Source organism: Suillus fuscotomentosus, assembly GCF_016647785.1.
Source record: "Suillus fuscotomentosus strain FC203 chromosome Unknown F5891scaffold_8, whole genome shotgun sequence".
NCBI lineage: Eukaryota > Fungi > Basidiomycota > Agaricomycetes > Boletales > Suillaceae > Suillus > Suillus fuscotomentosus.
The window spans coordinates 277921-344447 of NW_024539520.1; the positions used below are offsets into that span (position 1 = coordinate 277921).

Below are 66527 nucleotides of genomic sequence, written 5' to 3' on the forward strand. Positions count from 1 at the left end.
ATTCTTATTGGTCAGCCCTTCCGAGACCAAACACATATTCTCTTGGGCCAAAATCACCAGCCGGGCCCAACCATTAGCCCTTTCAATATAATGTAAGCCTACCATGGGTCAGAAACAATAACTCGCAAGACCAAACACATTTTCTTGGGCCGAAAATAACCAGCTGGGCCCATCAGTAAGCCCATCCAAGACTACCCAGCATTTGTACTGGGCCGAACAATAACCAGCTGGGCCTTCCCATACGCACTGCCGAGATCAATACATTTGGGCTGCATGATAAATGGAACCATACATTGCATCTCCGGCTGGGATCATATGCATATCTGGTGGGCCTATCCACCATTCCTTCTGGAAGATCCTGTACGGCTGTCCAGGTATCCGGCGCACCATTTATGGGTGAGAAGTGGATTGAGGCCTACTTTGCCTATGGAAATTTCGTCATAGACTGGTTTACCCCTTTCCGGGTATCCGATGCACCATTTATGGGTGAGAAGTGGATTAAGGCCTACTGTGCCTAGAAAATTTCGTCATAGACCATTTTACCAATTTCCAGGTATCCTATGCACCATTTATGGGTGAGAAGTGGATTAAGGCTTGTTGCGGTGCATGCAAGATAAATAAACTACCTCTGATTGCGATAACACATGCACCACAACAGGCCTTAATCCACTTCTCACCCATAAATGGTGCATCGGATACCTGGAAAGGGACAAAATTTCCCAGGCACAGTGTATTCTCACAGAAAATCAATTTCCCGGTCATGGGGTGTTGCTGCTTGGCTTTGTAAATGTATTTTTGCTGCAGCAGTGAGCACTCACTGCAGTCACTGCTCGAGACACTATCACTCTTGTTGTCAACATCAGATGTCTGGACTGCTCCGCCTGAAACTCAACTGTATTGTCTTGGGCGATAATCCTTGCCGTATTTTCCCGGTTGACATTGAGCAGACGGAGATTGTCAGTGACCTCAAAGAGGTCATCAAAGACAAGAAAAGGCCGGAGTTTGACCATGTTGCCACTGACCATCTTGAGTTATGGAAGGTGAGTGATCTGATGCCTAGGATCAGATGTTGATAATCTGATATTTTGGAAGGTCGACCTGCCTATCGACGAGATGATTGAGCACAATCTCAACAATCTTACACTTGACCCAATGAAATCCCTATCACCTGTGGATCAAATGGTAGAGATTTTTCCCGATGCTCCTCCGTGCAAGTATCTGCATATTATTATCCAATGCCCACCTGCCGGTGAGTTGTCCTTTGATATTGCCACCCTTTCCTCACTGATCATGGTCCAACTTAGTGTCTTCCAGACCGCTCCACCTGAAACTCAACTGTATTGTCTTCGGCGATGATCCTTGCCATATTTTCCCAGTCGACGTTGAGCGGACGAAGACTGTCGGTGACCTCAAAAATGTTATCAAGGTCGCCAAGAAGCCAGAGTTTGACCATGTTGCCGCCGACCATCTTGAGCTATGGAAGGTGAGTGATCTGATGCCTATGGTTGAATGTTAATAATCTGATATTTTGGAAGGTCAAGATCAATTTGAACGATATAAAGTTATGGAACGCGATCATGGACGGAGGCGTCCAGCTGTGCCTGTTAACCGAGCTGTCCGATGTGTTTGCGGATGGAATAGAGCGTGGATGTATTCATATTGTCGTAAAACATCCTGCCGTTGCACGACACATTCCAGCTGTTGATAGGCGAATCACTTATTTCAAGAAGGGCACGGGTACTCCGTCGGCCAGTGCAAAACCATCCGCATTCTCTACGAAGCAGGACCAGCAAGAGTACCTTTGAATCGGAAGGATATTCGACAGCCTGACGGTGCATGGGATGGGCAGAAGATTGTGGTGGAGCATGATTTGGATATGCTGAATTATCTATTTCATCCTGAGCAAGATGTTCGGGAGCCAGCTGCAAAGCACCGCCATATATTAAGTGAAGGGTCGCTGATGGTCATTTGAATCATTTATCATTTGTTGCATTGGCTTAATACCAGTCTGTTTTTTTATCATAAAGCTCACATACAATGACTTTGGGAGAATGGCGACATAGATTAGTATCTGTTGTATTGTAGCTAGCCAATTCGATGATTGCCGATGACACACGCCTTCTCACAAATCTCAGTGAGGATTCTACTGTACATAAATGGAATACATGGCCTCATCCTCAGCAGATATAGCGATAAAATGATCTCAGAGTGGATGGTACCTCGGGGCCGTACAGGATCTTCCAGAAGCAATGGTAGATCGGCCTTTCCTGATGTAGATGCCAAGAGTTTAGCCTATGGTAGCCATGGTGGTTCTCTACAATAGTCTTACACTTGGTTCACACATATGACTCTCCACAGTTGTCGGAATGCCCATAACCGACGGGTTGATATAGAACCCGGCTGCTGTCAGACATTTTCCCGTACAACAATCCCCCTTCCGTATATCCTGTGAATTGCAACATATCCTATCAGCAACGGACCCCGTTATGCCGCCAGCTCTTCCATCCGGCAAATCCCTCGACAATCTGATTGCTGCGAGGGCGATGGAACCAGAGCTTGTATTACCAGCACCAGACCCAACGGCTGCAGGTGTGCGAACTCTGCCACACCTCCCCATCAAGCATTCAAGCGCAAGATCTATTTACGGCGAGACCCAGAACCACCCGCCAAACGGGTTCACTTGGACTACCGGCACATGGTTTGCCAATATAGTCTCGAGATCCATTGGGACCTATTTTCTTCGGTTCCGATGACCTGTAGGTATTACAGCCCGTCTGTTGCCCAATATGCGTAAGATATCTGGTCCCATGGGTTTGGGCCATCAGTCGGGCCCGGGTGCCACAGCCTACCGAGCATAAGACAGGATGCACCTGTCAGTCGGTCACGGATACAACGACGTGCCCATCATTGTTGGGGACATAGTTCTGGAGCCATCAGCCGGTCTCAGATATGAAAGCCCAACCGTCGTCGATGAGGACCTAGGTATCAGTTCCGTCTACATCTGGGACATCCGCCGGTACCGGGTACGATAGCCTGCCCACCATTGGCTGAGATGAGGTTCAGTTCTAGGCCCATCCGCCGACATCTGCCTGTACCGCGCATGACAGGCTGTCATTCCCTGCGCATCATCGCGGATGGTACACGTATGGTGCATCCCTCCGACATGTATATCAACGTCGGATCCGGATCAGCATTCGTATCGAACTTTGTCCCGTATTTCATTACTCATTTCTGTTGCACCAGTTGCATCTGTAAAACTAGTCTCTGACACAAAGTGCACTGACTTGGCCAAAATTCCCTAGCCAAGCCCTTCCGAGATCCAATGCTTGCACTGGGCTTATCCGGAAGCCGCTCCGAGATTATTTGCACATGTACTAGGCCGAAGAATATCCTGCTGGGCGCAACTGTTGGCCCTTCCAAAATCAGATGCCTATCATGGGCCAGACCACATAACTAGCTGGCCCTTCGAGAATATAATGCAGTCCCATGCCATATATTCAGCTTAGTCGGCCCTTCCGAGATCAAATGCATATTCTCTTGGGCCCATCCATAGGCCCATCCAAGACTACCCGGCATATGTACTGGGCCGAACAATAGATGGGACTATATGTTGCCCCTCCGGGCGGGATCATATGCATATCCGGTGGGCCAAAAAAACTTGCTGGGCCCATCCGTGACCCCTACCAAATCAGTATCACATCCATATACTAATGGCTCGCCCATCACTACCGGAAATTCCTTCATGGTAGGCCCACCCGACTTGCCTGCATATTGGGGCCCACCCCAATCTGCATGAATGTGCATGTGCTGGGCCAGTTCGGGCCTTCCGGATATTGGTGCACTGGGCCTAAACCTTACCAGCCGGACCGATCCGCATATTGAATGTGAGGACCAATTGGGCCCTTCCGGATGCTTGTGTACTGAGCCAATCTGCACCTGAATTTGTTATGTGCCCAGGTCTTGCATATTTGACCTATCCGCACACTGAGATGGTATATACTGGGCCCAAAATAACCAGTTGGCCCATCCACTAACCCTTCCCAGTATTGTGATGGGCCCAGGAATGAGCGGTCAGCTCACTTGTGCCCGCTTCCAATACTGTCAATAACCAGCTGGGCTCATCCGTAAGCTATTCCGATACAAGCTGAGCCCATTTGCCAGCCATGCCTGATACTATTATGGGCTCAAAATTTTCCTGTTGGCTCTTCCGACATCAAATTTCCCCAAGAATAAGTAGCTAGGCCCATCTGTACCCCCCTTCCGAGATATATAACTGGGCCCATTGTTAAGACCATGCACAAAGGATAGGACTGATTCTGAGGGGCTTGGCTTCAGCTTGTGCGCTGCGCCCCTTACCCGAGTATGTGCCCTTAATTTTAGATTGATGTCCGAGGACTAATATGATATTCAGACTGAGGTACTACAAGACATATACACGAGTTTATATACTAAAAGAAATAACGGAAGGATCAATAAGCAGAGTCCGAGGCTATGTACAAAGCATATGCAAAGGTTGACAAATGCGAGTCGGAAATGAACATAGGTTAATGGATCAGTAAGCATACCGGTAATAGATATAACCAACACAGTGGAATAGAGGAAATACCGAATAGGCTGTGTATAACATTATAAGAACAGGAAATGAATTAGGAAGCTTATCTATATTGGATCGGAAGCGGATCTATACATCGGATCGGACCGAATCGGATATGGTCTGGATGAGATGCGTGGATATATAGGATGTGGCATTAGGGCGATGGGATAAGGATGGATGATGCAGGCTAGCTGTGAAGGATAAGGGATCTGGACATGGACATGCGGATGTGGATGTGCAGAGGTGCAGGGATCCAGATGGGTACTGGAGACATGGATAGGACATCCGAAGGTCCGGATGAGGCGTGGGAATATTATCGGATGTAGGTCCGGAATATGGGATATGACACCCATGTACCTTGTGGCCCATTACAATTGTCCCATTCATGCTATGGCATCCACACTTGGCCCACCTGCTAGCATGGGCGCTATTCCACACTGTGGGCCCGCCTAACTGGGTCGATTCTCAACCTTTGGCTGTCCGACTAAGTCGAAAATAAAGTACTGAATTATGTGATTCTACTTGCCTTTCAAGTAAGATTGTGGGATGCTTGTGCTGCCATTGAAGTGACTGACCTTGCTGTGAGTGAAGATGCTATCCTAGCTGTAGGTAATTATGAGAAGACTATCAAGCTCACTCTTCAAGTATCTAACTTGAACAGCTCCAGGAAAAGATGTTCTCACTTTCCATCATCCCCAGTCGTCTTTTTACCACCATAAAATTCATTTGGGACAAAGTCACTGGTAACATCAATCTAACTTAGTGATAGCCATAAATTGTGGCTGAATGACCAAGTGATAAGCTGACAATGATATTTGGCTGACCTACCACAATAGCGACACTCAGGTGAGCAGTTATTATGTGTTATTTAATTTACTTTTAGGTTAGTTAGACCAGTGTAGAAGAGGAACCTTGACTATAGGTGAAAACACTTAAAACAAATGGGTGCTCTACAGCAAGACCAGGATACGAGACAACGACTCGACCCAAAGGACAACCACTGAGAGAAGTTCCTCGAAATAAAAATGGAGGGAAACTGTATGAGCTAGGCAGGCACTAGCAAGCATGAGAAGGTAACGCACGCGAAGCGAAGGCGTGCCTAGAACGTTAAGGGAAAGGTCCTATTTGAAGAGTGGATGCACAGATGGATGGTTGACAGGAGAATCAGATCAGATATCAAGTGAGGAGGTGATCTATACACTTTCCAGTACACAAAGATAAAGGGAAAGTAAGTACTAGAACCCAAAGATTCTCTTCTGTATTTAAGAATGGAGATTACACTATGCGGCGCGCTTCCGAGCGCGCTCCCAAACTGAGTAACCATATCAACTCTAATTATAACTAAGTTTAAATAGACTTTCTATATGTAGCACGGATTTCGGACCGAAGATTTGTTAGTTCAATGAAGGAGATAGGAGTAACGCACCAGCAAATCAGTAAGGACATGGGATGAATGGACGGACAATAGCGCGAAGACCTAGGAGGAGGCGCGCATAGCGCAAGCGCAGGTAAGGCGTGCTCAAGTGCGCGCGAGACTGGTCCTTTGGATTAGAGCTGGATCATATAGGAATGTATGGATAAAGGCCAGATACGGGGCATTGAGACGCGCGAGTCTCTACACCGGTTGCTTTTAAATTGAGATTTGTTTTGAGGGTGATGCATGGTGGCTATGTAAGGACAAGACTATACAGTAACTCAACAGTCCTTACAAGATATGTAGTGTGAGGCAGGAATATAACAGCCAATTAATCTAAGGTGTGATGTTGAAGGTTCTTCATTTCAGTGTACAACTTGGAGTGAGTGTGGCTACAATGCTTAGCCAGCACCTGATGATGCATTTGTTGTAATTTGTGGCTTTATAAATCTACCTGCATACACTGTTCCACATGCATGGTCATGCTAGACCTCCAGTTACAATCAAGGTGATGGCATATAGCCACACAGGCATTAATGCTCCTCCTTTGGTTTGACTTTACTGGAAAACACCACACCTATAGTTTGTAAAAATATATACATTAGTCTTTTACAAAAAAGCACCTAAGTATCTATAGTGCTGGCCAGTCTCTCTATAAATAGTATTAACTAGCATTAGTGTGCATCTATGATATATATATTGTAGTGGACCAGCCTGCCTAGGACAGATATTGCAGCTGGCCAGTGTCTCAAACTTAAGTGTTGGAGTAGGCCACTACTTTATTTATGCCACATAAATTAGTGCATATGCAGAATCTGTGCTGGTCAGATTTGCATAGATGTTGTATGTGTGCTAGCCTATGTATATGCATGAACAAGGGCAAAAGCAGGACAAGGTCCTGTAAGATTTATCAGTGTTCATCAGGGAATGTATAAATTCCCTGATTTACCTGAAGTTGCTGACAGCAGGTTAATCAGACAGAACAGTTAGTCAATACATTAGATATGGTCTGAAATCAGGCAGGTCCATCTGATATGAGACCTCTGTCCAAACAACAGGATGATCAGTAAAAGAGACTTTCTGAATGCCATTCTGTCATTCAAATCCAATAATCAGCCACAGGTTTTCCCAATACATCATACAGATCAATCTATCTTGTCATCATCACATTAGAAAGCATTGATTTCAGACATCCACATAGCAAAGCATTAGGTATATCAGGTCATCTCAATACATCATCTTAACAGATTGTCAGAATAAATATATAATCATTAGAACCTTTGTAGTAGCATATCAGGTGCCCATTACCCCAGCACTTCAGATCATCGTCACAGTCTGACTATCAAGTACTCCAATTGATCCTATAGGCATCACATCATATTTATCAGAAAAATGCAAATAAAGTTCGTTCATATTGTCTGGAATGCAGTAAAGTAACAATAGGTTCAATATAGCAATGAATTACAAAATAAGACAACCAGAGCACCCAATCAATGAGAGGCAACAACAAGAGCATAGCAAAGAAAATGAACGAAATCAAACCATCAACGAAATATCAGGTCCAGAGTCCATTCCAGAATCATCTTCAATGCAGGCAGCACGCCCATTAGTCTCCATGCTGTTCCTTTGTGCCTGTGCACGACGAGACGGCCGCTTTCAATGAACATCAATGAAGGCCTTCGCACCCTTGAAGATCTTCTTCCATTTCCTGTGACTAGCTTTATTGAGAGATTCCATCACCAATGCAGTGCAGTCGTTCCAGAGGCCCTCGGCAAGTTGTGAGTGTGCAGCTCTTTTCGGTTTCACATCAGTCCCCATTGACACATCTTCCATGCACGTTCAACCTGGTTATATGTTAGCATTGTCTGGCAAATTGAGAAGAAGCATACTGCAGCTGTGGCAATGACCAAAGCTCCCTTTGGCATACTTTGGCAGCAGGACTCCTTTGGAAGATTGTGCACATCCTCCAGGTAGAGTGCAAAAATGTCCAGGATACATGCATCTTCAAAGGCACCTCGACAATCCTGTTTTGCAAGTGAGTGAACATAAACAGGCGATATTTCAGCACATACTTCAGTGCCTTGTGAACTACCTTTGACTACCTTCCACATGTAAGGATAGATATTGGGATTGACCCATGTAATACAACCAGCTGCGTCGACAAGCTTGGTTTGTTCAGGGACGAGAAACGCGACAGCTACACAGATCACAACAGGGTCCCATTTGTTCCTTTCTAAGAACTTGTAAACTACAAGTTCAGCTTGTTCTCTGAAGTCACTGTGGTAATTGTACGCGCATTGCATTAACTATGTGAATCAATAATAAGAAATGAGCAGCCAGTAGCAAACACCACGTACCAGTTTGTAGACTGGATCATTCTTCTTTGAGACAACATGCGTGATGTTTGGAAAGACACGGTCCCAGATATCATGCATTTCATCAGCATAGTCTGAGATATCCCATATATTGTCCAGGCAGGAAATGAAGTCGATCCACATAGGAACAATGTGAGAGTCGAATTTATGGTGTGACCCTGCAGGAAGGTCACTTTTCGTAAATTTGATGCGTCTACCTTGTGGTGCTTCGGACAAGTCGTCCTCATCATCGCTGGATAATTGAGCCTACGGTTCAACTAATTAGTCATGTGCATTTTATCAGCTTTAACACGTACATTGCGAGAAGAACGGTTCAACATAGGCTTGTTCCTGGTGCTTGAACCAACAACTCCTCTATTGTTGTGAGTGGATCTATATTGTAAAGGTGGAGGTAGGTCCTAATTAAACCCTGCGTGATTAGTACAGGGAAATTTTATCTAAGAAAACAAACCTTGGTCAAAGACAGTTTCGCTTTCATGGGGCGAGATGTGAGTTTCTGGTCGTCAAGGCTATCATTGCTTTCCTGTCCACTGTCATCGATATTCCTGTACCACTCTTCAGCACTGAAGGTTTTCAGTGGAGGTTGCAGTCAGGTATTCTGACAAGGTTTATGCAAATAGTACAAGAAGTTAGAGAGATGCAAACCTTGTGGGACAAGGTGGATTTGTCAGGGAGACACATGAGTTCCTCATCGTCTTCATAGTCTTTATCTAAACCATCATCAGGTTCCATCTGAGATCCATTGTCCTTCTTGAATTTGTCCTTGCCCAGCCTTGTGTCACCCATCTTGTCCTTTGATAGCTTGTTGCCCTTGAGAGTGCTGCTGGACTTTCTCTTTGCAAAATCGATCGCCGGTACATCCAAATCTCCCTCATATATGGGCACCCGTTGGCAGGGCTCACATGTCGACTGAGACTTGTCCACCTCCACTGCAGACACCTCATCCTCCTCCAACAATTCGAGATTTTGCTTCTTCTGTGAGTTCTTCGACTCATATTTGGACTTTGCATTGCCGGTGTTGGCTGCTGGTGCCTCACTGATATTTGTATCAACCCCGTGTACAGGTGAGCACTTTCTAAATGTATGTTTCACCTTGACATCATCAATCTTGACCAGGGGCGACCTATGCTTATCAGAGTTATTTTCTTCATCAGAGGAGGAGAGAACAGGCGCAACGCATGGAGCATTCGAAATGAGTTTCTTGTGTGAATTAGCTACAATATATGGGCAGACGAAACAGACACACCTTTGAGACAGATATCATGCTAAGTGGAGTCAATGTTGAAGACTTGAAGTGTGGGTCTAGCTGTGGTGCTTCACTATGTTCAAGTTCTTGTTCGTCTTCAAAGCCACCAAACTGGATGCCATTCTGAGGTGTTGGTTTGGTCAACACTGTGAATCCAAAAAATGTAAGTGATTCAATACAATTTAAGTAAAAAGACTCGCTGGTGATACATTGAGAACTGGCAGGTGCACTATGTATTTGGAGGGCACAAAGAGTTTGGAACATGTAGAGCCACTAGATTACGCCAGCCATCGCAGAGGCCACTTTGAGCGGGCTGTGAAGCTGTAGTATTGACATCAGGTTTGAATTTTTTGTTTGAAGGTCTGCATTTTGAGGGAAAAGGTGTTCGTATAATATCCATCAATATTGATATTAATGATGGCGATAGTATGGTCCAGGTAGTGTTGATATCAATAATAAGGTGAGTCAGCTGGGCACTTATTGGCACGATTAACTTACCCTTCATTATCACTGTAGGTGTGTTGCTTGCTTAGACTGCATTTTTGCCCTAATTCAAACTTCGCGGTATTGATATCTCTGCGCAACTTCTCTGCCTTACTGACTTTTGCTGGCGGTGAGTGTTCATTATCGTTGGTATGATTTTGATCAGTGCAGTCTGAGTCCATTCCAGTATCAGGGCTTGCCTCAGCCTGGTGACCTAGAATATCAAGTCTATCAGAGCTTGCCATTGTGCAAGTTGTCACATACTTGTCTTTGTTTGACTTTGTGAGCTAACCACACGACGAGCACCCGACTTTTCAGAAACCTTCTTGAAGTTGGGTGCAGGTGGCCGTCGTGCTTGTTTTTCTTGTTGTGCATCCTCCATCTCCATCTCCATCTCAAGCTGAGCAGCTGCGCCTATAGCACAATACTTTTTCGCTTCTTCGGCCTTTCGAGATGGCTTCTTTGTTGCGGTGCGCTTCCTTGTAGGGCTGCTACCATCAAGCTCGACTCGTCGATTTGCAGGTATGTCTGGTATACCAGGTTGCTTGTCTTTGTTTGACTCGTGAGTCTTGACAATCAGATCACACCAACATACAAAAATTCTAATGCACGGTTACTCAGATACACAGCTCAAGCAGGGTTGGGGAATTATAAGTGGCATTCTAGTAAGTGCAGCAAACTCAATCACAGTGATGAATATGAAATTGTGTGGCCATTCACAGCATATTTTCCACGCGCTAACATACATGAACTGCTCACTCCCGACATTCTCCACCAAATAATTAAAGGAATATTCAAAGATCATATTGTGGCTTGGGTGGGTGAGTATTTCCTTATCACCTATGGAGAAAAAAAGGCAGAGCAAATATGGGCAGATATTGATCGCCGGTAAAGATTTTCATCGAGATTTCGTCGAAATCACTTTACTGACAACCTCCTTCGTTCTAGCATAGCTGCAGTGCCTTCATTTCTGGGCCTGTGACATTTTCCTCAGGGATGAAGATTCAAACAATGGACAGGCGATGACTCAAAGGCTTTAATGAAGGTATGAAATTCACATATACTGACATCCAAATTACTGGTACTACTTCACTACTTTCAGATCTTTTTACCAGCCATCGTGGGACATGTTCCTGAGAGAATGCTTCAAGCGATCTGCTACTTCCTTGACTTCTGCTATGTAGTCCGTCGCTCGAGTCTTGCCGAAGCCGATCTAGATTCTTTGCAAACAACTCTTGAGGGCTCTCACAATGAATGTACTGTCTTCATGGATGTTGGTGTCTGTCCCAATGGAATATCTCTACCCCAACAACATTCTTTATGCCATTACAGTTATCTGACACAGCAGTTTGGCACTCCTAATGGATTATGCTCTTCTCTCACAGAGTCAAAGTACTGTAAGGTAGTAAAGGAACCTTGGCGACGCTTGAGTGGCTGGCTACCTCTCGGTCAAATGTTGGTAACAAACCAATGGCTTGATAAACTTGCTTCATTCTGAGCAGGGAAGTTTGCCATAGGTCTGCTTGACCACCCTTTACTCCCACCTGGTGTTGAGCCAATTAATCTGGATACAAATCATTCTGGTAAGTTGGTTCTTTTTCTCTCGACCTCACGATTGATCTGAATTGAGTGCTGGACATATACCTGGACTTCTTCCTTTATTGTGATGATCAAGACATGGAGGATGCTGTTGCAGATGAGGGTGGTGACAAGGCTGAGGTGATTGTGCAGCTAGCGAAGAGATGAAGTGAATCTTTTTCAGATTTTTCAAAGATATTCTAACTACTTCTTTCAGTGTCCAGTTACCTCCGACGTGCCCGAGAAATTGGTGAAATGATTGGCACACCTTCCTTTCGTAACCTTATACGCCAATTTCTACATGATCAGCGCAATCCTGGTCACACTATTCCGGGATGTGACATGGATATTTCACAATGCCCGGATTTCAATGGGAAGGTGGATATTTTTCACTCTGCTGTAGCGTTGTTTTACGCTGCTAGCGACATCTGTGGGGTCAATGGCATGATCTGTTACACTATCTGTGTTGCACGTAGTTGGTGTGGTGGCCCAGCTCGCCATGATTGCATTTTCATTGAACACGATCCGACTCTACCAGGATTCTGAGGGTTACATGTTGCACAGGTTATCCTGTTATTCTCCTTCACTTTTTGAGGTGTGGAATATTCTTGTGCACTTGTTCGCTGGTTTTCAACCATTGGCGATCAACCATGCCCTAACACAGGTATGTGGATGGTTGAACCAGAACTTGACGATTGTAGAGAATGCCTTCTTTCTGTTGTTCATTTAGATACCATTTGTGACCAGTGCACTTGATCCCAATATATGGGTCCCAGTTTCTTGATTGTGATTTGACACATACAGATTCTTTGATTGCATTTCAAGCTTTCTATGTTAACAGATTTTTGGATTATCATGCTTTTAAGATCTCATTCTCAAAAATTGTAGTATGAACATTGTACTAGTATACTGGTGAATGTATGTACGTGTTTCAACTTGCAGGTCTCACATAGTGGTATCCGACTGTTACGAAATTAGCCGTGGCCTGTAAGTCAACTGCAGCCATTAATTCAGTACTGAGTCTATGTTAAGGTCATACTCTCATAGGATCGGATCTGAAGGACTTTGGCCTCAGCTTGTATGCTGTGCCCCTTTCCCAAGTACTGTCCCTTATTTCAAAGTACTAACGATAACACGTCCGAAGGTCCGGACAGGTCTTGTAGTATATCCAGATGTCTTCCAGATATCAGAAACGCATATAAGGCTATCCGGACGTATCCGAACTAGAAACTAACAGAGTAAAGACTACCCGAAGGTAGAGCCGAGGATATAGACTATCGGAATCTATCCGAAGTCTCGGAGGATGACAAGAGCTTATTAAACTCAAGTCCGGAGGACAAAAAGAGGACAAACTAAGATGATATTTGAACTGAGGTACTACAGGACATATACACGAGTTTATATACTATGAGGATAACGGAAGGATCAGTAAGCAAAGGTCCGAGGCTATGTACGAAGCATGTGCAAAGGTTATCAAATGTGAGTCAGAAATGAAACATAGGTTAACGGATCAGTAAGCATACCGGTAATAAGTATAACCTAAACACTGGGAAGAGGAAATACCGAATAGGCTGTGTTTAACATTATATGAACAGGAAATGAATTAGAAAGCTTATCGTAAATCGGATCGGAAGCGGATCTATCCATCGGACCGGATCAGATATAAGGGTCTGAAGTCTGGAAGAGAAGCATGAATATATGGGATATGACAGTATCCCCCCCTTAGGGCCGATCCCTAGAGGCACAAGAGCCATTGGTCAGTCTAGCACTTCACGCCTTCAACACTCCAGTATGTTCATCAGGAATCATTGCTTCAGTATTTCTGTACTCAATAGTCTCCGTGACTCCTCTCACCAACACTGGCAGTACGTCCATTATTTGGTTCAACATTAAATCAAGTCATCTAGCTACATTCAGGCTGCCAGTGCATACTTACCAGTAGCAGTATCATATAACTTTGCAGATCATTCATCAGTACTAATAACATTCACATTAACTCTGCGACGACAAAGGTGAGTACTACTGCTGCTACTACTACTAGCTCTGTTGCTGACTCGGACTCTTTTGATTCTAGTACTAGTAGGTTTGAATTTTGAATGGAAGCAGTGTTTCCACTCCGTGCCTACTAGTAATATTCATAGTAGGTGTCTCTGGTTTTTGCATTTCAGTACTACTAACTTGATATAATTGGTGATCATAGGACATGGTCACCGTGACTAGCATTCCCAACACTATTGCTGCGTGTCTTTTTAGAAGCCATCACGTCACTGCCTCTGGGGCTCTATGATGGGTCCAACTACACTGGCAGGCCTGCGAGTCCACTGACCTTCCAAACATATGTTTCTTCCGCCTACCACCCCTAGCTACGGCCTCAGCAGCAAACACCGGCTATTTTAAGCTAGGGATCCAGCTGATACCGCCACCTTTGTTTATAAGGAGAGAATCAAGTGGTTGCAACAGGCAAGCAAAACCATGCCTTCTAAATCTCTCACTTTCTTACAGCAAAGCACAACAAATGGGCAGGGGTGTCTTTATGAGCGCAGTCCTGCATGGCGCTCTCAGCCCACCATACTAGTATCTGTAGAACTCCAACATGCTCCTGGTAAAGAGCACTCTCCAGATGCTGGCACATTCAAGCAAGGCTCCAGACCCTCAGAAAGTTTGTTAAGAAGCAGCAAGTCTTGCACTTCAGGGGAGTCAGTTTCAAGCCTAGAGCCAAAACTTCGCTTCCTGTTAAAGTCGAAGTCGAAGTTGCTGAAGCCACAAGCTTTGGGCCCAAAAGATGGTAAGTAAGGTCTGCTTGAATGATCATGGGTGTGATTTCCTAAGCTATACAGATCTCTGCCAGTGTATTATCACCACCATTCGGAAGGGTGGCAAGGGTCCCGAACATGAGGTATGAGAATTCATCTCGTGGCTCTTATCTTTCTCAGGCTGATTGCCATACTAGGCATTTTCAGATGTGTCAGAGAATGATTATCATTTTATTCTGGATGCAATTCAATTTGATGACCATTTAGCTCGCAAGTAAGCCTTTCTCTCTCTATTTCCCACATCTGGGCTGATCCAACGCTCTCCTCAGACTATCATACGTCCCTCGTCTCCAACAACTCTTCGTCAACCTGCCGACCCCAGTCCACAAATCGATCCTAGCGCCCCTGCACACTGCAATGGGAGACATTATACAGTCCATACCTCTTCCATCTGTACTACATACTGCACTCCACACTCACATGAATATGATGGTCGAGAAGGACGAAGATAATGAAGATGATGAAGACACACGTAACCTCAGCATTCCTGATATACTCGTTCAACACGAGACACAAGATGCCGAGTGCAATCTGCTGTGGCCCTTCGAGATATCCTTCTCGCAATCTTCTGAGGCAGCCAAAGCAAAGATCCAACTCTTTGCGAACAAGAACCCTCACGTCGAGGGTGGCACCCACTTCCACATCACTGAGGCACAAACGCACAAGTTGCCACACGATGAGTGGGTGATTGAGCAGGAGTTGGATAAAAAGAAAGTTGGGCGCATCAAACAGGTCGATGGGAGTGCAGGTGGTGACGGAATCTCATCTTGCTCGCACATTTGGCTACAACCCCTCAAGGTAACCATTACCACGTGGCTCCACCCCCCAAATGGACGGTTGAAGACTACTAACCGTAGAGTGCAGTATTATGCCAGTGCAGTATGTAGCATATGTTGCCACTCATTTTGACTTATTCTGACTTATTTCATGTAACACTGACAGGTTCTCTTCCCACAACAAGACACTGCTGGACTTCAAAACGTCCAGCGTTTATTCAGGCGTACCCTTGAAATAATTTGTGACTCAACGGTATGGCATCTGGAGGTGGAGCATCCTTCACGCCACAATGACCCCCTCATGTAAGTATTATCTGTCAATAACTTTAGAAACTAATGTGTTTTTTTCAGCGCCTTAATCAAACCCCTCAAGCAATGGACTGTTCCAGACACTGTGGTTGTTTGGGACACATGTGTCGATGGCTTGGAGATAGCCACTAAGCAAACAGCATACAGGAGGTATCATAAGTGGCATGAAAGCTTTCTCAAGCGCACCATCGATGAGGTCGAGGGTGCTGAGCATGCGTGGGCTAACAAGCAAGGGAGGTGCCACTAGTACCAATACATTGTTTATGATTTGTGCAAGTTTTCAATTGTTGTTTGTTTTCACGTATACTACTACTACATAATTTGCTCTTAGTACTATGTTTTTTCTCTGTGTACTACTAGTACTACTGTGACAGACAGTGAGTTTCATTCATGGATTTGCCATGCAATTACAATATAGCTGGAAATTGTTCTATTTCAAGATATGTGACTGTGGTGTATTGGTTAGCTTGTCATTGAAGTTAATAGTGGTATTTGTTTTGCGTCCAACTTATGCCAGTGGCAACTTCATTTTCCAAGTTTTCCCACTGCTTGGTTAGGTTCCGCGCCCTTTCGCAGAAGCTACTAAGTATTCTCAGTTTGTAGTACAACATTACACACAGGAGCCTATAGATTTTGAAATATAACTTGTTGACATTCTGTATTTCTAACTGTCTGGTCATATGCGTGCTTGTTGGGACTGAATACTAATGAATGGATATTTAGCCTTTCTGTGTATTTGATAAATCCTGTTTGTATTGAGGTTCTGAGATGCAGACTACCTGTCTCTTCATCAATATGAGAGCCTGATCTTTCTTGCATCTGTTTTTGCCTGATATTCCTGAAAGAATTGCTAGTTTGGGGGACACATGGTCTGTGGTGCTGGAGGATTATGAAACATGACCTTGTGTGAGTCTGATTACTCTGGTTGAGCTGTAGTTGCTGCTTTTCTGATGAATAGATGTACTGTGTTGTCTAAAATGATGTATTTTGGATTCAATGATCATATGATCACTCTGCAGGTGTTAATATTCTAACAGGTTGAGCATCTGTCTTGCCTGTACAATCTGTTTGGTCTGACCTCAGATGTACAGTATATCATATACGTAGTCCATCAGCTTATCATTTCCCTCAGATCTCTCACCTCATTATGGAAATGGCAGATTTCCTGATGTTGCATAGTATGCGGACTTACAGATGATAAAAATGTTACCCAACATCAAATATGGCACTGAGCTTCTGAAATTGATGTTGCGCCAGAGTCTTGTGAGACTAGAAATATTTCTGAGTCAGATGTGACTTAGGTGTGAATAAGTAAAAAATTACCGCTCATTGTGAACACAAATGGTATGCACCACACACAAGCCCCCAGATTCAAGAGTGGGAACCACTCACCAGTTGTATGCACCACATGTAAGAGAGAGACACTAGGAAGAGAAGATACACTAGAGAGAGATAACATTAGCATGCGGTAAATTGAATAAAAGACTTACCAAAGAGACATCAAAAGATACTAGAGAGAATGAGAAATTAGCAGGCAGTGAACAGAAAGAAACACGGACTTGAGAAAAATCCTGGCACTGAATCTAACTGTGGGAGAGACATGAAACAAGACACTGGAGAGAGAGAAATGTTAGTGCACAGTGAACAGAGTGAAGGACGCACCAGAGCAAACAGTAGAACTAAAGAGAGAAATTAGCGCGTAGTGAATATAATGAAAGACTTACTATTAAGCAGCGCACAGTGAACCTAATGAAGGACACACTACAGTGGCTCAAAAAGTGTCCCAATGTTTGTAGCTTTTCATGTAATTGCTATACCATGTGTCAAGACGTGGGAATATGACTAAGCTATATGGAGGTGTTGGAAAGGTCTGCTTCTCAGCATTATTTCGGTTTCCTATACCATGGGAAAATAATGACATTATGTGAAGATATGATCATTTTAATTTGATGACTCATTGGGACACTTTTTTGACTTTGAGTTTCACTAATGTAATCCTTAAAATTCTAGTACTTTGTGTAACCTCCTTCTGCCCCAATCACTTCTGCCACTCTTCTAGACATATTCTCTATCAATTTTGGGTATTCCTCTTTGGTATTTCCATCATACTCTGCTGTAACACTGTCTCATAGTTGGAATAGCCCCTATGGTGAATCTTGATATGCTACAAGCAATTTCTTGAGTGATTCTCAGGGGTATTCAATAGGGTTGATGTCTTGGGTCCATGCTGAACATGATAGAATAGTAATATCATGGTCTGCAAGCTATTGGTGGCTGATTTAGAGGTATACTTAGGATCATTGTCTTATCACAAAAAAGTATCTTCTTCATTAACTCATAACTCCTGCATGCTTCTTAGCAGACACTCCTTTCAAATGAGTATTTACTATTCTGTATTCATCCTCCCCTTTGCTTCATAGAAAATTCCCACACCATTTTATCTCATATAGTCCTATACCATCAAGTTTTCGTCTTGAAACTTAATTGTTTATTCAAAATTTCTTTATCTTAATGGTTGTCCTATCTATTTTAATACAAATTCCTTGCCATATGATCTCATCCTATTGATTGTAAGCTTATCTAACTAGATAAACCTCTTTCAGCTATTAGCAGTCCAATATTTGTACTTGAAAGTAGCATCTTGTCTTTTCTTTTTATAGGTTGGAGACAGAAGAATCTGTTTTTCTTGATTATAGCTTTAAGATGGGCTGTCTTGAGAGTCTGTCTGACTATTTGAGTAGAGATAATCATAGAAATAATGGAAATAATCAATTTGGTCACTTTATTAGCATCAGTGGCCTTTCCAATTAGAATATAGTGATTAAGAGATCTTAAGTCCTATAGAGCAACCTTCTAGATTGGCTACCAAATAACTTAAAGTCCATGATATTACTATTCTATCATGTTCAGCATGGACCCAAGACATCAACCCTATTGAATACCCCTGAGAATCACTCAAGAAATTGCTTGTAGCATATCAAGATTCACCATAGGGGCTATTCCAACTATGAGACAGTGTTACAGCAGAGTATGATGGAAATACCAAAGAGGAATACCCAAAATTGATAGAGAATATGTCTAGAAGAGTGGCAGAAGTGATTGGGGCAGAAGGAGGTTACACAAAGTACTAGAATTTTAAGGATTACATTAGTGAAACTCAAAGTCAAAAAAGTGTCCCAATGAGTCATCAAATTAAAATGATCATATCTTCACATAATGTCATTATTTTCCCATGGTATAGGAAACCGAAATAATGCTGAGAAGCAGACCTTTCCAACACCTCCATATAGCTTAGTCATATTCCCACGTCTTGACACATGGTATAGCAATTACATGAAAAGCTACAAACATTGGGACACTTTTTTGAGCCACTGTATATGGAGAACACTATAATTAAAGAGCAAAATTAGCTAGTGGTGAACTATGCAAAAGACTTACCATTGAGTGGGAGACACTAAGTGGCTGTAGAGATAAACATTAGCAAACAGTACACAATGAAGAAAAAACTTACTGCACATGAAAGTTGGCATTATGGTACATTCTTTGGATCCTTGCAGGGCTACAGCCTGCAAGGATCCAAAGGATGTACCATAGAATTAGCATGTATCATATAATAATGAGAAAGGAAAAAGTGTGTAGTGTGAAGATGGGTGGAAAGAGCAAAGTCAACATTGTGTTTGGACTTTGAACTTTGAACCATGTGTCTATTTGATCTTGTTTGTTGTTTGGATGTATCTGTGTTGCAAATTTGTGAACTTGCAAGTCCAGCATGTCTACCATTTGTAGTCTCAATACTAATACTATATCATTATTCTTAGCTTGTTACTATTGTTTCTGCCTTTCGCATTTACCCAGCAGCAGCTGTCATATCAGCATCTGCAATCCCAGCACCCACGACTATGCCATGTCCTGGACCAAACAAACCTGCAAGAAGTCGACTGGTGGTGATGTGTCTTGTGTCACCCTCAACCTACCTGGTGCTGTTTCGACTGTTTCAAGGGTAGAAGTAGGAACTGTGAGGATTGAGGAGGAGGAGCAAATAGATTATAACAATGTGCATAATCAAAGGTCTTTTTTTTAATATTTCAACTGACTACAACTATCTACATCTACCTATAGTTCTGTCTTATTTGTTGTGATGGATCAGTGGATAAGCACTACTTGTATATGTATGACTCCTGTCCACACACTATGTGCTCCCACTGCTTGCAGATCACACCACGTCACCAGGACATTATTTCTGAAGTCGACATCAAATTTGTTTGCATTTCATGCCATGTCCTAGTGCAATATCATGGCCACCGCCCAAGAATCCTTACTTCATGAGTTTCTAACCTTTGTTTTTGTTTTATTCTTATTGTATTGATTCAATCATGTATATATCGACTACAGGGATTTTACTGCAACAGGAAGCCCATTTTTGACACATTCCTTCAGATCCGTGGAGTACTTGAGTTGTCTCACTAAGCACAGGTTTTGGCCGAAACTGTGCTGTTCATCCATCTCAACCTCATCAACAACAATATAATAGACAGCCCTTTCAAACTCATGCACAATTTCTTGTGCTCTACTTCCCTAATGGTGGAATTATTTTTCATGAGGTCACCTTTGATGTTGACTCTGATTCAAAGATTGTCTGTAGCATTGCCAGCTGAGGTTTCACTTGACCATTGTTTTGAATTTTTAGATGCTCTCAGTACTGATGGCTCTTATCTAGAGCTGGTAGATGCAGTCAAGGATCTGACTAACATGACGGAACAAATTGTAGACATATTATTATTAATCTTGGGAATGTATTGATCAACACTCATTCACTAGCCGATACCACAAGAGGAGCTTGACTTACCTCCATGGATTGTAAAGAGTCTTACCTTTCTAAGTATCTGCATGAGTCACAGGACATGGTGATGGCCAGCTTGGAGCTATTGGCAAACACCTCAATCAGGCCTTTGCATATTCTCAGCTCTATAATAAGATGGGCAGAGGCTGGGTGACAAATGGACAGGGATAACCTGATGGAGTAATTAGTAGCCTTCTTCTCCTGACGATCATTGCAGAAATGCTTGCATTTGCTAGCCTTGCTGTTATTGGACCAATGAGACTCCCTATCTTTTGATAAACATCTATCAGGCATCAGGCTTCTGAGGCTCAATAAAAGATCATGCTGAGTAATAGGAGGTTGGGAGGTATTAAAGGCTAAACAATTAGTGAGCTCTAGAGCACAGCCCTCATTGTTATCATCCTCATAGTTAGAATTATATAGATATCCCCATCAGCATAGGCAGAAGCTCAAAACCTGTCTGAATGGTGATGATATCATATGGTGAAAAATAGTGTCCAGAGTATGTCTAGCATAGTTTTGGCCACACTACTGATTATGAAGATGGTCCTTACCTAGCTTGAAGGCATTAAAGGATATGGCCTGGTCAATGCTGAGTAGGAGGAAGGCCAGTAAGGAAAAATGTGCAGGCTGCTTACCTAGTCCAATAGCCCTAAATCAGTTATACACTGAATGAAATGAAAGGTTAGAGTAGTTGGATTTAACTTGAAGTGTGTCTGATAAAAAACACCCTCACTCTTTCATAATTTACCTATATGGACCTAGTGCAGGTACTGGGTAATGTAGCTTACTGGAATATCCTGGCATCAGGCATCCAGCTAAGCAGTGGTGTGGTTTTCTTGTAGTAGTCAGTTTTTCTCTCTAAACAGCATCATGTTTGTTGTACCCTTCGCACATTCTCACTCACAGCTAGACTACATATTCATTTAGACCTCTCCCTGTATGTATTTCATTTCATGAATTATGATACACACCTTATAGTCTTTCACCTTTTGGTCATTTTGTTCCATGTCAAATAACATCTTATATTTTATATAGAGATGTTCAGAGACTAGTGAGCAGCTTTTCCATCCTCCTGACCCTGAAGCAGCTCCACTTGCTCGCATCTTACCCCAGCTAAGGCTCAGTCCAGCCCAATGATAAGTCATATTGTGACTTTTAAGCTACATGATGTTAGACTTTTGTTAGTGCATCATGAAAATGCTACAACTTCTGCAGCAATTTCCATGACTTTGCTACCAAATGGTGCTGCCTGAGCACTAAGTGCTCATCAACTACACCTACTACTGCTAGTCACTGGAATATTCCAGTGCTTATCCTTTAAACAAGCCATATATTTTAGTATGCTCCAATGTCTTATATGTATATCTACACCCCCAGAGTCACAGTTAGGTGATATTATCAGATTTACAGAAGTACCAGTAATCCCAGTCTGCAAATCAGGTCTCCTACACAGTGTTCCACCAGCTATATTACTTGTTGCTAAAAAATCTATCATATTGCAATGTGGTCTAATTCCTCAATATATGACATTTTTATTTCTCCTCAGCAAGTGACTATAATGGTAAACATGATCTCAGGAGATCAGTGCCACCTTTCTTTACCTCTGAGATCCTGATGTCTGTTGATTAACATTGTCTCCATTAGTGAAACCTGGCCCACACTAAGCTGATTGCTAACTAGGACCTTCTTGTACATCCAGCACACCCCCTCATCATCTAGCAGACCCTTTCACGCCTTCTCATAGTTCTAATTCTTCTTATACATCTAGTACACCATCTCGCACCCTTCCATAGTATATCCAATTCACCCTCTCTGTACTTGCTCTCTCTTGCACTCTCTTATAATATATATGATATTTTCTAATGTTTCTCTTATTGAGTTGTATGTTTATTTTTGACATGCCAAATGTATTGCTTCTATGTGATATAAGATTATGACTATAAACAAACAGGGAATAATTAAATTGTGAGGTGTACCATATTGGGTGAATTGAAGTTCTCTTTTCTCCATCATGCAATATTATTAGCTTTTTGAGGACCCTTTTTACATTTTCATTGCTCTACTGTTATGACTTGGATAGATTGAGCTTTCTGTAGTTGAATGACTAATCTCTCTCTGGAAGAATGTCCAAGGGAAAACCAAGCACATTAAAGTAAGGAAACACAATGATATGTGTCTAGTCTATATAGGTGTATCCTATGAGGTTCAGTAGTAGCCTGTATCTATGGATCTACCTGAGTCAGAGATAAGATGTCATGAGGCAGGCTTCTATGTCAAGATAAGTACATGAGGCTGTTTCTGCCTATGAGTCAATGATGCATGAGGTGGCATGTTATAGCACACTACAGTGTCTCAAAAAAGTGTCCCAATGTTTGTAGCTTTTCATGTAATTACTATATCATGTGTCAAGCCATAGGAATATGACTAAACTATAGGAAGGTATCGGAAAGGTCTGCTTCTCAGCTTCATTTCAGTTCCCTATACCATGGGAAAATAATGACATTATGTAAATATAATTCAACAGGGTTGATGTCTTGGGTCTATGCTGAACATGATAGAATAGTACTATCATGATCTGCAAGCTATTGGTGGCTGATTTAGAGGTATACTTAGGGTCATTGTCATATCAAAAACCAGTATTTTCTTTCTTAGCTCATAACTCCTGCATGCTTCTTAGCAGACACTCCTGTCAAATGAGTATTTACACTTCAGGTAACCTTTTTCAGATAGCATAATGCTTAAACATTGTGGGTCAAGGGATGAAGCAAAGTACCATCTAGCCCATGGGTTTCCCAGGTCCATAGGTCCATGTCTTGCAGTCTCTTGGCCCATGGACCATATGGGACAATCACTCCATTGTGATAGTCCCTTGTTCCAATCCCAGTTATATCATGCTCATGGGGGATGTCCTGTTATCGGTGACACATCACTGGGTGTCAGGGGTCCTTTATCTAAAATATACTACCACTCCTACCCCACCGCCAATATACCACTCCTCTGCTACCATCACTATTGCCATGCTATCACTACTGCCACTGACCACTGAAGATGTCAAGATTAGGGATCCGCACGAATAAATCATACCCATAGATATACCCATACCCCAATAGTGGGTACGGGCTTTATGATGGGTATGCTGTCATGCTATCACTACTGCCACTGACTACTGATGATATACTATTGCTCTGGAGACAGCTCTGGAAGGAAGGGGGTTCTTTGGATCCCAGGTCACAAGCAATCCAAAAATCAGTGCAATCACTGACACACAGCATTTTTTCGTTATTGAACACTGGCTCTGCAAATATGCAAATATAAAGTTTGTGGTGACACCATGTGCACTAATTGCACTGTGACTGTTTGAACTCACTCAACTATATTTTTATGCAACATAACTAGGAAGTACTATACTTCGAGTCAAAGTGGGACATCCCATCCTCAGTATATTCAGTTGAGTGGGATGTCCCATAATCTTTATTATATTTAGTTGAATAGAATGTCCCATCCTTGGCATATACTCTGAGTTAGAGTGGGATGTCCCATGATCTTTATTATATTTAGTTGAATGGGACATCCCATCCTTGGCATATACTCTAAGTTAGAGTGGGATGGCCCATCCTTGGTATACTCAGCTGAATGGGACATCCCATGATATTTGGTATATTTAGTTAAATGGGATGTCCCATCCTTGGTATCTTCAGTTGAATGGGACATCCCACCCTTAGATTATAATATTATTTGAAATCAAGTGTTTGTGCAAAATAGGTTTCTTTATTTAATCAAAGAAAATACAAGGCTGCTAAATTATCGAAGTATATGTATGTGTAACATAAAACAATATATGACTATGTTTCTCACAGTCGTTTGCGAGGGGAAGGACGGACTGGGGAAGAAAATGGATCTAAGTCCAAAAGCTCATATTCAAAATCAGTTCCACCCAGCTCATCTCCAATGCTGTTGCCACGGTATTCATCTAGCAGTGCAATGTCCTCAATAGTATCCAGCAGCTCTCCATCATCTCCATCACTCAAGTTCTCATACTCATCCTCATCCACTACTACTGCAGAAAATCCATTTGCAACCAAATTGTGACGACACGAAGCCGCTGCTACAAGCTTCTCAGCCGAAGGCCCCCAATCTTGTGACATAGGCCATAGGCAAGGGATTCCACGAAGTTTCTCTTGCCACGTTACACACAGCTCAGCCAGCATGGTGGCATGTTGATCAAGGACAAACAACATGTCCTCATCTACCTGTTAAATATCAATGAAAGAATATCCAACTAAATATCATGTTACACACCTTCGTCGAATTGTTCCTTGACACACCCCACCCGCATCCACTCTTCCTGCATCCACTCCTGCAGCGCACATCTCTCCCACATGATATGTACTGTCTCCTCTCCGCAACGATCTAATTCAAGCATACACTTGATACCCTGGTGAATTCTTTCATCTGCAAGCCACCTCGGAATATGGCCATTGGCGTCATCCAGACCTATGTCTTGCCAAACTTCATCATCAAAGTTGAGCTGGAAGAGACCCTCACATGCGATAGGGAGAGGGGGAAGTGCGTTTGGAGGAGCCTTGCCTTGACGGATAAGCGCTTGCAGCTGGGTGCAGAGGTTGTTGTAGGTTTTCGATAGCTTGACGATCCCTGGCTCACGACACTTAACAGATACCTCAGTGTGGCTCTGAAGCTTCATTTCTGGGAGTAAAATGTCAGCTCACGTCATGGCACACTAAGGCTGCTTACCATTTATTGTTCGTCTATATGAGCGTTCAAGTTTCTTGACTTTGAATTTTCGGCTCTGTAGTCAGTCACGAAGGCGGGTCTTTACAGCGCGAGCATTCATGCAAATGCGAAGGTAGGCATTGTTCCATAGGCCCTTCAAGTTGGCTTGGTCACTGACACCGAGACCACACTTGCACTTCTGGATATTATCAGCAACGTGCTTGGATTTACCTCGATATTCTGATAATTGCAGGTCAATGTCGATAATGTTTGCTGTGCCAAATAAGATGGCATTTTCGAGTTCGTGGACCATTGAATTATGTTGTTCCAGAATCTTCTCAAGGGTGAGGATAGCTGTAATAGCCTCAGCACCCTTATTCTTCGACTGCTCTCAAATAATAATCAGCTGATGAGGATAAATTGAGACATCGGACATGTACTGGGGGCTGGCTTGGTTTGCATGGCGACCTGCACCTTCCACTCCTCCCATAACTCCCCCACAGGAATGTCACACACCTTTAGCCCTTCCTTTGCTACTGCCTTCTTCTCCTGATAATGTCGCCAGTGCCTCCAGAGCCACTGACCAAACATGACCATGGACTTGTTGTCGAGATGTCTTACTTGTTCATTGATAACAAATATACACTGATTATACTGTAGAGGGAGATAAGTAGTGGTCCAAAAAATAGATAAACTACAACATATGCCAGAGACTCGAAGGGACGGGATTAAAGGTTTGATAGCACTCCAGAAATGCTCGCACCCTTCACCATCTGAGAGCCCAAATACAACACATTTTCGGGGGTGATATACAATTTGGCAAACCCATTGGTGACCAAATGCATGGAAAATCAAGATGCCGAAGACAATGCGGGGGAGAACATCGGTAAGAAAGCCCCACTTGCGACAACTTCGCTCAAGCTGGCATCCGATGTCATACAATAGTCCCACCTTAAAGTCAGAAGGAAGGTGTTTGAACCATCGTCGAATGAGCGCCAGTGCGTAATGCTGCTTTTCTCCAGCTGAAGTCATATTGACTAACCAAAGGACATGGTTATGGCAGCAAAGGAGGGCCATAACACCCATGTCAGAGAAAAATTGTGTGCTCACCTGTCAAGAAAAGGTCACATTATAAACTGAAACATTAGCAAAGGGAGACCATACCTTTTCTCTCTTCTCGTCAGCAGTGATGAAAGAGTCATTGCAACCTTCCAATACTGATGTAGGAACATGCATTCCATCCTCATACCCATCCTCAGCCTCTACAGTCGACCCTTGCTTTTTTCTACTCGATGTTGATGATTTGCTGCATTCTTTTCAAAGTGCCTTGACCTCTGCTTCCATCTCTTAAACCTCGCACTCAGAAATGAAGAAAGATTCTGTCGGATTCTTGGGATTGTCATTGTGTGCATGGGTGCGCTTCTGATTGAAACATGCATCAATACAGCCTATAGCATCAACACTGGACATAATGAACTGCATGTAAGAAAACCAAGACACAGACTAACCTACGGTCTGTACTGCGGGCCAATCTCCAGTCTTGAGCTCCATAACAAAGTGGACACCATCCATGAAAGTATTCCGACGGACGCCAAGCAACCTCGTTGTCTTCGGCATCTTTCTTGACATGTTCTTCATCTTCCTCAGCGTGTTCTGCATCCTGCTCGTGAGGGGGGTTTCGGCAGTCTGAGCGTACATGTCCCAGTCCTTCTTGTATTTGTCTGCGACTGAATAACAACAGAATGCAGTACCAATGATAGGTGTTGTTAAATCGGCGGCGAATTCCTTCCTAAGGTCTGTCAAGTAAGTGAAGGAGAAAATCAAGGAAAATTAGTTACTTGCCTTGGCACATACTCTATAACCCATACCATCTAGTAACACTTCGAAAGCATCACACCACCCAGTGACGTTTGGTGCTAAGGGAACAAAAAGTTCCTTGACAAGTTGCAGAACATGGATGTCCACGGCTAGTGTAGGTGCAATGGGAGCACAAGGGAAAAATCCTCGAGATACTAATTGACAGGAAGCAGTGTTGTAGCTGCAGGTCAGATCACAGATTTCAACAAATATGACCAACATACCTTCGAAAGTGACCAGTGTCACTGTGAGATGGCGGGAGGTACACATGCTATCACAGAAGGTCTGGACAATCTCCGGCCGAGTCTTGAGTGATCAAGATAGTCAAAGATAGCGAAAGTAAGGATTCAGCAGGGATGGTATGACCTCTTGGGACCAGCGATGTCATTGGTTCTTGCGCTTCCTTCCGTTTGTGATATGCTGTGTAGCTTCCGCAAAGGGGTCCGATGTTACATGCAAACCTTGACTGAGTGGTAAGTATTCCGCATCAGAGTAATGACCTGGCACGTCTGAATCATAAGATGAGCCAAAATTTTGATGGGGACATCGACTTAATTTTGAGTGAGAAGCTTGCATAAAGACCTGCTTCCCAGGAAGCGTCAGGAGTGACTGTGGGTGAAGATAAAGATCACCAGTGCCGTGTGGCCTCCAGGGGTGACCCAACCTATGAGATCAACCATGTGTCTGCCTATTGGCTCCATCGTGACAGGAGCCTGTTAGTCTGGTGTAGGATTGAGAGTCTTTGTCGCATTTTTCCGTCTGAAATGTTTCAGATGTCGCATGAGTGATGCCATTGTAAGATAAATGCTATTGTGCACACTAGCATTCCAAAGTTTCTCAAGGGCTCCAAACCCTTTATTGAACAGCTGTGGCACCAAGCCCCAGCCCTTTGGTGGAGGAGGGCACCCAACCCTCACTCACCTGCCAGTAGTATGGCCATCAGTGAATGTAGCCACAGATGGTGGTGGGACCTAGTAGATGAACTGAAGACCTCGCCGTGGTTAGGAATGGAGTTAAGAAAACCACACCAGATGCTGGGATGGACAGGTGAAGCTGTACTGCTGGTCACACAATTGATCCAGGCAGATCTGACGGACAACCACATCACCAGGTATCGCTTGCGACAATCTTCGGATGTAGTACCAACAATAAGGCAAGGATCCAGGAACCAAGTCTCCACAGACACTGACGGAGGGTGAACACGAGCTGGCGATTTATCAGCCTTATCCATTGCCAGCTTCCATGACATAATTCTAGTGGGTAACAGATCGCTCTCAGGATCTACCTACTTGTCTCGTCCCTGAGATGATGCAGCTACTTCAGACTGCTTGAGCGTGGTTTTCATTCTGCTATTCCCCTTGCATTTGCCAATGGCAAGGGATGGCGAAGGAACAGAGGATGATGAGGGCAGATTTGAAAATTGATCTAGAGCAGGGGCAAGTGTGTGCCAGGTGGAAAGACTTGTCGACAGGTCTATAGGTGGGGAAATTTGATCTAATTGGATATTAGTCACTCAAAATGTACTAGAATTGAATGGACTTACATGGTGAGAGGCGTGGTTGGGATGGCATGGTTTGCACAGGTCCCCCTTGGTTCGTCTTCCTGGGCTTCATGTCACTGGCAAATTTAGACTCTCATTGGAAGGATAGTAGGGCACGAGAGGTGGATGCATTGTTGATGGATGGTATAATGCTAGGTGCCATGCCTTCATAGGCTTTGTGTGGGGGATGCTGTCGTACATAAGTTTCACCATCAACACGCGCTAGTTGTCGCGTAAAAAGATGGTGGTGCTCGCCAGATGTACCACGATATAACACAGGAAATGGCACCAACTCCTCCCAAACTCTAGGATGATGTGTAACAATGTAGCCAGGTGGGGCCTGGAAGTCTTTGACAAGGTGGATGTTTGTTCTGAGAGGGAAAGTTTCTTCAAGATGAATGTACCAGAAACGGATGTGTAAATCATATAAGTCTTGAGCTGTTGCTGGATCTGCTGTGAAAACACCCATCCATTTCTCATCTTCGAATCTGAACTGTTCCTTGGAAGGCGGCGATGGGAGTGTGACTGTCTCATACTGCACAATTGCAAAAGTGTCCAGGAGTATATGTTGGAATTCAGCTACCTGTAGAATTAGATCCCTAGCTGGCAGAGGTAGAGACTGGAGGCGCTGGAAGCTATGATTTGCCCCCCAAATATGCACTGCCAATTCTTTCTGAGCCTCGGCGCGCACTGATTTTTGCGCATCTGCAATGCAAATTCCCGCTTGATCAAGAAATTTCTTGAATGCATTAATGAGCTTTTTGTCCAATAATCCAAGTTGAAATGAGCACCCCAGCTCCTGACAAACATCTTTCTCCGTCGGTGTGAACCACAGCCATTTCATGATGCTGTCTGTGAGGAACTGCTCATGCCAGAAGATGCACCCACTCCACCGATGTTTCTTAGAAAACAGTTAGGGCCAGAGAAAACAATCTATATGGCTGATGAAGGTACAACAATTCAGATGGTGAGTCTGAACAATGTTGGGTCTTGCAGAACCTAGCTGCTATTCGACCCTAAAGGGTTTCTGGACTAGGCTTAAGGCTCAGAGGAGAGGAAATATCATAGAAAACTACTGAGCACTCAGACTCATACTGGTAACTGGTGAAAAGATTGATTCATTATGTAAGCTACAAAAGTGCCAACATAAGGTAAGGTAAAAACAGTCTCTACAAGCCCAACCAGAAATGAATCCCTACACCGAATCGACCATCTGCAAGTGGCTGCAGGTCGACAGTATCAAAGATGTGTGGTTCGGGAATGAAAGACATGTTCGGAGACGTGATGACGTGCAGAGGCTTCACAGTGAGTACACGCGCATTGAAAGGCTTGTAAAAATCTACTTGTATTCAGTATTGTTTTGTTATAACAAATAATACACTTACCATCCTTATCGCATACATGGGGCAGGTATTTTTTGGATACTGAGGGGAAGATGGACAAAGTCATCTCAAATTAAAAATGCTGTATGCCTCAAAATGTAATCAAAAGGGTATTGAGAACAGACAGAAAGAACTAAATGGAGCAGGCCGTAATGATGCAACAGTAAGTGTTCCACGCCCTGTCTTCAACACTGGGGCCATACAGCCATCCGCCCACCCCTGGACATAATGGATGACCTAGAGTGCGACAGGTAGTATACTAGCAACCCACAGTTGCTCTTAAGGGCCCCAAGCCCTTTGTTGAGCCACTGGGGCACCAAGCCCCAGCGCTTTGGGAGAAAAGGGCACCAAACCCTCCGCTATTGTGATACACAATGCGAGTACTCACTGTAAAAATCGGCTTGAAATGATAACGCTGGAAATCACTAGAATTTGTAGTCAATTAAAAAGTATAGCACACTATGAAATGTACTTACAGAAGGCTGTAGCTAGTCACTCGGTAGTTGTTCTAATGTCAACAGTAACTCAGAGAAGGAGCAAAAGTTGAAGAGGCTCACAGTAGTTGAGCTACTGACTTAAGATTTCATTGAGTCATGTCACATGTGCTGTGATGCGTCAATCATTCCGGATTTTCCCACAGCAGCAAAATTGGAATGACTGATAATGTGTGACCTACTAAATTTGGTGTCATGGCATGGAAAGTGACGATTCAAGCCCAGTGAGAACTTGCCTGGGCATTGCTGAGACCTGAATGTTGCTTGAATGTCGTTAGATCTTTCAATTTTTCCTACCTTAGTGATTGTTCTTATATGCATAATAGGCATAAGATGTATTGCAAACAGTAAGTTCAAATTCAAAGTTCCATTAGATAGATGAGTTAAGACCTGATAGGTAAGATAGATAACGATTCGGAACATAATTTAAGTGGGTCCCAGATCATGAGGATAACATAAAGCTTTCGAAGAGCTTTTTGTGGTTCTTACTGGTTAACTTGTTCAGCTGCATCGCCCATCAATGCCCTATGTAAGGTTTCAATACCTCCAAGACTCCCAACTAAATCCACTACAACAGAATGGTGGGCCCCTGACTGAGTTATCCATAGTATCTCTCAAGTGAGTGATTCTTGCAGTCATCATTGGCTTACTTTTTTTTCATTAGTCAATTTTACTTTTTGGCGCTGGGGGTTTGGTGCCCTCCTCTTCCCAAAGCGCTGGGGCTTGGTGCCCCAGCGGCTCAACAAAGGGCTTGGGGCCCTTGAGAGCAACTTTGGGTTGCTAGTATGCTACCTGTCGCGCTCTAGGTCGTCCATTATGTCCAGGGGTGGGCAGACGGCTGTATGGCCCCAGCATTGAAGACAGGGCGCAGAACACTTGTGTACCATCAGCTTTCCTCTTTCTCGCAACTCTGGAACCGCACACATAGTATACGGCAAGCACTCATTATTGTGGCTGATATTCCTTTTCTTAACGCTTCCCTTACTTCATGTGACTCTGCACCAAACCTTACTATCATGACAATATATGTCCGTGTCTGACTCTCAAGGCTTTTTCATTACATCTCAGCCTCGCAAGCTCCAACAGCATCACCAGGCCACAGTAATCAATCAGTGGCCTATTACATCAACCTGTCTTGTAACTCCGGAACTTTACACCCGGTATCCAGTGAGCGCTTATTTTGTTGGCTTATATTCCTGTTTTCAATGCTTCCCTTGCTTCATGCGACTCTGCACCAAACCTTGCTATCATATCGTGGTGGTCTTTATTCTGTCTCTTAAACATTTTATTCATCACCTTTCCTTGGGTGGACACTAGATCAGTGTTACAAGGATATGATAGGTGTGTCTTTCCTCCAGTGTGATAGTTCTGATCCTGATCCATCCAACTTTAGGTCAACAACAAGAATATGTCATTACTACAATGTTTGATGCCTCGTAGTGGAGGTAGTCACATTGAATTGGAAAATCAACCATGATCTATTGGGACCATTAGAGGCTCCGTGCCAATAGGAATAATTAACACAGATGCTGCTTAACACAGACCCTGTTTCGTTTACATACGTGTAAACAGCATTTCTGATATAAACTCTCATTGTTTGCAGGTGAACTCGATCATGTCTTGCAATCAACAATCCCACCAAAGTTCTCTCACTGGGGCAATTGATGCCAAAGCTCCATGGCAACTACATTTATGAAATGTTTCATCCGTAGATGTGAATGCACCCCGTTCAAGGGTAAGGCCATCACGCTGTTCTGTGGTCTGGTCTGAATTTTTTTCTCCCAGACTTCCCGCAAGCAGAAAACGTTGGGTGTTTCTGCAGTCAACACTGATGATGCTTCCCAGGACACTCAATGGCATCCTCACTCTAAGGTGGGTTTTTTTTGGTCTTCACCATAATTATATTTATATTTGTCCCACCTGCACCTGCACTCCGTCCAAAGGTAAGGCCATCACATAGTTCCTGTAGTCTGGTCTGAATTTCTCCTGTCAGACTTCCTGCAAGCAGAAAACATCGGGTGTTTCTGTAGTCAACACTGATGAAACTCAACAGCCTCCTCCTGGCCCTAAGGTAGTTTTTGTTTGGTCTTCACCTTATTTATATTTATATTTGTTCTATGTCTTGACCTCCCAGTTGAAGACACCCCAGAGCCAAATAAAATCATCAGGTCGCAAATTGTCTGTTTCAGTCGACTGCAATGCCACCCCTGATACTACCTCGCAAATAACGCAACTGTCTCATCCTGCTCCTGAGGTATATCCTACTCCTTTCTTTCCTTCTCAATCTCAAATATTTTTCTCTTAGGCTGAGTCCACCGAGGATGTGTTACCAGATTTCGCCAACACTGATTCACTAAATAAACTCCCTGATACTACCTCGCAAACATCGCAACCATCTCATCCTGCCTCTGAAGTATGTTCTATTTTTGTTTCTGTCCGTCTCAATTCAAATGCTTCTATCTTAGGCCCAGTCCCCTGGTGATTTTTTCTCAAATTCTGCCCTTGACGTTGATTCGCAAAATACCCTCAAAACACCGAAGCAGAATTGGCATGAAGATTCGGCCTCAGATTTGGGCTCTGCGGCTGTATGTGTCTAGATTTGGCATTGCGATGACAATTTTAAATTTTATGTTCGGATCTCAGAGGTATACGTGCGGCTCAAAAGTAAAGACTACAGTTACCAGCTGTCAATGTAAGTCATTTCTACCTACCATCTTAAGTAAGTAGAGTGAGGGTTTGGTGCCCTCCTCTCACAATGGGCTGGGGTTTGGTGCCCCAGCTGCTCAACAAAGGGTGTGATGCCCTTGAGAGCAACATTGTGATGCTAGTATGTGACGTGTTGGACATGGCACTGAACACTTGCTGATTATGTTGAATTTGGCGTTAACATTTCCTTCCCCCTTCATTCAGGCTGCTTCAACACCGCAGCCACACCCATGACTGCACATTAAGAACTCCTCTGCCTCAAACAACATTGCATACTGGGATGACCCTGGATTTTACCGCCGACGCATGTCGGGTTTTGGTCAAAACCCTGACAGTGATGTTCCATCACAGAATACTGTCGGGGCTGAGTCGAATGAAGAGGACGATGCCCTTCAAGTGGATAATATTGTTGGTATGTGTGCTTCCCGAATATTTAATTAATTACTCATTCATTGTCATCATTCTAGATGAATCTTCTTCGTCAGGCAGCAATTTTAGTGCTGACGAACGAAAGCACCAAAATGCAAAGAAACAGAAATATGCAGCTTTAACCAAGTACCTGATCATGCACTCACCATTACCGGACTCATCCCCCCGTCATCGCCAGATCATGGCACGAATATTCACTCCTCATCCCCTTTTCCTTGTCTCTCATGCATTCCACCTCCTGATTCTCCACCACGGCTTACTGAGGTCCAGAAAGGCAAAGGCTGCCAGCATTCCCCCGAGGAGCATCGCCCTGCATGCAACAGCGCGCCAGATGTTGAGGCTACTGAGGAGGAACTCACAACTTTTAAGAAGAAGTGCGGACCTATGCCAAGGGTTGCATGGGACAAGGCGAGGGACCTCACATGGGGGTTACTCACTGCGGCCGATCAGCTTGCTAAGGAGTTTGGGAGGTCTCGATGCGATATCTTAATTGCCACTGGTCTTGGAGTCACCACATCACATAAGAAGCGCAACAATGCTAATACATACAGGAGCTGGTATTGGAACACGCAGGAAATTCCCTCTGGCAGTGAGGCTCGTTACTGTCCAAACTATTGTTGTACTGACCCTCAACCTAGAAACACAGTCAGAGATCAATAAGATAATTGACATCAGCTACAGAGAACTTTTTAAGGGTGTAGCTGAGAAAGATGTTGAGACACGCAAGCAGTTGATGGTGCCCTACAATTGGTGGTTAGATGAACATGAAGAAGGCGGTGGTGATAAAGATATTAAGTCAGTCGCTACCCGCATCCAATGGTGCAAAGACCAAATGGCCAGCATGGTATGTGTTTGACCTCTCGTACTTTCAACTAACTTACATATATCTTCCAGGCTGAAAGTTGGTCCAATCTTGAGGATCTTGAGGTTGTAGGGGCGGTTATGTACATTGGTGATGATCCTGCTGGTGCTCAGACTTCCGGCATCTTTGGAGGATCTGAAAACGTCAGGGGATACATTGATGACAACCATGTCAACCTTCGGCAGATGTTGTCCACATACATGATGGTCTTATGGTGAGTTTTTTTGTCCTTGGTCAGCTACGGAACACGTCTCATTCGAGCTTAGTTATCGCTGGTTGCAAGGACAAGGCAATGCTGCGGGTTTGGATATCAACATCGCTGGTCCCAATGACAAGACATTTACTTCTTCGAATCCTCTTATGTCTGACAGGGCTTCCCTCCATCTCTGTTGCCAACACAAGGAGATTGCCCGCGATTGCAACCACCAGGTATTGGGTATCATGTTTAGGGAAAAGCTCACACAGGTCTTTCATGAAATATATGATGCGTATTTTCCTTGTGATTTCAGTTGTACTAGGCTGACATATTCTATAGGAAATGAGGGTGAGTACCCTGACCCTCAGAAAGTTCCAGCGAGCAGCTGGCTTTCTGCTGCCTATAAGCACACAATGTTCATCGCGCTCTGGCCTTTGGAGACCAAGTTTCCTGGGCCTAACTTCTCTCTCAAGAATAGAGAGTTGCGTGTCATTGTGGGTCCCTACCTGAAGCACAAACTGGGGGCTATGTATGACGACGAGCGGCCTGAAGGAAAAGAAGAAGAAAAACAGGAATTTGAGATCCTTCCTTGGGAGAAGGGTGAGTTGGTTCATTTCTTTTTGTTGTTCTCAACTCATTTCATTTTTCTAAGACTGGATCCAGTGGAGTGACCTCGACAAGTGAAAGCAGTCAATACCACTAGTTGCATCGGCTGAGGGATATTCGCTGTGGGAGCTTGGTGACTGTGAGGAGTGGAAGAAGGTATATCAGCTTGCAGTCAAAGAGAAGAATGTGGCCGATGTGTTAAGGTTGGGAACAGCAGGTGGTCCCTCATGTTCCTCTAACAAAACAGTTGCTCCAATTCCTATTTGTCCTCCCTCATCCAATGCTGTTGCTCGTTCCCGCAAGACACCTGCTCCCATGGTTACTCGTCCTCCCTTATGCACTACCAATATCATCACTGCCCCTTTCGCTGCTCCCATTGCTGTTCCTCGTGCACTCCCTCGCAAAGTCAGAACAGAACATGACAGCCTTGGTCGCCCTTCTCATTCCCAGCATCAAGTACCTCGTTTGCAACCTCAGCGCCTGCCCTCACGTTTGCAACCTCAGCGCCTGCCCTCACATTTGCAGCCTTTGCAGCCTTCCTTGTCCTCTTGTTGGGTTTCCAAGGATGTTAAAAGGTCTCCATGTGTTTGGCAGAGGATGGTGATTTCTTTAGTTTGATGTCTGTTGTATGACTGATATTGAATGCAATGCAGGACCACACTCACGGGCAGGGCCTTAATGAACAACCCAGCTTCAACTCCGTGCAGGGGGGATATGAGATGGGTGATAGAGAAGTGGTTGTCGATGATTTAGGTGTTGAAGATACTCTGCGCATTCAGCAGAGGATGGTACTTTTTTTTTTTGGTTTGCAAACATTTGTTTTACTTATATTCAATTCAACATCAGAACCATACACGCATACGCCCACCTCCCTTCCATCTACCTTTGGGTGGAGGCTGTTGGCAGGTGCCATGTCAACCTGTTTGCTATGCTGCACCAGTTGTCTACCAAGCTCCACAGCCAGCTCGCCATGTCTTTCATTCTCAATATCCACCTGCTCGTCACCACATCGAGTCTTACACAGCACAGCCTCAATGACTTGAGTCAACTCCTCTTGACATCTTAATTTAAATATGATAAAATTTGTGTCTTGATATAAGATATAGGAAGTATGGGATGTCCCATTGATTCAAATATACAAGGGGTGAGACATCTCATATGTGCTACTGGGATGTCCCACTGACTCAAATATACCAGGTATGGGATGTCCCATATGTACTGCACAGGACATATGGGATGTCCAATTGATTTGAATATACCATGTGTAGGATATCTCATATGTGCATATACCAGGTGTGGGATGTTCCATTCATTCAAATATACTACGTGCGGGATATCTCATATGTGCTGCACAGGACACATGGGATGTCCCATTGATTTGAATATACCAGGTATGGGACATATAGGATTTTCGGCATTGTTTTTTGAATGTAGGACGAGGGCTCCAGAAGGTAGGGGTTCTTCCAATCCCAGGTAACCAGCAATTCAAAAATAAGTGCAACATTTTTTAGAACAAGGACTCCAAAATGGAGGGGTTCTTCCAATCCCAGGTCACCAGCAATTCAAAAATCAGTGCATATATGTACACCAATGATTCAAGGTTTCAGCCACTATTTCAGCTCTTTCTGAGTCAAGCTTATCAATGCTAAGTCCAACAGGACATCCCATATGTGCTGCATGAAACATATGGGATGTCCCATTGATTCAAATATACCAGGTGCGGGACATTCCATATGTGCTATATGTGCTACATAGGACATATAGGATGTTCCATTGATTCAAATATACCAGATGTGGGACATCCCATATGTGCTGCACAGGACATATGGGATGTCCTATTGATTCAAATATACTAGATGTGGGACGTCCCATATGTGCTACACAGGATATATGGGATGTCCCATTGATTCAAATGAACATGGTTCAAGGAAGGGAACATGGAAGTTAGAGTAAGTGATTTTGTGGGTGTTTGCATCAAAAGATGCCCCGGGATACTATAGTATTGAGAGACTGTGAACACATCTCCCTGCCCAGGCTCAGGCATAGATACAATAGCTGAAGCAATGGTAGAGGAATGAGCAGTCTTGTTAACCTTGTATGAATGAAAGTCATTAGAAATATTTGATAAAATCAGCGCACACATTTCTTCATATGAAAGCATACATCTACTGGCAGTGCTAGCTGTCATCTAAAAGATCAATTTACATTGTGACTAGGAATCTGCATGGATACAGATAACCTGCACAGGTCCCAGGTATAGGTACAGGTATGGCTTAATGGTACTCATATGTAAGGCAGGGGTTTTCAACAAAATACACACTTTAAACATCATACCCTGAGTCTCATATCCTCATATCTGTCATAAAGCCCGTGCCTGCTATTAGGGTATGGGTATATCTATGAGTACATGTATGGGTATGATTTACCCGTGCGGATCCCTAATTTTGATATCTTCAGTGGTCAGTGGCAGTAATGATAGCATGGTAATGGTGGTAGTAGCAGAGGGGTGGTATAGTGGCGGTGGGGCAGGAGCGGTAGTATATTTTAGATAAAGGACCCCTGACACCCAGTGACGTGTCACCGATAACAGGACATCCCCCATGAGCATGATATAACTGGGATTGGAACAAGGGACTATCACAATGGAGTGGTTGTCCCATATGGTCCATGGGCCAAGAGACTGCAAGACATGGACCTATGAACCTGGGAAACTCATGGGCTACATGACACTTTGCTTCATCCCTTGACCTACAATGTTTAAGCATTATGCTATCTAAAAAGGGTTACCTGAAGTGGTATTTACTACTCTATATTCATTCTCCCCTTCGCTTCATAGAAAATTCCCACTCCATTTTATTTCATATAGTCCTATACCATCAAGTTTTTGTCTTGAAACTTAAGTGTTTATTTAACTTTTCTTTATCTTAATGGTTGTCCTATCTATTTTAATATAAATTCCTTGCCATATGATCTCATCCTATTGATTTTAACCTTATCTAACTAGATAAACATCTTTCAGCTATTAGCAGTCCAATATTTGTACTTGAAAGTAGCATCTTGTGTTGTCTTTTTATAGGTTGCAGACAGAAGAATTTGTTTTTCTTGATTATAGCTTTAAAGTGGGCTGTCTTGAGAGTCTGTCTGACTATTTGAGTACAGATAGTAATAGAGATGATGGAAATAATCAATTTGGTCACCTTATTAGCATCAGTGGCCTTTCCAATTAGAATATAGTGATTAAGAGATCTTAAGTCTTATAAAGCAACCTTCTAGATTGGCTACCAAATAACTTAAAGACCACAATATTACTATTCTATCATGGTCAGCATAGACCAAAGACATCAACCCTATTGAATACCTCTGAGAATCACTCAAGAAATTGCTTGTAGCATATCAAGATTCACCATAGGGGCTATTCCAACTATGAGACAGTGTTACAGCAGAGTATGATGGAGATACCAAAGAGGAATATCCAAAATTGATAGAGAATATGTCTAGAAGAGTGGCAGAAGTGTTTGGGGGCCAAAGGAGGTCACATAAAGTACTAGAATTATAGAGATTACATTAGTTAAACTCAAAGTCAAAAAGTGTCACAATGAGTCATCAAATAAAAATAATCATATATTTACATAATGTCATTATTTTCCCATAGTATAGGGAACCAAAATGAAGCTGAGAAGCAGACCTTTCCAACACCTTCTATAGTGTAGTCATATTCCCATGGCTTAACACATGGTATAGCAATTACATGAAAAGCTACAAACATTGGGACACTTTTTTGGGCTACTGTATGTGAGCCTCCAGCTACCAATCTGTCCTCTGCCACCTTGCACGGCAATAACACAATACCTAGGCCTCTAGGCCTTCATAATAGAAGAAAGAAGAAGAGAAGCCTGGAAGATACCAGCTTAGATAAGCAGTCTGGAACTGAATATAACAATATATGACAACATAGGTCTAGAAGACTACCATCACCATGATGCATGCAAAAACTTGTATAAAGCAAGGATATGTACCAAGGAGAACTCAAAACACTTATAGCAGAATAAAATAGATAGTTGTGTTGTGAATATTGTAAAAGCCAAAGGTGCATCCATCACTTAACGATCTCACAAAATACCTTACCATCAACCATAAATTTCTCAGCTAATCTCAAGATATGTTTACATGTGTGCAAGATAATCTTCAGTCAGAGATCAATTTCATTCATTTTATATTGACAGGTAGACTTGGTCTAAATGCCCAATAAGGCATTTCCCATCCCCCTCCTCAATACACTTATAAAAATAACTATCTCAAGAGTCATGCATACGACAATGAGATAAGACATGTCCAATAAAGTAACTGGTGGTAGTTATGAATTCTAACCATATTGAACTAAGGTGCTGAAATCCAGGTTCCTATGCATAAAATTCTCAATGTTCCTTTAGGAAAAGTAGAATAGTGGCATATTGTGAGAACTTTTTTCTTCAAATCATACACCAGTGTTTGAAGAGATATCTCAGATTAGATGTCTCAAAGGGACTAAGCAGCTCCTTTTCCTCGTCACTCGCCACCCAACTCACCATCCAACTTTATCTCCCATCATGGATCATGTCACCTGACTTCTATAGTCTACCATAGTCTACCTTTGTGGTAGACGCACCATAAGCAGCAACTTTGTGTTGCTTGCTGCTGTTAATTGCTTAGACTTCAGTCAGCAGTCTTGTCTTCACTGGTACTATGTTGTCTTCCACTAGCAGTATCTTAAATCTACCATCAGCATTATCTTCAACCCCTGGTATTATTTTCCACAGCTAGAACTGTCTCCCACAACCAGTATTGTCTTACATGATCAGTATTGTCTTCAACTGCCAGAATTGTCTTCAAATGCCAGAACTATCTTAAACCTTCTGTCACTTGCTGATTATTTTGATACTATTAGTGACATTCAGATTTCATTAAAGCCTGTGCTGTTGATATTTACAGGTAAGTACATTCATTATATTTCATCACTCTATCTTGGCTGACATCCAGCCTCTAACCAGTCTGTTTACTTCACTCAAGACTCCTCTTGTCTTTTGCCATAAGTTCCAATGCTAAGTTGGTTTGTGCTACATTTACTAACATCATGCGTTCATCAGATTTTGTCTGAATCTCTCAAGACCTCTTTACTATCTGCCTTCATGGTAGCATTTAAATCATCAGTGACTTCAGATTGCTTTGTAATTCCCTATTCTCAGCATCACTATTCCTGTAGCTACTGTTATGTTGATTCCTGTCTTTAAACCATTCATGTGTGATGACAACCATGCATTCTGATATCTTCATACCTCTACTGTCTTTGATTGATGATGTCTAGGTTATCTCACTGCTACTGATGCTTTCTGTGTGGCTGCATATGGCCACCAAGTCATCACTACTCCCAACATGAAGTTTATTCCGCATCAAGCATCCCAGGGATAAAATGGACAATGGTTACTCATTTCCCAATCCAAAATTGTTCATCAATGTTCTTTCTTGTAATCATTGATGAAGTACCTTGCCAACTGGCTAGCATGCTGCCCAACCTGGCTAGAATGTATCTACAAAGAAAGCCCTCAACCTCCTCATGCCCAGAACTGGCATGACTTTTTGATATCTCAGCATGCTCAGGTTAAGAGCTCTTCAACTTACAACATGCTATGCTTTGCAACATCATCAAGCGCATATTTGGCGTCCTCAAAAGCCGCTTCAAGATCCTCCTCCTTCCATCCAACTATGTGATGGAAGTGCAGGCATGTATCCCTCCAGCATTATGCTTTGTGCACAATGTCATCCATGTTCATGATCCAAATAACTTACAAGACTATCGTGACCTTGATCTTGTTCCAGGAGCACATGTCATATCCCGTATTCCGGACCTACATCCAATAATATTCCCACGCCTCATCCAGACCTTCGGATATCCTATCCATGTCTGCAGTCCTCTATCCATCTGGATCCCTGCACCTCCGCACATCCAGATCCAGATCCCTTTACCTTCGCAGCTAGCCTGCATCGTTCACCCTTGTCCCATTGCCCTAATATTATATCTTCCATATCCACGCATCTCATCTGGACCACATCCGATCTGGTCCGATCCGATCCTATCCGACGTATAGATACATTTCCTATCCGATATACGATAAGCTTCTTGATTCATTTCCTGTGCATATAACATTAACACAGCCTATCCGGTATTCCTTGTTACCTGTACCTCGGTTATATCTATTACCGGTATGCTTACTGATCTGTTAACCTATGTTCATTTCCGACTTGTGTTTGTCAACCTTTGCATATGCTTCATACATAGCCTCAGACTCTGCTTATTGATCCTTCCGTTATTTCTCTTAGTATATAAACTCGTGTATATGTCTTGTAGTACCTCAGTCTGAATATCATATTAGTCCTTGCACTAGTCTTCACTCTAAGTCCTCATATCAGTTCTAGTCTTCCAACTTAGTTGTTATCCATCTCAGGCCTGGGGAGTTTCTCCCTAGGCCGGAGCTCTGCTTATCCGATACTCCGCTCATCCGCTCATCCGATCCTCCGTAGTTTCCGGAAGTTCATCCGGATCTTTCCCGTGGTCCTCCGGACCTATTCTGCTTCTGACTTTGTCCTTGCAGCCTTTCCTCTGTTTACTTCTACTCAGGACTTGTCCTGAGTAGCCATTATACATATCCGTATCAGGACAAAACCTCATCGTAATTTCCGGAAGTTCCTCCAGAACTTTCCTGCACTCATCCGGAAGTTACTTGCACCCGTCCGGAAAGTCTTTCCGAAGTTTCCCGCGCCTTTGGATGTCCTTCGGACGTCTTCAGACTTTCCTTGGACACCAATCTGAAATTAAGGGCACATACTCGGGTAAGGGGCACAGCGCACGAGCTGAAGCCAAGCCCCTCAGAATCAGTCCTACCCTTTGTGCATGGTCTTAACAGCACATGACACTGGTTTTCTTGCTGAAGGTCCTCCTGACAAAGAAGCATGTGTTTAAGCACAGACACAGCATGATACAATTGCATATCAGATGTGGGATGATTATAGCAGAGAACGACAGCGCAAAGGTTTTCCAATTATCCAAGAAGTTTTGTAGTCCAGTACTAGTACTTATTCAGTTTTTGTTCCAGTAGCTACACAGTATAGAAGCACATGCAGTCCCATCAGTGACTCAAAGCTACATTGTTTTTATACAAAGTCTATTCTGCAAACAAGTGGTCTTCACTCTGATAAATTGATTAGTAATAAAGTTTGAAAGAGATGTGTAAATGTAAACTTGAACTAATTGAAGTACTGTGATAAGAACAACTCCAAAGCTCATCCTTCTGAATGGAAAGGTATGTATCAGTGATTGCAATATCACCTTGAATGTGCGTCATAGCCACTACCATCTCTGAATCAGTCAGACCCTCCTCCTGCTGTACACACATGATTGCCCTTTGCTTGCGTACCGGGATAGGATCCACTGAGTGAGCAATGACATGTGTCATGCATTCTTGCATGTGCGAGGTGTGTTCTTGTATTGCGCTTGTCGCGCTGTTGAAGGCTGACCTAAGACTGTGAATTTCAGTACTCATATGGTCAAACACCTCCGGAAAAGAGATGCCACTGCAGCACTGCGATTTCATTGATTTCGATGAACCTGATGTGCTGCTCATACCAGTTTTCATGGAGTCAGGAGGGCAGCTGTTGATCCTTTGGCTATCATCACTGTCAGCAGCATTATGTTTTCCCAGTGCCCTTGAGGTGGTGGGCATAAAGGACATGCTAGCGGTGGGGGACTCCAGAATATTTGTACTGGTGAACAAGGGTGGGTGTGCAGGATCAAATATGATTGAAGAGATTAGTCTGTCTGGCACTGGTAGAATGTTTGGGTTGGCATGCTTGATAGCATTGAGTGCTCTCTCCGAGTTCTGCCAGACTCTAAGTCAGAGATTTCAAATTCACTAGAACTGGTATTTATGTAGTTTGGTATAGTAGCTATACTAGTCATGGGGGTGGTACTGCCACCTCAGTTGCTGACTGCCACTGTGGGCCACATGGTAGCATGGTACATGATATCTCCTCTTCCCTTTGATGGCAAAATGTCCTTTAAGGTATCATAATGCAGCCAGCCTTTGTTCTTGTACTGCTTTGCTTGAGGGATACTCTAGACTGGAAAATATATCAGCTCATATGTTGCCATAATGATGATTAAATACCTTCACTAGGTCTGTCCATATAGACTCAGATGCCTCTGTGATATTAGCACCATATTCCAGACTGAAATAGATCCTGGAATAATTTGCTAGCCTGTCGACAACATTGAAAGTTCTGCAAATCTGAAGACTCATCAGTCAATACAATCGCACATGATCTAAGATCTCACTCAAGACCACTTGAATTAGCATGCCTCTGAGGTCTTGACATGGTCTTGCATTGACTGATCGGCAGCCATTGCAGCAGAAGTGGCAGCCCAGAATGTCTTGTTAAAGTTGAGGCCTTCTCCACCTTTGGTGTGGTGTGTGGAGATGTACTGGATGAGCCATAACTCATCATTTAAAGACCAGTTAGTACACTCCTTGGTCTCAGGCATGAATTCCTTGGCTTTCTTGCCATGAGTTCTATAGCAGAGATGTGTGGTACGGAAGGAGGTGCGTGTCCCTCAAGTGGAAATGCAACTTTCTACAGGAAATGTTGACCATCTTACTGACTACAATCTTTGTTTCGTTGAAGAACATGCTCACCAGTCAAGACTTGCAGACACTTCAAGCTACTGGAAGACAAGACTTGGCATCAGTCAGTGCACCTGTTTGGACCAACTATGTCGCAATATATATCTACAAGTCCATTTGGATGCTCAAGCTCTTAAGATGTGTATCCGTGAATGACTTCAACAGTACAAGTTTGAAATTGAGAAGCCTGAATGCTCATATAGGCAAGTAGTGAATAGTACTGGTGTTCTAAGTTGCACACATGGACTTCAACTAATTGAACTTTCTCTTTGCAGAGCACAAGCTTAATTCTTATGTTGATAACACAATCCAGCAGTGCAGTAAGTTTATATATATGAGATCAGAATTCTATTTCTTTGGGTGTGTGAACATTTGGGAAGCTAGACAGTAGCCTGGCAGGTGAGTGAGTGAGTGGCTGTTGAGGCTGATGATAGACCTATGGAGGTGCTGTTATGAGTGGGTAAAGTGATTTGTCAATATATTGTGTGCTAGTGCCTGTAAATCAAACCAGTCACAGTTTCTCATATCTTTAAAACAATCAAAGATGAGTATATATATGTGGGAGTATAGGATTTCTGCAAGAGTCAGAGCACATATACTCACCTGAGATACTTTTGGATAATTGATGAGTGCATCAACTTGAAAGGTTATTCAGTGCGCACATTAGTTATGAACACAGAACAAAGACACACACTATTTGATCCAGCCATTCTACCCACCCCTTCCTCTTAACGTTCAGACTGACAGAACAGACATATGCACAGATACCCCAATCTATCAGATCCTTGAAATCATGTAAAGCATTGGGAAGCTCAATGATGTCATTACAGACATCCTACAGAAATATACAATGATCCTAGATCTGGTACGATGATTAGAGGCATGTTTGATGAGCTTGATGTAGTGCATAGACTAAAGAGAGTAGCTTGGGACAAGGACAATTTGACGCACTTGAAGGACGATATGGGTATATTTGTGTTGGGAGTCCTTCATTTATGGATGGAAAAAGGACATATTCAGAAATAGATGACACTAGAATGATAAGAATAAGGATTAGTATGAGTGATGTATGATCTGTGGCATGACATATAAAGATATCATAATAAAAAAGCAGCCTCCTGTTCTTGACACATATACCAAGATGTATTATGTGTAAGATGACTCAAATAAAACTGCAAGGCATGATCATGTGTAACCAGTGTGTTTCCTGGAGCATACACCACTGGGTGCAAAGTGGGTGAGATCCAAAGAAGAAGGTATCCATCAGGACCTACAACTCATTCATTCTTGTTCGCAGCAACAGAGACTGGTGTGGAAGAATACTAGAGAAAGGAGGTGGTGGAAGCTTAAGTGTCAGCATGCTACACCTAGATTGTCTTGTTATATGAACCAGAGACTATGCAACTTCCATCTGATGAGATAGTTGTTCATAGGTGGCTGTTTACACTTCCCAAGCTATGTTCAAATAACAGTACTTCTATAAGGTCAGCAACAATACAGTTAATCTAACAAATGGAAACTGAAAGGAATCACTCCAACAGTATGGCAATGATAACAGATGAAAAAAGACTAGTCAACCCAAAAGTATGGCAATGACAAAAAAGAAACAAAGAAAAAGACACCTCCTTAAACCTTCCTTCAATGACAATGCCTTGTAACAATCATATTTCAAAAAGAGTTGTGTGGAATTACAACAATGAACCCTCTCAACATGAACAGGTAGAATAAAAGGTCAGAACTAATCAATGCTCAGTAGAACTCTTAGCTCACTGTTGAACCTACTACCAAGGAACTCATGATGAGTATTAAATGGAATCAGGAACAAACATTCTTGGTTTTAGTATCAAGTCCTCTATTCAACAACTAAAGTCTAGCAGACAAGGAAGACCCTGGCTCAGTATCACTACTCAGATGAGTGAGGTCAAGTGTTACTGTTAATCCCTAAAGTCTCCCCACTAAACTACTCAGAGTCTAGATAGACGAAAGAGACAACATAAAAACTTCTGAAATATGAATGAAAGCTTAGCACCATAACTTGAAAGAGAAGAAAGAGAGAGGATCACAGAGAGAGAATAAATAAATAAAGACAAGAAAGAAGAAGAAAAGAGTAACAGAAAAGAAAGACAGAGAGAAAGAAAAAGAAAAAGAAAAAGTGAAAGAAAAAGAGAGAGAGAGAGAGAGAGAGAGAGAGAGAAAAGAAAAGAAAAGAAAGAGAAGAAGAAAAAGAAAACTAGAAAATTAAAGAAAGAAAATCAAAAAAAAAGTTCTGTTGGTTGTTGAGCACAGTGAGCTCAAGGTCTTGGTTATCATTGGTGGTGATAAGCTAGGGGTTTTGATGTTAATGGATGCTGATACTAATGAGCTTAGAAGCTTGCTGGTTACTGAAGGTTGTTGGCTGACTACTGGTTACAATAACTTTGCTGAAGGTACTTGATAGCCCTGGTCACTGTTGTTTACAATAATCACACTTCACACACTATTGTATTCTGAAAGTGGGGCCTAAACCACTCTTTTTTATGGGGAAAAACTTGGATCTTATATATACAAAAAAGGTGGCTGGGCTACTTTTCCCGCCATCTAGGGGGGGTGAGCTTAGTCAGCAGTATCAAAAATTATGTTGCATGAGACCATGATTAGTCAGCATTAGTCAGCATACTTGGACTGAGTATTCTATCCATTTAATTTGGATCACAAGTCACCTGACTTAAGATCATATGATTTAATGTCATGTAATAGGCTAATTGTGCACTACAAGAGAAATACTCATGATTATTGGTGTTCCGTTCTGATGTTACTTTGTTGAATGAGAAAATGACGTGAGGCATGTATTTAGGGTTTTGAGGAAATTTTCCCAGGGAAACCCATGTGAAAACTCTTTTCCAAAGTCACCTGACATGCAGGGGGTTGAGCCTGAGTTATTGATATTGATGACTAAGCCAAATTCATTGCAGAATTAGATGTACAAAAATGTTCAGCCTATCTGAGTTCCATTGAACAGATGAAATAAAATATTGTTTGAGCTGCATCCTGGCTTTAGAGTAGAGGTAAATGGTTTCATAGTGATTTCTAGGGTATTAGGCTCATGAGAGAGCATCTGGTTTGGTGCAGATCACCACTTGACAAAAGCACTAAACAGTGATACTGTTACTGACTGGGTCTTGAGTTTGTATTAAGGTCTGAAAGTTTTCAGTTGACACTGACTCAGTGATCCATGGCCTGGAATAAGCAAATGGCTCATAGATCTAATGATGGGAAGGCTCAAGGTCACATGTCAATCATGGATCCTGGAAAGCTAAAGATCAGAATCCAGTGCAGACAGTATGCACTCATATCAATATCAATGTATCTTCACTGCATAAGGTGAAAAATGATGTACAGTTTATGATAACCTCAATGTCTTCTAACTAATATATCTATGCAGTTTTGTTGAGACAGCAGTAAAAACCTTGTTCTCTTCACCTGTGATAAGTGCCCACACATTATTTGCACTCATTGCATTGATGTTCCTTCAAATTACCTCAGGAAATTGAAAAAAATAAATGTCAAATTTTGCTGCATCCTTTGTCACACAGTGTTGATGAAGAAATTGAATTACCAGACACCATACTATGCAAGTATTCTAACATCATATCTCCAGTCTTTTACTCAGTATATACTTCAAAGATTTTTCAGGGATGCACAGCCTGTTCTCCCATTCTTTCTGCCTGTTTGTGTGCAATTAGAGACATCCAAGTGTTCCAATATATCTGCCTCTCACATTCTTATTATCTACTTTAAACTGGTTAACTACGCGACTACTGGGAGCCTGGTTAATATCATCCACCAATTTTTGATGCCATATTTTCCTTATGGTGGTCTCTGCAAGCTCAATGTAGTTTTTGATCTAGACATTTCTTCAAAAGTCAAAGGTTATAATGAACAATACATGGAGCTCACCAAGGATATCGTTGAACATAGCTATTACAAGTCCGTATGTATTGTAATTAAGACCTATACAGACGATCTGCATTGATTTGTTCATTGGCCATAAACAGGAAGACAAAAGTAGATATGTCTCTTATTTTGTTCCTGAAGTAAGCTCCCTCTTGATTGGCCAATCATATACTCAATATTTTCCCTGTCAGTTCTTGAATGTTCTCTTCAAGCCATGGCAGGACATAATCACATGCACTAAAGACACAAAAATGTTTTTCTAATAATACTGAATCATTTCATGATCTGTGTCTGTCTGTTCTCAACTCCAAACTTTCATCTGCAGTTGCATTCACAGCCTTGCACTTCCAACCACAATTCACATATCATTTGGTAGTCACTTTTTCTCAGCATGTCCTCGTCAAAGGTGTTCCCCTCCATGAAGCATTCCACAAGATTCTTAGTCACTCATACTGATTGGGAATGTACACAAATATAATTCTTATGACAAGATCTGAAACTAACAGAAAGGCACAATACTGGATGGCTGGAGGTGCCTCTAGACTTTTCCCAACCCAACAAGGTAACCAAATTTTCAGACATTGTTAAGGTTATACTCTCGTAGGATCGGATCCAAAGGACTTCGGCCTCAGCTTGTACACTGTGCCCCTTTTCCAAGTACTGTCCCTTATTTCAAAGTACTAACGATAATGTGTCCGAAGGTCTGGACGGGTCTCATAGTTATATTCGGATGACTTCTGGATATTGGAAACATGTATAAGGCTAATCCGGACATATCTGAACTAGAAACTAACAGAGTAAAGACTACCCGAAGGTAGAGCCAAGGATATAGACTATCAGAATCTATCCGAAGTCTCGGAGGGTGACAAGAGTAAGAAGGACTCAAGTCCGGAGGACAGAAAGAGGACAAACTAAGATGATATTCGAACTGAGGTACTACAGGACATATACATGAGTTTATATACTAAGAGGATAACAGAAGGATCAGTAAGCAAAGGTCCGAGGCTATGTATGAAGCATGTGCAAAGGTTATCAAACATGAGTCAGAAATGAAGCATAGGTTAATGGATCAGTAAGCATACCGGTAATAAGTATAACCGAAACACCAGGAAGAGGAAATACCGAATAGGCTGTGTTTAATGTTATGTGAACAGGAAATGTATTAAGAAGCTTATCATAAATTGAATCAGAAGCGGATCTATGCATTGGACCGGATCAGATCTAAGAGTCCGAAGTCCAGAAGAGAAGCATGAATATATGGGATATGACAGACATGTAGTAATAACGTAATGGGCAAGACTGTTAAGGCTTAGCTTTAGCATTTATCTAGGGTAGAGTAATGGCACTTACCAAAGGATTCAATGATTATTTCAGGGACAGAGCTGTCTGACGATACAACTCTTTGGTGGCCATATCTATTCAATTTTCCTTGACTAGAAGTAGATACTGTCCTTGAATATTGCTGATGCCAAGGCAGAGGTATGATAGCATCATCTGAATTTAGAGGAGAAAGCAGATTTGGTGAGGATAGAGAGAATGTGAGAACTTTGCATGCAAGTCTGTGTCGCTCATCAGATCAAACTGTGTTTCATGTAGTATAGAAAAGAACCTTGTCTGTACCCATATCAACACCATTCCTCAACCTCATCTGAGTTAGACCTTCTCAGCTCATCAGCAAGCCTCTGCTTTGACAGGTATCCCCATGAGTACTTGAGTGAAAGCTGAATGTAGTGACCCACTTACTGGATGAGACTTATTACATAAGCTGCAGAGGTATAATTAGATTATGTCAAATTGAAGGCCACCAGACTATCATAGAGTTTAGATGCAAGTCCCAGTCTTCAGATGTCCACAAGATGTTTAATACTTTTAAATTGGAGAAAACCTGGAGTTATCACTCGCCTGCGAACAGTGAACGGTACATCTAATAACAGTCAGTTTAGATATCCTCTTCTATTGGTATGTCAGTTACTGATTTGAAGGGCAGAGGAGACTCATTTACAGGAGGTGAGAAGTGAGGTTATGCTCAAATAGAAGCCTTATTCTAATGCTGTTGAGAGTGCCATAGTATTCAATGCTAGTGGTCAATCAAATGAGGACTCTAACAGCAATATCTCATTCCTGTCATCAACTTACTTTGAGCGCAAGCTGTCTCTTTTGTAAGTGACAACCTCATTCAAGCTCCTTATAATACATCTTTTACAGTAAATCAGGTGTTCCACAGGATGCAGGAATTAATTTTCTTCAGTCTGGATAAGAACACCGGACCTTGAAGAACTAATATTGTCTAGCTCTCCCAACTGATGAAGGTGTAACTTCTGATCACATGTACCAGGCTATTGTAGAGTCAAGATGTGAGTGCTAGTCTTTTCAAAAAGGATGCTAGGAGCATTTTGATGGATTTTACTGTTGTCCATCTCACAGCTATACCTCAACCAGAGGAGAAGTCTTGCTATTAAGGGTGGCAAATGACTGCAGCAAATGCTTGCCTTCTTGTGGAAGTAAAAATGTTTGTAAGCAGGAGTCTGAAAGATGATGAGCTGGATGAGAGCATTAAATTCCATAACAATGAGGCTAGGACTGACATATTAGTGCAAGCAGATGTGTTTTTCTTCAAGATGAAACCAAGGATTCTGTGTGCAGTCGACAATAGTCAACATGCAATGTCAATTTCATGATTGGTAGTCTCGGCATCAAATGCTAAGTGTTTGATGAGAGTGAGCAGATCCATCAAGTTAAACGCTAGATGTTCAATCAGACAAAACTCAAATACTAACTTTTGGTCAGCAGCACTCCTGATATTGACACTGAATGCTAAGTGTTCAACAACACATTGGCAATCAACACTTTCCCTTTCCTTTCACTTCTAATATTCATCTTATCATAGCTATTCATTCCTTTGATATTAGCAAGCCCAGCACTAAAGTGTATTTGTGGTTTTGTCCTCATGGATGTTGTCAGGCTATAGCATCATATAATTGTAGAATTTGAAATATGATTTGTCAGCACAGACTGCATCAGAGATGTTCTTCTTTCCCCAGATCCCAATGTGCAATAGCAACATCAATCAGTAGTAGTTCAAGTAGACACTGACAAACATGGAGGCAGCCCATCCTATTGCTGCTGCTAAAAGTATGATCAGGACCCATGTAATTGCAGGTGATGAGGTAGGCCAACCAAAAATAAGACTCTAGGTCATGATAGAATTCAAATTTTGTGTTTAGCATTGAGGTATTGGACTCAAAGAGAAGTGTCTCCCTCTCATTATATCAATATCAGATGGATCTCAAATAAACAACTTACTGTGCATGGCAGGAAGGCATCCCCAGGTTCTGAATAGTCTGTGGCAGATCTCCAATTGGATGTCATCTAATCTTTCATAGGCATCTATTCTTTTTCTGCCCCTCTGGGATATGGAGAGATGACAGCTTTGGCAGATATCATTTTTACCAGGAGTATTGGATTACCATCACTAACATCACAATGCAATACCGTGCAACATCTATAATAATGACCCAAATAAATGTTAGATACAGTATGTATATAGGCAAATATTCAATCTCACCAACTATGGCACCTGTGATGCTGTAGAACATTTCATGTTGTCTTACTAGAATGTTAAAACAGTAAAATTCACCAATTTTCAGTATCCTACCATGGTCAACAGTTCAGACAAATACTAGCAGTTGATAACATGGTTGTTTGTGGAATAAAGTGTGTTGAGTTTTCAAAGGAAGTACTCAGTGACTAAAGAGAGAGCAGAATCAGTAACTAGCTTGATACAGTGCTATGATCCTAAAGAAAGTCAATAACTGGTACAATGCAGTGCTATGACTTCAACAAATACAGATATATGTCGATGCAATAATTCTCAGAGCTATATGAATATCCCCTATCTTCACAAACCAATTGGAGATCAAACTAAGCCTCTAACACAAATCAACCTGAACTAATACATGACTTTGAAACAACAAAATATATCCTCTTGATGTAGTCTTAAGTTGGCCAAGTTCTTATATTAGTGACTAACTGTTAGTCTTATTTGTTGTCTCTTGCTAATTAAAATATATATATTCTCTTCACAGAATCAATTTCCAGTGTCTGAAAGAGAACTAGAATATATCTGCATTAGACAGCTGATAATCATATATCAGCTAGTGTAAAAGTATGGCTGTAATCTTAGAGGTGAGAATCTAAAAAGAGCCTTATGGTCACTCTTCTTATTTTCACTCACTTATTCACACTCAAGCTTAGGTAATACAAGAAAATGGGCTCTGATAACTTGGGAGCTCTCTTTATTAGAGTGGAAAAAAAGCCCCTTATATACTACTCTACTAGTGGCTATGCTACTGATTACTAATCTACTATTAAAGTTACAAAGAATGTCACATAACTTTCCACACTATTGCATTAAACTCTAGTGGTGTCTGATAGAATATTTTGGAATCTTTCAAGTTATCATTAGTGACTGTGCTTTGTGGCTGTGTAAAATGAAAGGCTTGCATAAGCAAACATATTCAAGATATGACATAAAACATACTGATTATATAATATGTATGTCAGGATATATCACAAAGTATGTTTTAGAACATGTGAAAATGTGTGAGAAAATTGTAGGTATTGCACTCATTTTGAGTCTGAAAATACTCAAATATGTTATGAGTACTGCAAAGAAAATTCTAGACACAACTATAGGCTATTATGAAGAGTATTACAAGCTAGATATTTACTATGTTCATGTATAAAACATATTTGTGCATGTCAGCATGCAGTTCTGAACCATGATATGTTGACTCCACAAGTAGTGAAAGATGTGTATAATCAATGTCTTTCCTTGAGCTCTTGTTTTTTTGATGTGTTGGAGCCTTGGCCATTCACTGTAATGACATCATAGAAGTATATATGGAAGTGATGGACTGCGCAATCGGAGATCCAGAGAACAGGCCAATGAAGGGGTGCATGTGATCTTTCATGATTGTTCCAGTGTGTGTATAAATTTATGTGTGCAGGAACAAGCTGAAACTTACTCTTGGACAAAAGTTATGGTAAAGGATGGAGAGCGTGAATAAAGATGAGGATAGGGATGAAGCAATATACTTCCAGCATAGACCTGGCAGGCTAGCAAAGCTGGATTCACTTCTACCTACATCTGTTCAGGTAATACAACAACTTCTAGTATCTGCTACATCATAGCAACCTCTGTCTACATTAGTACCTCCATTACCTCTTGTTTTGTGTGGTAAATGACACCAGTGTACCTGATATACATAATAATGATGATTTTGCATCTTTGGGCCCATCAAAGAAGAAAAGACACATGGAAACTCACCAAAACTTTGTGGATATGCCAGAAATCTTATACAGCTCAGCACCATATGTGCTGGAGAGCTCTAATGTAAGTAAATAATCATTATTTTGATTGCTATGCATACTCATGATACCATTAAACTCAGGCTAAAATCAATATCCAGCCTATTGAACTGGAAGTGACCATCAGCCTTTCTTCAATGTTAATCATGAGCCTTTAATTGACAACAATAGCCAGCACAATAATGAGCCTGGTGATAAGTTTTAAGGAGCAGACCAGGACTTGAGCTCAGTATATGAAAACCTTGAAGATGTGGAGGAGGGTGGGCCCCAGATGTGAACTATGGGTTGGACAGATGAAGATTTAGAAGAGCTGCACCATATAGCTCGATTCAAAGATGCTTAAGACACTTTACATTTTTCTTCAGATGCAATTGATTGCCTTTATAACTCTCCTCGTAAACTTCCAGATACCACATTGCAGATTTGACTGTCAATACAGGATCTGGTTTCAATTGTGCATGCTGCAAACCTGAAACACAAATTCTGTTAAGGTGTAGTGTTATCATGATGGAGGCAAGTTATGTTGGAGAGATAAAGTTGGCAAGGCAGAAGCTGAACTTGAAAGTCATAGTGTCATACCCTTATTACCATTGACTGATCATGAACTAAAAATTTATCTTCTTTGCAACTAGTTGATCTTCAGAATTGTCAATATCACTGAAATTCACTTAGATTAATATGACAATACTGTATAGGATATTTGGAGGGTAGAAAGATTGGTTGCATGAGCCATAAAGAAAGATGCTTATATCAGCACTGCAATGATTTGAAATACAACAGTACTAGTACATAAATCCAAACAGGTAAATGGTGCTAAGATTTCAACATGCTGGTTTGGCCAATCAGTGCCAAGAGGAACAATTCTTTGCAATAATGTCCAGTCCCATGACATAGCTCATTTCCACTAGTTCCTTGCATTTTTGACCCAGGACACACTGCTTAGCTTCCAGCACTCCTTGTCTTGAAGCTGCTGAAGTGAATTATTAACATATACTGTAAGTGTTCCTGGGTAATTACAATGACATTGTTGAAAATTTGCTATAAGAGGTAAAAACCTAATAAGATTCAAGTGAAGAATACAATTGTAATACAACATGCTAAAATAAACCCATATATATAAACACTGTTTTTTAGAATATTGCTCAAAGCAGCTCATGTCATTTGTGAAGTCAATCTGAGGTCAGATGTTAGTCAGTCATAAGACAAAGTGGTGATATTGTGTACTCACTCAATTGGAGCAATCAGTATTTGTGCTGACATCACTTTGATAAGCATTGATTTGAGCTTGCATGCCATTCATGTCATATAGTATAAGATATTATATTGTGAGATGGAAGACCATGCTCAATGTATAATTTGATGTATACAGAATTTCATAGGAAATATGATGACATGGCATAATCACATTATTCCCACACTTCATGACAAAAAAACATAGAATTAGAAGATACAAATTTCCTTTCCTTATGTGTGCCAAAATATTCAAAAACATAATAAATATATTGAAGATTTTTTATATACAAGACTTAATCTAAAAATGAGTCATTTTCCCTCAAGAAACAGTCTATAATTTTCATTCATCATTCCTCAAATAACAATTTACAGTCATGTTAAATTTTTTGCCTTTGTTTTTTCAGTGTTCTGTATATCAACAATCTCAATTACTTCATTCTGTTCACCATATGTTTGATCTAAGAACATTGAAAGATCATATAACAAATAATAACATATATTTTGACAATGTTTTGTTAAGGAAAAGCAAAGAAACTTTCAAACTTTTATTTGTATATTTGATAAGAGGAAATCTATGAAATATGTGTTTATTTTTTGTACAAATAAATACATGATGTTTGCAGTATATTTCTTCTCCACAACACCTAAAAAATATTCATTATATTCAGAGAAGAAAAATGAAACTGAATTGCAATATACTCTGCCTCAGAACGTGCACAAATAAGGCATGGTTTTCTGCACACATTTGGTGGAAAATACAGCATTATCCTTAAAGGAACATGATGAATTTTTGCATCATGTCCCACACACAGACGATCATTGAAAAGGTATAGGAATATATCTGAGGTTATCAAAGTGCAGGAATGCATGCCTGAAGGTGCAGAAAGTGTGGGAAAGTGCAGACAAGGTATAGAGAGGTCAAGGAACAAGATTTTAAGAGTGTAAGGGCAAAGGTATATTGTGAGATAAGGAAAGTCCAGATATAGACAGATATAAGTGACCTAATAGGGGCTTAAAATGCACACTACAAGAGACTACTTTGAAGGTAAACCTATTAGGTGAGGTATAAGAGAAGTATAGTAAGTAGTCCCAAGTATAGGCAACTTATACTATCTTGAATCCCACTTAGAGTAGGAAGGGATAGGAAATATAGGAAATATGTAAGAATATGTAATAAGGCTGCAACACATTTTACAAGCCTCAAGGTAAGGAAATTCAGACACTAATGGGGTTTGGAAGGATCATGTATTGATGAAAAACCCTCCTAATGCATTTCTGAGATATCAAAAGCATAGGAATGCATGTCTAATGTGGCCGATACATGAGAATGCATATCTGATGTGGTCAATATACAGGAAAGTATGTGTTTGGCTTCATGCAAGAGTTAATTGCTGAACAAAGAATGGATAATGATAGAGAAACTGATAGTGCTCTACATATCTTGACACATGTAAGAAATTAGCCTCTTTACTGTTCAGTGCAGGTCACACTACACTTCTGTTGGTTACTCTACAAGCTTGGCACACTGTGTGTATAAGTTTACATTTTACATATATTTGTTAGTCTCACATACTGCTGCAATCTCATGCATATCTCTTATGGTACATTCTGTTAATGCAGGGTTTGGAAATCACACAAGGTAGTAACCAGCTGGACTCATTTGAGTATTAACCACCCTATTCTAGCATATTTCTCTGTCTGATCAGGAAACTCAGGAGATTTTCAGAGGATATCAACAAATGAGGTTTTTTGAAGTTCACCTCATATTAGTCTAACATTTTGTGGAGAACTCCATCTCCCCCTGCTCCTCAACCTAAGCTAAAGCCAGTGGTACCTGCACATGCTGAGTTGCATGTCCCAAGTAATTTGATAGAAGCTAAGTTGTGTAAGGATTTTGTACCTATACAGATTGCAACTAAAACAAGGCTATCCTCTCTACTGCATCTATTTCAAATCAACCCTTACAACCTATACTAGTATCTAGAAATTTTATCTATAACATAGATATTGTGCATGCTGAATGGTGAGCTGCTCTCTTAAATCTTTCTCCATCAAGTTTTCAGTGTTCATCCCCTTCAATCTTGTAGGAAGCAGAATGACAACAATGACAACCTAGTAGCCAATAATAATGTTAATGAGGATGAGTAACCCAATAATATATCTTTCAATGTGTCCAAATGTCCTTAGCAGCTGGCAGCTGAAGATGAATATATTCAGAAGGACATTTGTATTACCCTGTATCAGCAGTGGGCAGAGTCGGGTTGGGACTATGTGATAAATTTAAATACTACCTCTCCTCACACAGTCACTCTAACGCAATTATATACAATTTACTGCAATAAAAACAGCTGAACATGCTGTTCCTCTGTACATGCTCAGCCCATATCTGTCTTCTACACAGATCAAAACTGCCAGTCATCCTAGATCTTGCCAACATATACTGATTGTGGCCTGATAGTAATGTTACCTATCTTCTTTTTAACCTCATTGGTTGCATGATGTATATTAGAACACACCTATAGGGGGAACTATAGCTAGCTGTAGTTCCTACAACATTTTTTCAAACCAAACCACCCTGATAATTTGAAAGCAGCATATCCAACACTGCCCCAACTCAGTGTCATACATTGATTATCATTATGTTCATTGCCCATGCATTTACTGAGATACTCCAAGACATCTACTGCTGAGAGTGCTATCTAGTCTTTTTTATTTGTATCACTATCAAGGAATCAATAAATATTCTGTAAGTTTTGTTTTATGCTTGTATCAATCTTATCTTTATGTAGCCAGGTTATTTGTAAGAGGAAGGGTTGATGAAAATCACTAGTGTATCATTCTGTGACTAGAAGACTTTAAGTGACTCAGTCATATTTTGAACAGCAGCTGGGATAACTGGGTTGTACAGGCACCTCCATCATGGAAGGAGAATAATTTTCTTATTAACAATGCACCCATGAGTGTCACTATCTGATATAGACAGAACCACCCCCTCCTTATCCATGGAGCTCTTAATGTCTGCAAGATTCTCAACCTCCTCATGGATATGGTGACCATATAAACTAGTGTGACAAAGGCATGTAACAGGTCCAGAGAGATTGTCTCGTAGAAATTGAGTTTTCCACTCTCCAGAGGATATTTCATAATAATATAAGTATCTGAGAGATGAATATTCAAAAGAAATGTATATCAATAGGTTACAGACCTTGTTCTGCTTTTTCTGTGATGTGATTCTCCTCATAGAGTTTGCATCCTCAAATTTTTTATAGGGTATGTTACAGTGTGGTTGTGAAGTTTTGTTAAAGACACCAGGCAGATAAGACATGGACAGAGGGAGCCTGTCCCACATATCAATGTCATTATATACTTGTTGAAATGTCAATCACTTTAAGCTAGAATTAGACAGTGTACTAACTGTTCTTTTGAAGAAAGTAGTTTCAAGTGAAGATTGAGTAGATTCAAGCTAGGGAATATAGTACAGGATGACCGACTATTTATCCTAAGTGGCAAGAGTTAAGGGCAAGGCTACTATACTATAGGTAAGAGGAGAGGGAAAACAGGAATAGTATAGGTATGCTGGCAGCAGAGCCAGATTAGTGGTAGATAGTTGAATGTGAAATAAGACTGAGAAATATTGGAACAAACCAATGATAAGAATACAAATGTACAGTAAGCATGAGTCAAAGAGATAAGAAAAGAAAGCCACATTGGTGGCATAAGTCATAGCCCAAAGGCTCATGTGCACATAGGTATGAGAGGGGGAAAATGAGAGATGGGAACAGTTCCAAGGATCTGGTCAATAAATAGTCAGTAGAGCAAGGCAAGTTGGTAGCATATGAGGACAGGATGAAAGGAAAATGATAGGGGGGTTATGTAACCAATGTTACTTGTAACACAGTTTCATAGTGGTTATGAATATATGTCGAAGTCTAGTTTGTCCTTCTGATGGTCTACAGATATAACATGATTCTCAAATTAAGGATTATCATTGTATCTACTTGTTAGATTAATGGACTCTAAAATAAAACAGCACATACTGGAGTTATCTGCATTAAAGCCTTATTGTCGAGATCAGGATGAGGGACAATGAATGGAGGTCCATTCTTAGGTGCTAGTTTGGCAACACTCTTCATGCTCATATCAGAGTCTAAGGCTTTGAAATTTTCATTAATGAATTAGTCAGACAAATCATAACTGTAGTTATGAGGTACTCACATTGATGTGACCCTTTGATGCTCAAGGCATTACAATCACCATAGTCTCCTTCATAATAGTCTAAGTGTGCTCCTCCTTGCTGGCCTACAAATGTCTGTGAGATTGGGTGATTCTCACCTCAAGATTGACAAACACGAGTCAGAACTGAAGCATAGGTTAATGGATCAGTAAGCATACTGGTAGTAAGTATAACTAAGGTATTGAAAACAAGGAATACTAAATAGGCTGTATTAATGTTGAGTCGGTGGCATCAGACCAAGCAAGAGGAATAAAGCCAGTGGAATGAGCAAGGACTAAGCTACTGACAGGCACTAGATATATGTACCTAGGTGCCTCGAGGTCTGGACAGAACCCCTAGCACCTCCAAAAGACCCTCAAAACCTTTGGAAGCCCCTAGCTGTCAACCCCTACTGACACAACATCATATGCACAGGAAATGAATCAAGGAGCTTATCGTATATCGGATGTGGTCCAGATAAGATGGCGTAGATATGCAAGATATAACATTAGGGTGATGGGATAAGGGTGAATGATGTAGGCTAGCTGTAAAGGTAAAGGGATCTGGATGTAGATATGCAGATGTGGATGTGCAGAGGTGCAGGGATCTGGATGGGTAGAGGACTGGAGACATGGATAGGACATCCAAAGGTCTGGATGAGGCATGGGAATATTATCAGATGTAGGTCCGGAATACAGGATATGACAATATTCAACAATGTTCTTGGGAGAGCCAGCTTGCTATATATCAATATGTATATATTTTTGATGAAGACCCTCGAGTTGGGTGCATGTGATCTCGGAAAGACTAAGGGTTTAGTACAGATAGTTATTGTTGGCATCAATGAGTGTTAGGGAGGGATGTGGCAACTAATTGTAGAGATAGTTTGGCCCAGGAAGTTATGTTTAGGTAACATAAATTTAATTTTGGAAATGCTAGAAGTTGCCAATGAGTTTCTTGTGGTTCATGAAATATATTTAAGAAGGACCATGTTAGAGACTCAAATAGACACATTTTGTAATATTATGTCAAAGACATCTGGTAAGTTGCATGCCTATCTCATATAAAATTGGCATCATCCAACATAATGCAGTCCACTATCTGCTAAGTACTACTTCTACAGTCAGACAAGTCAATTCAGAAACATTGACCAAATAATAAATTCAGAATATTCTGGCCCAGGCTAGAATGAACTTTGCACATCATTTAATAGAGTATCCTGTCTGACACTGTAAGTATGTATGAGCACAAATTGTTTTCAATAATGATTAAATTGTGTCCTTAGTGATCTACTGTAGTATCACTTTGTCTGATTGTCTGAGGCTCATATGTAGTGCAAAGAACAAAATCCTGGCACTTGTTTCTTTTGGGATACCTACAACATATGTCAAGGGCATCCTCCGCAAATACACTATGTCAGTATACACTAGTGTTGCTGAGGACATTATGATATTTTGGGATGGGCTCAAGCTCATTGAGCCATATTTGTTATGGGCACAGCAGGAGTCAGATAAATTTTTTGATATGTGTAGCATATGCGACAAATGGTGTGCTGCTGATGAGGTTTCCAGATTCATTGGACATCTGGTAGCTATGCTAGAGGATCTTCATAGACTAGCTATTTGGGGTGATCTTGATAAGGCCTATTTACTTAGGGAAATAATGTACCAGAAGGCCTTGGGACTGGAGTCTAGCCACTTGTTTGTTTTTTGGAATATACAATACACTTATTGCCATGATCTAAACTGTGAGCACCAAAGAAAATTAGGTCTAACAATTGCGTGTTGCATTGACTTGATATAAGATACAAAAGTAATTCAACGTAACATGTATCTAAGCGAGCATGAACTCAATGTCTAGCCTAGCAAGCCATTAATCAATAAGTCTATTATTGCCGGTTATGTGTCTTCTTTAATGATGATGTGTTTGCCAGAGTATCAGAGCAACCCCATTTCTTACTACTACTGAAAGCCACAGACTTTGACACAGAACAAGATGCTATGAGCCAGTCCAAAACTCACACAACATTGTCTGCAGCATTTTCTATTGCGAATCTTCATACCTTTTACCATCAGCATCATCTACCCACAATTTCAAGGTAGCTACAACTGAGAGCATGCTATTTGCACCTGATTTATTAAGGGTATCCTAGTTGCCATCATCTGTGTGAGGGAGGATTGCACTTGTCATAAGTGTCGGGGCCTGACATTTTCTCCACTCCAATTAAAGCATGATCCACCAGGACCACCATCACTATATGAATGCATTGAGATCAAGTATAGTTGGTTTCCCTTTACATCTACAGGAAATCCACCAGTGGACTTTGACTAGACAATGTTCCAACCCCAAGGCAGCCTTCTCATTTACAAAGCCCAACATATCCTTAAGGCATACTAGCTTTTTAAATAATTGGATTACATGAGGAGAGACCAGGATGGGATTCATCAACTGTTAGAACAGATTATTGAACCATGGTGGGCTGGGTGGCAGTGCAAGCAGGCTAAGAGATATGCTGCCATTATAAGAGACTCTGAATGACTAATGGCGCACAACAGAAGCATAAATTATGTACTGTTTGCAGTCTTACTTGAGTTGACCATGTGCTTGTCCACCTGCTTATGGGGAGGGAAAATGTCAGGATGGTAATGACAGAAATAATTCTCACTCTAAGCAATCTTCATCTTCATTTGTATACCTTGAGATTAGTATTGTGTTGCTATTGAAGTCAATAACAGCCCACCTCCACTATACTGTCAGAATAATTCTGGAGATCTAATTCTAGGCAAACCTGGTATAGGCCCAGCATTCCTAGCCTTTCTGGAGCAGAGGTTTCGGAGTTGATCAGAATGAATGTAAGTTTTCTATTTCCGGCCTTGGACTGGACTGCTTGGGATAACTGAGTGATAAAGCTGCTGAGGTTATTATGGGTGTCTTGCCAGACACCTACAGCCAACAAGACATCTATAAGTTTTTCATCTTCAGAAAGGACCAGTTTAAGGGTGGGCTGTTCTGGTCAGAGACAACAACATTTGGGTGCTAAATACCCTGGTGTCCAGAAGTGGTGTGAGATGTGCATCTAATACATACAGGAAACCCATCCTATGTTAAGACCATGCACAAAGGGTAGGACTGATTCTGAGGGGCTTGGCTTCAGCTCGTGCGCTGCACCCCTTACCCGAGTATGTGCCCTTAATTTCAGATTGGTGTCCGAAGAAAGTCCGAAGACGTCCGAAGGCGCGGGAAACTTCGGAAGGACTTTCCGGATGGGTACAAGTAACTTCCGGATGAGTGCGGGAAAGTTCTGGAGGAACTTCCGGAAATTACAATGGGGTTTCGTCCTAATACAGATACATGTAATGGCTACACAGGACTTGTCCTGAGTAGAAGCAAACAGAGGAAAGGCTGCAAGGACAAAGTCCGAAGCAGAATAGGTCCGGAGGACCGCAGGAAAGATCCGGATGAACTTCCAGAAACTACGGAGGATCGGATGAGCGGATGAGCGGAGTATCGGATAAGCAGAGCTCTGGCCTAAGGAGAAACTCCCTAGGCCTGAGATGGATAACAACTAAGTTGGAAGACTAGAACTGATATGAGGACTTAGAGTGAAGACTAGTGCAAGGACTAATATGATATTCAGACTGAGGTACTACAAGACATATACACGAGTTTATATACTAAGAGAAATAACGGAAGGATCAATAAGCAGAGTCTGAGGCTATGTATGAAGCATATGCAAAGGTTAACAAATGTGAGTCAGAAATGAACATAGGTTAATGGATCAGTAAGCATACCGGTAATAGATATAACCGAAACAGCGGAATAGAGGAAATACCGAATAGGCTGTGTATAACGTTATAAGAACAGGAAATGAATTAGGAAGCTTATCTATATTGGATCGGAAGTGGATCTATACATCAGATCGGACCAGATCGGATATGGTCCGGATGAGATGCGTGGATATATAGGATGTGGCATTAGGGCGATGGGACAAGGATGAATGATGCAGGCTAGCTGCGAAGGATAAGAGATCTGGACGTGGACATGCAGATGTGGATGTGCAGAGGTGCAGGGATCCGGATGGGTACTGGAGACATGGATAGCACATCTGAAGGTCCGGATGAGGCGTGGGAATATTATCGGATGTAGGTCCGGAATACGGGATATGACATCCTAGGTGAGTTCATTCAGAAAAGCAGAAGATGGCACCACAGTATGACAAAGAGTACATGTTATTTGATTTAAGTGTTGTAATAATGGAACACATCTTGGACAATCAGGATGACCTAAGTGATCTATATCTAGAACTCTGTATGACAATATGCCTGCAGTCTTTCTATGACATCAATATTTCGAGTATATACCTGCATAAGATGGCCACATTGGTGTAGAGCATGTATCACCTGATAAAACTTATTTTTAACAGACTTTTTATTCAGATGATGCACTCAGATCTGAAATACTGGTTGTGATTGTGCTGGATCCTACAGAGGTTAAAATGCCTAAAACATTAAAGTAATAAATTGATCCTGGAAAATAACTGGTTGTAGCAATCCAAGCTGATCATCTGACTCTGATACATCACAAAAAATAACCAATTGTTTGGCATTAAAAATGATTTCTGTAATTTTCTGGACCTCCAGATTCCTGAAGGCTTAGAAGTCAAGATGTCCTATAGTGCCTCTAGACAGAGATGAAGATTCCACCAAACTTAATGGTAGTGCAGTGATCAGGTTTTGTCTACTGGATATTGCATAGTGTTTTTAGTAATTCATGAGTCTGGAACTAGTTGCAGATTAGACCTAGACAGAATGAATTACTTAACATTCTGTATGGGTTTCAGAGCAGATGATTTCACAGCCTGCAGGCTATCATGGCATATATGGGAAAAATCTATATGTGACAGTCCTTTCATGATCATCATCACAAAAAGACCACCAGACCAGCTATCTGTTTGTGTTTAATTAATTGGTGGACTGTGGTACTTGAAACTCCAATCTATGAATCTAGATTTCAAAAATTTGATGTCAGGACATTTGTTGTATTTCAACCAGTACTCCAAGCCAGCAGCAGCACATAAATCCTGTCAGGTAAACAGTGATGTAAACTAATGACCTACAAACTATAGATTAAACATTTCTGCAGACCTTTTGGCCCATAGTGGCAGATGATTTCCCAGGCTATCAAAGACATCCATTTTTTGGCTTGACTAGTCAACCCAACTAAAAAACCAATGAGGGGGAGCCCCTTCATACAGTGGAAAAGCCCAGCACTTGGATGTCAGCATCTTGCTTTTGGTCATCTGAGTATTGTATGGGGATGACTTTAAGTTTGACAATCCTGACTTTGACAGATGCACTTACTACTGAGACAATGTTTTCTAGGTGTTGTCACATGAGGTTTTACCATGTATTAGGTTAAAGACAACTGAACTAAAAACAATACATTCTGCTGAGGCTAATGTCCTGTCCTTATCAGATATAAGTCGAATGTAAGCATTTATAATAGTTCTAGTGATCTGACAAGATAGATTCCGGAGGCAATTCAGGTCATTATTGTCAATTTCAACTCCTGCAATATAGTGTCATGGGCGCCATGAGACATTGGGTGGAGAATATTGGTTAAGTATGTCTGGGGCCAGTGACACATCATTTCTTAATTCTAGCTTCAGAATGCTCTGATTTAAAGGAGAGTTAGGTTGTAGGTATGAAGCTGGATGTGCTGATCCTCTTGAGTAATGCAAAGTGAGACCTGCAGAGAATACAGCTTGGGAAGGAGGGTTAGGTTGCAGATATGAAGCTGGATGTGCTTAACAGCATGTATTTTACAAACCAAGACCATGAACATATAGATGAAACTCTTTGGCAAATAGCCGCTATGCTTCCTAGGTTACTTCAATAGGAAATTGGTAGTAAGTACATTTGAGCAAAAGACCTGTGGTGCATTTATATTGACCCATCTTTGTTATCGAAGCTGCGCACCCGACCTTTGTTGGCACTTTATATCATAGCTTTATCATCCGGCTAATATGTAGCTCAGGGTTTGGCATCAAAGAGCCATCAAACAAAGCAACCCAGAGCAATTCAATCATCCAGTTACAGTAGAGCTCAGGCGATCATCCAGACAATTATCAGTCATCTCAGCATTCTCAAAAAAAATCTGTATAAAGTTTTCATAGATTCTTTGTCTCTTGTAGATGCTGGAGATGTTGTGGATCTAGGAGATTGTCTGGCAGAATTATCTTATTCATTATAGGAGCCTCCTACATTATTTACTATATCATACTTAGATTACCTGTGTGAGCTTGCTTCTTGTCTTTGAAAGGCATATCAGATGAAGGGCCAGCACTAATTTTGCGTTGTTTCAGTAGACTAGAAGACATGTTTGACGGCAGACATAACATGATCATCTTGCAAAGAACAGAGTGAAAGATGTGACACTTAGACCTTCTAATATGATGATGAAAAAATGCAAAGTAGACTTCAAATATGGCACTACATTGTCATATCCCATATATTCACGCTTCTCTTCTGGACTTCGGACCCTGAGATCCGATCCAGTCCGATGTATAGATCCGCTTCCGATCCGATTTACGATAAGCTTTCTAATTCATTTCCTGTTCATATAACGTTAAACACAGCCTATTCGGTATTTCCTCTTCCCGGTGTTTCGGTTATACTTATTACCAGTATGCTTACTGATCCGTTAACCTATGTCTCATTTCCGACTCGCGTTTGATAACCTTTGCACATGCTTCGTACAAAGCCTCGGACCTTTGCTTACTGATACTTCTGTTATTCTCATAGTATATAAACTCGTGTATATGTCCTGTAGTACCTCAGTTTGAATATCATCTTAGTTTGTTCTCTTTCTGTCCTCCGGACTTGAGTCCTTCTTACTCTTGTCACCCTCCGAGACTTCGGATAGATTCCGATAGTCTATATCCTTGGCTCTACCTTCGGGTAGTCTTTACTCTGTTAATTTCTAGTTCGGATACGTCCGGATAGCCTTATATGTGTTTCCGATATCCGGAAGACATCCGGATATACTATGAGACCTGTCCGGACCTTCGGACGCATTATCATTAGTACTTTGAAATAAGGGACAGTACTTGGGAAAGGGGCACAGCATACGAGCTGAGGCCGAAGTCCTTCGGATCCGACCCTACGAGAGTGCGACCTTAACATACATAATTTGCCCTCATATTAGGCTGGTAGGATGGGTTTGCGGTCAAGGCTGTATGCTGGGAGAGGATTGATATTGTGCATTTTTATGAAGTCTGTGAGTTGGGATTTGCAGTATTCTGCAACTAGCCAGTTCAACATCTTGAAGTCTGGAGAAAGACTTGTAGTGGTGTCTGGTAGTTGGTATTGTTAATGTACATTAATGGCTGGGACAAGAATGTTTGGTTTAGCAATCAAAGTGTTATCATCTTCTAGAAAATGGTGAGTTGATCATCTGAGCCCTCAGATAAGTTTAACTAGTGATGAAGTGTTGAGTATATCCAGATGGAGATGGTGAGAAGAGTGAAAGAATAATAGCTTACTGGCATAAATAAATGGTGAACAAGTTTGATGGAATCAACACCTGAAGCCATATGGATGGCACTTAAAGATTCAATATCACATTCTCATTGAATTGTTTTCTTGAAGGCCTGCAAGTTGTCGACAATAGTAAGAAAATCATCTGAAGAGAATCCAAAGTTGTTGTGGCGAGTAGCAGTCAAATGGCACAATAATTTGACATCTGCAAACCTACTGCTGAAAATGCTTGCAGGATCGAATTTTCCTTTGGGGGTGAAGTAGAAATCTGTGCAACTTATTTGAAAAACTCCAT

The 66527-nt window shown here is 41.7% G+C and overlaps 7 protein-coding genes across 7 annotated transcripts; 5 read left to right on the plus strand and 2 right to left on the minus strand.

Annotated features, from left to right (window-relative positions):
• Window positions 1–863: 863 nt before the first annotated feature.
• Window positions 864–1805, plus strand: F5891DRAFT_1183609 (uncharacterized protein; the record flags this gene model as incomplete). Its single annotated transcript, XM_041366311.1, has 4 exons — window positions 864–1040; window positions 1093–1249; window positions 1305–1483; window positions 1536–1805. 4 exons carry the CDS (start codon window positions 864–866, stop codon window positions 1803–1805), a joined length of 783 nt encoding a protein of 260 aa, XP_041230534.1.
• A 681-nt stretch (window positions 1806–2486) lies between these two features.
• F5891DRAFT_976541 (uncharacterized protein) lies at window positions 2487–3453 on the plus strand (the record flags this gene model as incomplete). The annotated part of the gene is made up of 6 exons (XM_041376616.1): window positions 2487–2589; window positions 2622–2698; window positions 2761–2872; window positions 2923–3023; window positions 3070–3165; window positions 3379–3453. 6 exons carry the CDS (start codon window positions 2487–2489, stop codon window positions 3451–3453), a joined length of 564 nt encoding a protein of 187 aa, XP_041230535.1.
• A 6251-nt stretch (window positions 3454–9704) lies between these two features.
• Window positions 9705–12583, plus strand: F5891DRAFT_1126281 (uncharacterized protein; the record flags this gene model as incomplete). Its single annotated transcript, XM_041364073.1, has 11 exons — window positions 9705–9792; window positions 10835–11000; window positions 11061–11090; window positions 11115–11157; window positions 11215–11560; window positions 11615–11695; window positions 11788–11817; window positions 11908–12174; window positions 12286–12354; window positions 12376–12410; window positions 12467–12583. 11 exons carry the CDS (start codon window positions 9705–9707, stop codon window positions 12581–12583), a joined length of 1272 nt encoding a protein of 423 aa, XP_041230536.1.
• Window positions 12584–14162: 1579 nt separating this feature from the next.
• F5891DRAFT_976543 (uncharacterized protein) lies at window positions 14163–16145 on the plus strand (the record flags this gene model as incomplete). The annotated part of the gene is made up of 8 exons (XM_041376617.1): window positions 14163–14475; window positions 14528–14586; window positions 14641–14717; window positions 14773–15382; window positions 15446–15582; window positions 15631–15825; window positions 15949–15965; window positions 16075–16145. 8 exons carry the CDS (start codon window positions 14163–14165, stop codon window positions 16143–16145), a joined length of 1479 nt encoding a protein of 492 aa, XP_041230537.1.
• An 8137-nt stretch (window positions 16146–24282) lies between these two features.
• F5891DRAFT_1183612 (uncharacterized protein) lies at window positions 24283–27289 on the minus strand (the record flags this gene model as incomplete). Its single annotated transcript, XM_041366312.1, has 11 exons — window positions 24283–24677; window positions 24731–25135; window positions 25184–25238; window positions 25269–25552; window positions 25603–25741; window positions 25988–26272; window positions 26327–26468; window positions 26523–26610; window positions 26671–26958; window positions 27031–27174; window positions 27244–27289. The coding sequence occupies 11 exons, from the start codon at window positions 27287–27289 to the stop codon at window positions 24283–24285; spliced, it is 2271 nt and encodes a 756-aa protein (XP_041230538.1).
• A 1427-nt stretch (window positions 27290–28716) lies between these two features.
• On the minus strand, window positions 28717–29031 carry F5891DRAFT_908592 (uncharacterized protein; the record flags this gene model as incomplete). Its single annotated transcript, XM_041373590.1, has 1 exon — window positions 28717–29031. A coding segment is annotated over one exon (315 nt), but the record flags the coding sequence as incomplete, so codon positions are not given.
• Window positions 29032–30955: 1924 nt separating this feature from the next.
• Window positions 30956–36382, plus strand: F5891DRAFT_976545 (uncharacterized protein; the record flags this gene model as incomplete). Its single annotated transcript, XM_041376618.1, has 25 exons — window positions 30956–31016; window positions 31100–31218; window positions 31242–31362; window positions 31504–31602; window positions 31753–31776; window positions 32148–32170; window positions 32221–32307; window positions 32429–32506; window positions 32570–32689; window positions 32741–32848; window positions 32901–33020; window positions 33079–33127; window positions 33156–33262; window positions 33388–33553; window positions 33609–33787; window positions 33835–34159; window positions 34209–34414; window positions 34465–34646; window positions 34699–34861; window positions 34968–34976; window positions 34997–35228; window positions 35332–35690; window positions 35888–36022; window positions 36081–36140; window positions 36341–36382. The coding sequence occupies 25 exons, from the start codon at window positions 30956–30958 to the stop codon at window positions 36380–36382; spliced, it is 3174 nt and encodes a 1057-aa protein (XP_041230540.1).
• Between the last annotated feature and the right edge of the window lie 30145 nt (window positions 36383–66527).